This window comes from Lactuca sativa, chromosome 1, assembly GCF_002870075.4.
Source record: "Lactuca sativa cultivar Salinas chromosome 1, Lsat_Salinas_v11, whole genome shotgun sequence".
Taxonomy (NCBI): domain Eukaryota; kingdom Viridiplantae; phylum Streptophyta; class Magnoliopsida; order Asterales; family Asteraceae; genus Lactuca; species Lactuca sativa.
The window spans coordinates 47108045-47180133 of record NC_056623.2 but is presented as its reverse complement, the minus strand read 5'-3'; the positions used below and the strand labels follow the sequence as shown (position 1 = coordinate 47180133).

Sequence of the window (72089 nt, the reverse complement as noted above, 5' to 3'; positions counted from 1 at the left end):
TATAAACAGAATACTTATGATAAATTATGAAAATAAAAATAAGATATAAATAATTTTTTAAACGTATATTTTGATCAATGAGAACAATAAAGAGTTTGTTTGCTCTTTCGTCTCTCCAAGTGAAATCCACATGAACGGGTGTCAAAATATACCACAAATGGAAGTTTAGTAGCAATGAAAATGCATCAACGTAAATGTGACCGTTCTTGATTCTACAAAATAGAAGTCAAATGTGATTGATTAAAATTGTCAAAATTGAACTGAAATCTTACTTTTTGTCGAAATGGTTAAAATAGAAACCGTAGTTTTTGGTTAAAAATGTTTGTAGTTTTTTGGGTTAAAAATACAAATGTGTTAATGTTTGTGGTTAAAAGTATAAGTATCTTGATGATTTGGGATAAAATTATACGTACTTTTTTCTTATGGGCTAAAGTTTTGCTTGGTTCATCAACATATGTACTTTTTTCTTATGGGCTAAAGTTTTGCATGGTTCATCAACATATAGCATACATAATCATTAAAGGTTGATAATAATTTTTCTTATCAAAAACAATAACTTTGAAATATACACAATGCATTATTTTTCGAAATATAGCACATGAGTTGACCAGTGGTGTAAGTGATGTTGTCGGAGCTATCAAAAGGGGTGAAGCTACATATATCTTTTTTTTTTTTTGAAAATTGAAACACAAATTCCCTACTTGCTTATTAAATATGGCTAACGATGATAAGTTAAAATAAAATAAATTATTTTATTATATATTTTATTTAACGATTTGTTTAAAAAAAAGTAAACACAAAAATACAATTTTCAAAACAAATCATTTTACTTTTTGTATAAATATACCCATTAAATTTCATATATTTAAGTAACTATTAAGTGTCCAGTCCCTTGAAACTTAAACGAGCATCATGGAGTCATTTGTTTCTCTGTTGCTAAAAGTACAACAAAATAAAAAAACCAAAATGTTTTTGTACACATTAGAAAGTTTCCTTTTGTTTTGATTATAGTCATTTATAATATTAACATAAATTTTAGATATAAAATAAAGTTGATATTTAATATAAAAAAAGTCATACATATTGATTTCTTGAAGATCACAGAACAAATTTGATTTCAGATTCCATATCCAAAATTTCCATCATTGTTGGGGTCAAGATTTCTAAGATCGTCATCACTTAACTTTATTGATTAACTCACAGTTCAATTAAATCAAAGTTTTTTATTCTAAAATATTATTATTTTAAACTAATTATTTCACTTATTGTTCATAAAAAAAATAATTAAAATTAGATGATTATTAATAAACCTATTAAAAGGTCAAATTGAAGAAAATGAAAAACTGATGTTTTTAGGAAACAAATAAGTGTAGTTTAATCAGGAAAAACTTAATACATATGGTCATTTATGATATTAACATAAATTATATATATATATATATATATATATATATATATATATATATATATATATATATATATATATATATATATATATAATAAAGTTAATGGTTAATATCATAAAAAGGTCCTACATATTGATTTCTTTTTCAATTGAATGTTTGATTCACTCAAACTAAAAAACAGAAGCACACAATGTCCCAACTTATACATATACATATACAAACCACACATATATACAATGTTACAAACAAATACGTACACACACATATATATACATATTATATACATGTATTATTTGTGACAGAAGAAGAAGAAGATTATCACTTTAGAAAGAAGATAGAATAAGATTATCATTTGAAACAAAAGAAGTCTATCACTTCAAACAGAAGAAGTAAGAAATTAATAAAATATTATAGGCACACTTGAAGTTACAAAAAATAGAAGAAGTAAAGAGAACCTAAATTGTTGTCACGAAATGCAATGCAATGAAGCAGTCTTGTTAATTCCAAATGAATGATCCAATCGTCCCAAAACCCTAACTATCAAATTATGTTGTCAGAGTTAGAAATGAAGAACATATATTGAATTTATAGGTGGAATAAACTATTATAGAATTGAAAATAAAATATTTTTGGATATTGATAATCATTCCAAAATTAATCAAATTAAAATCTTACCATGAATACTAACATTGACAAATATACTTGAAAATTTAAAAATAAATATAATAACTATCAACATCCATACCAAAAATATTTAAAATCATACAAAACTTAACAAATATACTCAAAAATTTAAAAATTAATATAATAATTGTCGAAATCCCTACAAAAAATATTTCAAATCATACAAACAAATACAAAAAAGGCAATCTACTTATAATCCTATAAAATAAAAAAAAAATATAAATTTAAGTGAGTTTGACTTTGTTGACCAAAATTAATTACCTTGGATCCTTTTTGGGAGAGTGCATGTTGGTCTAAAAACTCACGTTTTAAACGGATTTTTGGATCATTCCTCATTGCAAATGGAATTCCAGTCACAATCACAGCTCTTCCAGCTTGATCAGCAAAATCTAATCCTTCACTTACCTATTTATATAAAAATTTAAACTTTTTAATAAATGTCAGAAGAAGAAAATAGTCAAATACTAGATAACATTATAAATTACCTTTCCAGGACATATAACAAAAAACATTGCACCAGTAGTTGAGTTGTCTCTTAGCTTAGCCATGTAGTCCTGTTCAAATTTTAAAATGAATTAAAGAAAATAATTTTTTTTAACTGAAAGTGAAAAAATAATTTACTTTTATATCAATTTCTTGACGAAAAAGTGAAGATTGTCTAGGTTCCACAACTAGTAGCTTATGTTTATAGATTCTTTCCCAAATAGTACTTGAATTTGTTGAAGTTACACCTTGAAAACATTAAGTTTGTATATTAAAAAGTATAAGAAATTATAATCTAAGATAATACTAACAAGAAGTTATTAATTTATTATTACCGTGTTCTTCTAGAAATCTATGCATAGATTCAAAAGGTAGTATGATGGAAAAAAGACAAGAAGCCCATCAGGTACTATTTGAGCAAAATTCACTACTAAACAAAAAATTGTAATATTAACAAGTGATTTAACATGAAATTTTATTAAAATTGTCATATATAATATACTTACCAATGGAATACAGCAAGCCTTTCACCAAGCTCCCCATCATCAACTCAATTCCAGCTTCTTGTAGCTGCTCAAATGCATCTTCTGCTTTCTCACAATGTCCTTCTCTAGCAAATTCATTTAAGGGGAAGAAATTGAATATACCTCAAGTAAGCCTAATTCAACTTCTCCATATTGATGTAGCACGTATAGTTGATCGCTTCTATTTGGTAAAAGATATTGCATTTAAGGTTATTTTCATGCACATGCATTAACCCCATAACAAATTGTGCACATTGTAGGTTGGATTTTGTCCATGGTACCCCTATGGCACGCGTTTAAAGAGTTGAGAGAGATATAACTATACATTTTGGTTACTTGTGGTGTTGAAAAAAAAATCTAAGTTACCTAGCTTTCTCTCGCATGCACGATTTTAGTTTAAAATGTATGGGTGTTCATACCCGTCAAACTTGGATTTCAAGAAGCAATATATCTTTTTCCCTATTACTACATGTAGCCTTTATTTGATAATTGTATCTACTATGGGCATTTAATCATTTTTATTTTAATTTCAATTGGATATTCATCACAAGATAAGGCTAGATGAGGTTTAACTTGTTAGATGAGATTATACTGTCAATGAAGGATGGAGACTTGAACCCAATTGCGACCTAACAACGACCATTGATTTCTTTGATAGGTAATTGGTAGAATTTTTCCACCACCATGCTAATTGTCTTGCCAACTGGTGAACCTGAAGAAAACAATGATATTCGGTTATCATTTTTACTGTTTTTTGTTTTGGTCTACTTGGAATCTACGAATGAATATGGCATAAGTTAAAATTATATGTTTTTACTTCAATATGATACATGTAAGGCTGTAATTGAATAATGACAAATTTAAATAGGTATTATTTAAATATAAATACTAAAGTGTAAACTTAAATATGACATTATGAAATATAATATAGTTTTCCATTTTCTCATTTAACCATCTATGACAAAAAACCATGAATCGCAACACCGAAGATTTTACCCGCTAGCGAAATTTGAAGAAAATTAAAATAAATGGCAACATACTTTGCTTTATTTGCTTACTAAAGCATCCTACTTTATTTGCTTGTTATCGCATCCTACATGATTATAGATGCATCAATACCATAGGAAAATACAATATTTTTCTATTTTGTTCAGGATAAAAAATAGCAACGTACTTTGATTTATTGGCGTATTATAACATCCTACTTCATTTGTTTATTATAAAATCCTACATGATTATGGAGGGTGTACATCGATATTCGATGACTTCAACTATAATATAAATATTATGGGCTTGTACAATTGTGTTAGATGCAAGAAATAACGATGTACTTCCATTGATTTTTTTTATTATAACATCCTACTTATATTGTACTTCTAAAAGTTTCATTATTATAGGAATATAATTAATCAAAATAAAATCGATTTTCGCTGCTACAATTCAATAGATTTTAAAAATATTTTTTTCTAATAAGAAAAAATGAAAGTACATTGTTATGTGGTTAAGCTTGTGATGCCGGGGTGGGATGGGGTGGTGGTAGCCATATTGTATTCCTCGGGTGGAAATCACTCCACATTAAAGCATGCAACGTACTATTTTAGGGGCGAAAGATGAAGTCTTAGAGTGTAGTAGGGGTAGAAATCAATAAAGATTCAAAAGATTCAAAAAGTATGATCAACTTTTTTAAATGTTTGTGAGGTTGAAATGAATAGAGTTCAAAAATCACATGTTGAAAGGAAAAATAAAACTTATTGCATGGCTATCTTGATTCTTAAATCAACCGCTCAGTATTTTACCAAGAAGCCGACTAAAAATGATAGAAACTTCTTGTATTTTAACTTTTTGCATAAATGTAGGAAAATTTTGATAGATTTCAAGTAATATTAAATGTTATGTTTTCAGGTGGAGATTCAGTGTCCTCAATCCTCACATGATCGCCTACGGTGAGTCTTTTATCCCCATATAAACCAAGTTAGCCGCAGTCAGAGTTTAGACAAACCATTTTTCACGTTGAAGCTTCTTACACCCAGAAAAGGCCTTGGATTCTATAAGAGTTTGACATGGATATGGAAGAAAAGAGCAACTCTATAAAGGATGTTATGAGAAAAAATGGTACAAGATGTTTACCAGAAGGGAAATGTTATAAATCATAAAGAGGAAAACATAACTTCTATTACAGTTACTTTTATGTCCTTATACTATTAGAAACAATAACAAAAGAAATTCAAAAAACAATTATATTGCGAGTATAAATCGTGTTTTCGTGGAATCACTTAAAACTAGCTTACTAATTAATTCTATGGGTTCGTGATTATCACGGCCCCAAAAAGTTTCCTAGTGTGTGTGTCTATATATATATATATATATATATATATATATATATATATATATATATATATATATATATATATATATATAAAGGATTAATTGTGAATGGCTAAAAGGTTGCGAATGTGAGAATGAATATGAGCCAATCATTCGATAAGGGTATCAAGGTAATTTTGTTTTATTATTAAGTAATTGAATATATGTTGTGATTATTGTTTTTTCAGTAATCATGGGATAAAAAGAGAAGGTTTCCATAATATTAGAAAATACATTAAATGAAATAAATCCCCATTCAACAAAGCAACTACGATTCGTGAAGAATTAGGAATCACGACATTCACGAATAGGTATCAGGGAATTGACGATTGATTCAGTAGTCACAATTGAGATTATATACATTACGTTATGGATATTTTGTTGTAGTTGAAATTGCTTAACTCATGAATCAAATGCATTGTTATGTCAACACTAGCAATGAAGATGATGATTGGGATAATCTGAGTAATGACAACAGTATAAACACTGAAACCGATTGTGAAAGTAATATTTATAACATATTTTCGACTTTGTTTTAACGTAGAAGTGATGATCAATTGACATATGTTTTTTGACAAATAATATGTTGAATGACGGTTAATATGAGTCTGAATCTATGATCTATTATTTGGGTTTTATTAATTGTAGCATGCTAAATGAATTGATTTATTGCTTCAGAATTGTAAGTGAGTTGAACGATGATGTTGTTTTGGTTAATCATAAATAATTTGTAAAAAGTTTTCTATTGTATTCTAAGTATTGTTAATAAATAATAGTCGTTCAATCATTCATGATGATGTAGTTAAAAAAAAAGACTATCTTATCAACTGATAATTGCATTTAGTCATCTCTTATTTACAGTAATCAGTTGTGAATATAAAATGTATTTGTGATTAGTGAATAATATTTACCTCAAATGTAGAAAATACACAGAGCAAGCATTAACAAATTCTTCTATATTAAAGTTAAAAATTATGTAGATATTATGCAACCTAGTTAATCATTCATGAATTTGATGTAGTCTTATTACTTAAATCATGAGAAGTTCATATAAAATTAAAAAAAAAATGTGATAATTATATATGTCATTTGTATTTCGATGTTATGGTAGGTGATGACACCGATTCCCAAGATGAATCTTACAGTAGTAATATGGTTGATTCTCCTGGAGGGAAAACAAAATTATGACAACCAATCGTCCCAAAAGAATTTATACCAAATGAAGAAGCAACTTTTGAATCAATAGAGGTTGGTATTGAAATGTATAGGATACAGGCAGACAAAGCAGGATTTGACATTTCCGTCTCGACAAACTTCTAAGTGAGGCATATAGTAACATGGAATATTGTATGGAGACTTTTAAAGATGATAAGGAAAAATTGTTAGAGCTTGTAGCGACCACTCGAATTATGAAGAAGGCGGCAATGGAGATAGCAAAGTCAAGTGGATCACCTGCAAACAAATATAAAGATACAATAATAAAAATGTTAGGAGTAAAACTTCCAGATAGTAAAATTTCATGCACCAACTCGCATACGTAACAAAGGTAGTGGGACAAAAAAAGAATTGTGAGTGCTAGTGAAAAAGCAGCTTCATCCTTAAAAACGACATCAAGAATTTGCACATGATGCTGATAACATAGTCATATGATTATAATAAAGAGAAATTACATGAGTTCTCAATGAAAGGCATAAAGACTACAAAAAAAAGCACTAGCTAGAAAAAACCCTAATGATCTAAAGATTAAAGAGCCCATAAACAAGTGGGCTAATAATATATAGGCTAACACCCCCCCCCCTGTCAAACTCACAATGCCACAAAAATAAGTATTGAGAGTTTGTCACATATGAACCGAAACCAAGATGCCGATAGAGTCTTCGTAAAAATATCCGCAAGCTGCAAGATTGGTGAAACAAACAGAAGCGATATGGTCCCGAGCTACAGGTGATGACGAGTAAAATGGCAATCAATCTCAATTTGCTTCGTCTGCTCATGAATAACAGAATTATTTTCAATTTGTATCGCACTTTTGTTATCACAATGCAAGGGAGTAGATGAAGAAATATGAACTCTCATATCCGCACACAGCCACCGTAACCAAATAATCTCACATGTAGTTACAGCCATACCACGATATTCAGCCTTCGTGGAAGATCTAAAGACAACGTCCTGTTTCTTGCTCTTCCATGAAATGAGAGACTCTCCAAGAAATATGCAAAATCGAGTAGTGGGCTTACGATCATGGTGATCACCATCCCAATCAGCATCACTATAGGCACGTAACTCAAGAGAAGACGTTGAGGGAAACAAGAGGGTCTGAAATTGAGTGTCACGAAGATATCTCAAAATACGGAGAACAACTCCCCAATAAACAGAGGTAGGGGCAGTAACAAACTGACTGACAACATGAACATCATGAGCAATATTTGGACGAGTAACTGTGAGATAGACCAAACTTCCCACAATAGTGCGATAAAGCTTTGGATCGGACAAAGGAACACCATCAGTAGGAGAGTATCGTGTATTGGTTTCAAGAGGAGTATCAACAGTCTGATTGTCAGAAAGGCCCGCTCGTGTAAACAAATATTTAGTCTGAGAAAGAAGATACCCTTTCTTAGACCAAGCTACCTCAATACCTAAGAAATAACTCAGCAATCCTAAATCCTTTATAGCAAATCGATAAGCTAGATCATGCTTCAAAGACTCAATACCACCATGGTTATCACCCATAATAATCCTGTCATCCAAATATAAGGACAAAAGAATTCGTCCTACACTAGAGCATCTAATAAACAAAGCAGAATCGTGATTACTCTAGACAAATCCAAGATAGGTAATCACTGTGGAAAATTTCTCAAACCAAGCATGGGGGCATGCTTGAGATCATAAAATGCTTTGCGAAGCCGACAAACCTCACCCGACCGGTGCTGAATTCTTGGGAGACGAGTCATATAAACCTCTTCATGGAGGTCGCCATTCAAAAAAGGATCAACATGCAGAAGATCAGACTTCGTTACATTGTGGGTTATAGCAGGAATCGAGTAGAAAGGAATATGTTTTGAAAAGGTGACATGTCGGGAAACATATAACTTCTGACTCACAGGATCATAGCAACAGTATCCTTTCTATCCAATACCATACCCCAAAAATACACAAATAGCAGATTTCGGCCCCAACTTGTTGCTCTCAACATGAGGACGAAGAACAAAACAAGTACATCCAAAAACTCATAAGGAGGAGTAGCCTGGTAGATGGCCATATAGCTTCTCTAAAGGAGACATTACTGAATCCAATGAAGTAGGGATATGATTAATCACATACATGGCAGTTAGGACTGCTTCTCTCCAAAAGGCACTAGGGACCTGCGCAGACAGGAGCAATGAGCGGGCAATCTTAACAATATGATGGTGTTTTCGTTTTGCTATACCGTTTTGCTGAGGTGTGTTAGTACACGAGGACTGGTGTATGGTACCATCAGAAGCAAGTAACTGAGTAAAATCATTAGAGGTATATTCACCCCCTAAGTCATACCTGAAGCATTTAATCACATCCGAATGTTGAGTTTTAACAAGTGCTCTAAAATTATTGTAAGTATCAAAGAAATCATATATGCATTTCATAAGATAAAACCATGTATATCGAGTATAATCATCTATAAAAGATACATCATAGGTTGACTCACCCTTTGTGGATACTGGTGCAGGACCCCATACATCAGAACGAATAATGTCAAAAGGAGTAGTAGAACAAGACATACTTTTATTGAAAGGTAAAGTAGAGAATTTTGCCAGTTTACAACCACTACAATCAGAAATATCACAAGTGTCTAAATGACCCAAAACACCACTAGATGCTAAAAAAACTCAAACGTGATACATGCAAATGTCCTAAACGAGAATGCCAAAGATAAAACTTAGACGACAACGGACTCAAACGGAAAGAAGATAAATCAATGCTGGAGGCACCAACAATAGATACTTTGAGAACCTCCATGATATATAGTTCCCCCACCCTACAACCAATCCCAATCACCTTCTGGGTGTGTTGATCCTGTATAACACAGACAAAATCAGAAAAGAACACCCAATTACCAAACTTACATAACTGGTTGACTGAGGCAAGATTCAAAGTAAGTTTGGGAATGTAATAAACATCAGGGAGAGTGATATGAGAAATAGAGACATACCCAACACCCTCAACTAGCATAGATATATCACTAGCAGAATTAACAGAAACAGATGACACTTGCGACAAAGAAGTAAATGACGACAAATGAGAAGTCATATGATGGGTTGCACCAAAATCTAAAATCCACAAAGATGAGGGAATACCTGATGTACCAGATAAAGTAGGACCATAATGAGACATAGATACATACATGGCAATGGGATTAGAGGCCAAATATTGTTTGAAACTCTCAAACACCTTGGGATCCAATGCAGATGGTGGCATGTTTCCAACAGAATCTGTATCAACTTGTGGTATAACAGCAACAACAAACTGTGGATGACGAAGGGTCCATGGAGGAGTACCAGAGGAACATGGCTGAAACTTCTGTTGACCAGACCTATTTTTTTTTCCCAATTGAGGTTGACCAGATTCACGCTTGTTGACTAACAATGGACACTGAGCTTTTTAATGATTTTTCTGTTTGCAGAATACACACTCATCATAAGCAACCCTTGAAGTTTGTCGAGACTGATTAGAGGAACAACAAGCACAACAGGAGCGGGAGTAAGAATAGAGGTTGCTTTAAACCCTTTATCCGCATGAGACTTGATACGAGTCTCTTCTGCAATTAACTCATGGACAACATAATCAACTGAGGGAAGAGGTGAGCGATGAAGAATTGTTCCACGTAGACCTTCAAAATCAAAACGCAAGGCCATCAAGAACTGGATCAAGCATTGTTCTTCCCTCCTAACAATGTAAGTATCAAAGTATTTTAACTCTTTAGATTCAGTAAGAGCCAATTGATCATACAGATCAGGCATAGCGGCATAGAAATCTTGAATGCTCTGGTCATTTTATTGAAGAGCACGAATATCATTTTCCAACTGGTATTGTTTAGCAAATTTAGACTGAGTATACAGCCTTTCCAAGTGATTCCAAACCTCCTTTGTTGTGTCATATTTAGCTAACTGCATACCAATAGAATGATTGACAGAGTTATTAATCCAAGTAATTACCTTGGAGTTATCAATCTCCCAAGCATCAAGTAACAAATCAAAATTCTCAGTTTGAGGTATTGAGGGTTTGGCTTTAGTCCCAGTGACATAGCCCCAATATTCTTCCCACAGAGGAAGTTCTTCATAACGTAACTCTAATATGTATAATTCTTTCCATCCAAACGAGTACTGATTGACCAAAGGGAATCATCCTTTCCAGTAATGTTGACAATGAATAAATAATCACAATGACAGTATAACAATTTGAGAATGAGAGGAGTAACAAACCAACGGAAGCAATTAACCAGACAACAAGAAATCGAACAACAACAAACGAATCAACAACAACAAACGAAATTCACCAACAAAAAACACATCAATAACGAATACTAGCAACAACCAACAACAACCAACAATAAATACCATCTGCTACAGTAACCCTAAAAAACATAGTCATATAATTATAATAAAGAGAAATTACAAGGGTTCTCAATGAAAGACATAAAGACTACAAAAAATAAAGCGGATATAAATACTAGCTAGACAAAACCCTAATGGGCTAAAGACTAAAGAGCCCATAAACAAGTGGGCTAAAAATATATAGGCTAACAGATGCAACAAGTATGTTAACCATTATGCAAGGACATGCACAGTCAGAATTGCACGAGAGAAGTCATAAAAATGTGTTTTTTTTACTTAATTCATTTAACATTAAGACTTATGGTATATGGTTACCATATTTTTAATTGGTATTCGTTAAATGATTTATCAACCTCAACCTTCTTTTAATGTTTCAACATACTCTTTTTTTCCTTTACTTCATTTTTTTTATCCTCAAAATCAGATTCAGGCCCCAATAATGAACTGTTAGCTTTAGCTTTGCAACATCGATCTGATTTCCTTGTTCATAAATCTTTTTCGTTAGAACAATTCAAAATTATAATCATTGAATAAATGCATTTGATAAACAATAACTACTATAATGTAAAATTGTAAACAAACAACTACATCTGTCAGAGTAAATAACTACACAATGAGGGCCATTAACTGAAGCATTATCAAAATGATTATTTGTCCTGTTTTCAGGTTGTATCTAAACATAACTTGAATATGATTGATTTGAGCTCTGATTTAAACTTGTTACAATAAAAAAATTCTATCTATCTATCTATATATCTTATAAAGCTAACATTTTCCTTGAACCTCATGCATTTGAAACTCCCAAGACCATTTTTTCTTGAACTTCATGCATTTGAAACTCCCAAGACTATTCAACTTATACAAATTAATTTATGATTATTATAAAGGATGCATTTTTCCTTTTACTATATTCATTTAAAACTCTCACTCATTTTTCCTTTCACCACATTCATTTGAAACTTTCATGGCTTTTTAATTTGTTTCTAATAATGAATATAAGTTGGTTAATAAGGTTAAATAAATATCAAACCTAAAGTGTAATAATATATAAACTAAATTTCAATATTAAAAGAATATCTTTACTTCTACTTAAAAACTTATGTTTTTTTTTAACTTTTAACATATTATACTTAATTTATTAGTTTTAATATATTGTTGGATGTAAACAATTATCATTTTAAAACTACAACTTTTGAATAATTTGTATAAAATACTTAAATTATTAATTTAAATATAACATTACAATGTCAACTTAATTATAACTTTTAGTTGAATTTACAACCCAAAGAATATTTTGTAAATAGTTAACAGTGATAAATTATAGAGTCTTTCTAATAATGAGTATAAGTTGGTTGATAAGGTTAAATAAATATCAAACCTATAGTGTAATCATTAATAAACTAAATTTAATTATTACAAGAATATATTTATGTCTTTAACTTTTAAGATATTTTAATTAATTTATTAGATTTAATATGTTGTTGTATATAAACCATTATCAGTTTAAAGCTACAATTTTTGAACAGTTTGGACAAAATATTTAAATTGTTAATTCAAATATAACATTAAAGTGTCAACTTAAATATAAATATTATTCCACTTAAAAAACCCAAAGAATATTTTGTGAATAGTAAAAAGTGATAAATTGTAGTGCTAAATGCAAAAACTAAATTGTAATATCAATTTAACTAAAATATTTTCTTGAAATATTTTTATAATCGTTAAAAGTCACTACAAATAAAATGTCATTTAGTGGCATATATTTTTAATGGCATATATTTGATGTGCCACTATATATTGTTTTTAGTGACATTTTTTTTGTGCCACTATAAAAGTTAATAGATTTAGTGTCACTTAATATTTTTATGCCACTAATATTTACAATTATTAGCGGCATAATGTTTTAAAATGCCACTAAAAGTGTTGTTTTATTAAAAATATATCGCATAATGTAGTTTTATAGTAATAAAAGTAAATTACAAAATGATCTCTAATCTTTACTGAAATTACAACTACGATCCATCTTTTGAATATTTTTTATATTTGTCCTGTTGGCTGTGTAGGAATCCTTTTGAGGTTGATGTGTTACATTAACCATATCGGGAACAAGACCATTCCAATTAAAAGCTCTTTTGTTGTATTTGAGGATATTATACATAAATTTATTATATAATGATATTTAATTCAATTTTGACTTCAATCCACTTAAGTCTTTAATTTCGAGTCCATTATCATATATTATATATATATATATATATATATATATATATTATTGATTATTGAATCATTAACTTTGTTCATTTTCCTCTAGGTCTGCCTGCTAATACGCCCCTAAAAAGTCATCCCGCTAACAATGATATTTGAGCGTACGATCATCACCTACCTTCATCTCAGCTAACCATCACATCGTCGTCCTCCATTTCGTCGTTGCCGCATCACGTCGCCGTTGTTGTCCATATCGCCATATCCCTACTATTGAGTGTGCGATTTATAGGAAAACACGAACTGATCACTGATTTGCAAAGAGAATAGGTCAATATACCCTTGAAGTCATCTCCGGCAGTCCAAAGGTAAATTATCATCGGTTTTCCACCTTTATTAGGGTTATTGTTTCGATTATGTTATACATGATTTGTGCATTATATGATTAAAGTTGTAATCGATGAAATTGATTCAACAAATTTTGGATTATGAATCTGAATACTACTTATCGGAGGAACTATTCGATTTCATAGCATTAAAGCTAGTAATGTTCATATAAACAAAAACAAAAACAAAAACAAATTTCATAGCTTCAAAAGGAAAACTAGGGTTCATTTCAGATGACTTCGATGGAGAATTGTTAATCCAAATATTTACAAAATCAAAATGCTTCATGTTGTCATTCCCAACGATGTAAGATTTTATTTCTTCCTTTCTTCAATCAATTGAACTTTTTATATGAGAATCATGAACAATCAGACATTAATCTGCATCGAAGTATATAACTAACCAGTGCATAATTTCAATCTAACCTTACAAGTTTTCTTTTTAAATGTTGATTTCGGTTTGATCAATGCATATATTCCACTTGATCTGACCACTTTCCTTTAGTTACAACTTACATTCTGAGCAGTTGTACTTTGATTTGCAATTCGCTTTTATCTTGCCACTATGGAACCATGGCAACATTTCAAGTGTACTGGTGATGATCTTTATTAGTTCAGTATACTTTACACCTTATATTTGACTATAGATGTCCATTCTTTCTTGCTCGAAGTATGTTGATTTAGAAATTTGATAAAATCCCAATCTTCTTTAAGTAATAAGTCATATGCTTATTCTTTTTCAAATTATATTTAAAGAGGATTTTGGGACTGAAGGTCATGGTGGATATTTCAGAGAATACGGGTGCTTTGAATGGTGTTGTTATTGTGTCATAAAGATTCTTAATTGCAGTTATTGATATGTTTTTGCTTTGTTTATCAGAATTATCAGGGACATCCTTCAGAATCATTTACTACAGGTAATAGGAATATATTACTACTACATTAGATTTCTTATTTTTATATTTGTATAAAATAAAAAATTTAGAGTTTGTTACAAATGCAGGTGCTTTGCCTGGTTGCAATGGAGAAGCCTTTTTCTTTAATGCCTAAACATTCTCCATTGTGTTTGACTTGATTCGTGGCATATCCATGAGTGAGAACCAACAGGTAATATTTTTTTTTTTAAAAAAATTTGTATATTTTTTCACTTTGTAGATTGTGATATCTTTTATTTTTTATTTAAGGATTAAGAAAAAGTCTGTAGAATTTCCGAAAGCATTTGAAATTGGTCTACTAACATGGAAAGGTATATTTTATTATTTTTTTAAAAACATTAACCACCTATATTTTGATTTTTTTGGGAAATCCTATGTTAATGAGGCACAGAAACAAATGTCATGTTTTTTGGTCACACTGTCAAAGGGTTAGATTAGATGTCTTCCTCATGTAACCTACCTACACTAAGCTACATAAAATTGTGATTAACCTATGTTCTATGGAACATGTTCATAAAAATCTATGATCATATTTTAGGTTGGACATCTTAATAGAGTTATTTGTTGTCATACAAATTTTATAAAGATTAATTAAACTCTTCCCTTACAATTGATTTATTGGTTATATCATGTCAATTAACATTTTATATCTTGATGGCAGCTTGATACAAATATAGACTCTTATACACATCAAAGATGCTGGGCGTGAAAGAAGGTTAGAAACTATGCATTTTATTTTAGAGTAATTTTTCAAATACCAAAAAAAACTTTTTTGCATTTTCACAATTTTCATGCATGTCAAGTTGAATATTTTATACTTTGTAATGTGTGTTTTTTTAGCTTTATGCGTAGAGATAGAAGATAGACCTGGATTGCTTCTAGAAATTGTCCAGATAATGGCTGATGTCAATATTACTATGGAATCAGCAAAAATTGATACTAAAGTATGTGAACTTTTTTTTGCCTTAATGTTAACTCTGTAAATATGTAGAAAATATATGGGCCATTTAGTCATTTTCTCTACTTTGATTATGGTACAGGGGTTGATTGCCGAAGATAAATTACACTTTAGCTACAGAGGGCAACTTTAAACAGTTCTTTGTCTCAGGTAACCAAAATGATTTCATTCGTTTTGGAGTAAAAGTAAAATTACTGTTATACCCTCTTATAAATTATTCAAATGGGCAGGTGTTGACAAATTACCTACATTATTGCCTTCGAAGTCAAAAACTGATGAAGACAGTTACTAGGGAAGCACTTCCAGTTCAACACATCTTCCATGCATGTCATGTTTAAAATTACGCATAACTCTATGTGCTTGTTTTTGTACACATTTCAGAATCATGAATGTATTCTAGAAGATAACCATTTCCATAATATAAATATCATATTTTGACTAGTTTATTTTTCACAAAAGTATTTGAAAATTACATATTAGATTAATACTAATATTGTTATTTTGGAAGGTTAAATCTATTGATATTAATGATAGGAGTCTAGCAAGAATGTAGAATGTGTTTAAAAGGATATGAAGGGTTATAATGGGTTATAAAAATATTTTATTGTATTGTAGCAGATAAAAAAATGCCTCAAATATTAAAATGTGTAACCAAAAGCAGCATCAATAATTGAATGAAATAAGTATTTAGTGGCACAAAATATGTGCCACAAAAAACTATTCTTTTATTGTGACAAATAAAAAAGTGTCACTAAAAACCTAAAAACTGCAGCGGCAAAAACAATAAGTGTCACTAAAAGGTTTTAGCGGGAGCACTTCTAGTGGCATTTATTATGTGTGCTGCTGATTCTGTGAGAAACCTTTAGTGACATTTTTTTGGGTTTTTAGTGGCACTTTTTGTGTGCCACTAAATGACATATTTTTTGTAGTGAGTTTTCAAATAAGTAGCTTAAAATAACTTACAATAAAAATAGTTAAAAATAACTCTATATAAATGATTATATTGTTACCTTTAGCATCAAAAAACAAAGAAAATGAATTGAAACTTGTAATGTACATATGTTTGAATTCCTATTAGAGATTGAACCTTCTATTTTCTTTGTTTTCCTATTGGGTTCCTACTTGTTTTGTAGTGATTCATAGTCTTCAATTGAGATATTAATTAAAACAGGATTCGAAGAGTCCTTGGTGAACTTCGTAAAAGTTGTTTTCTTAAAAATCCACTCACTTTTCTTTCTTACTACAATAACTAGTTGTGAAACCCGTATATTTTACGGGTTGATTAAAACAAGATGTTAAATAAAAATGATTAAATGAGAAATTTATTTGAATTCGAAATTTGAAATAAATAAAAATTATGAGAAAAAAGCATGCAAAAAATAAATAAATTAAAATTATTGTTTAGTTATCAGACCCGTATACTAAACATGTTAATTATAACAAAATGTTAAAAACAAAGGTTTAAACTGTAAATTTATTTGAAATTGAAATTGAAATTTAAAATTTAAAATTTGAAATTAATATCATTATGGTAGGTTTAATTTATGGAAACTAATTAATAATATATTAGATATGGAAAATGAAATAAATGACAAGTGGAAAATAAATATATCTTTAAATTATGACAAAATGACATGTGGCAAATTGAATGAGAGAAGAACATGTGACAAAATCATTCTTATTTATTAGGGTAGATATAATAAAAATAATCACGTATAAAGTCATAAAAAGGTTCACCATTAAAAACAAATTAAGCATATAGGCATAATCACATATAAAATCATATGTTTGAATCAATCATAATTATGATTATAAAAATACAAAGCATAGAATGATATTCTGTTATAGGTTGAATCAATCATAATTTTGCAGTTGAAAATAAATATAACAAACAAAATCCTTTCTAATAAATAAATTTTTTTTGTCACATTTCCTATTTTACTTCATTTGGACACATGTCATTTTTAAAATTTTTGAATTTTTTTTTCCACTTGTCATTTTATTGTATTTTTTATTTTATTAAATTAAAATTTCACATTTAATAGGTATGGTAATATATATGTAAAGTATTTATTCGAAAGGGTTTATATATGTAATGTATTCAATACATTAAACCTTATTAATTTTAATAATTCAAACTTTTTTTCATTTTTCTTATAAATTCAAACTTTTCAAATTATTAAAATTTTATATATTTTTTTTTAAAATAAACACATGTAATACATGAGTCTCACATCTAATACAGTATACCAGTAACTTTAATCATTATTGAAAATTAAAATGAACATAAAAACAAATATAAAAAATATGAAAAATACAATAGTGTTTATCGAGAAGATTTGTTATATACTGCATATTGGGATTCCGTTCGTCCAATCTACCAAAATTACTAGTGTCTTATTTTGGTTAAGTTGAAAATTGAAGAATGTGGGTTTGTTGTTTCCGAACAGAAAGGGTAAAGAATGTAGTGATTATGTATATATCTTTTGGTAAGTGTCTTACTCAAAATCATAACTGGTTGACCTAATTTTGATTATCGACTATACATGAACACATCGACTTCATTTATTGTTTAACATTTCATTTGATTAAAGAAAAATACGCACGTAATTTTATTTTTCTTTAAGAAGTTGATTGAAATCGTTTTTTACCCTTTGTAATCACCGATTATATCACTATAAAAAGGGAAACTTAAAACCAAAGAAGAATATTTAGAGTGTCGTATCTCTTCCTGTCGACTTCGACATTAACAATCTTTTAGGTGAAGAAGAGTCGATGATTAATCGACGTTTCATCTCAGCAACTTTGACTCACAAACGATAATGTATTGTTTTTCAATGAATTTGCTCCTTTTTCTTCAATGTGTTTGCTTCTGATTCTTGGATTCCTACGGTGATCTCGGAAACGAGAAAATGGGTTTTATTATGTTAAAATCTAAGATATTTTTAAAAGATATAAAATCACCGATAATTTGGGGAGAGTATACAGGGATTGCTTTATTTAATTGAAGATTACGTAACTTCCTAAAATACATTTTCTGGGATTTTTATACCATTTTCTAATTTTATTTCATTTTTAATTAACCCGAAAATAGCCTATTTATCAGCCGTAGATCTTGAATTTTCAATGGTCCATAGATCTTAACTGTAATGGTTTCTTAAACATGTTAACAGTAGCGCCGGAGATTGGGTAAATCGTGGTATATATTTTGGTTGCGATGCCTTCAAAGGTATGTCTTTCTGTGAATACACGTTTTCGGTGGGGAATTGAAATTATGTTAGTTTGATTTGCCAAAACAAACGGAATAGAAAATAGAATACATAAATCCTGGGTTTCAAAATTCAAACCTATACAGAAAACTTTTGAAGACTGCAAATAGATATTCCTGCTATGTTAGGGGTACGTTTTTTATTTGATTTTCGATCTTTCTGATTTATACTCGTAACTCGTAAGTATATTTCATATTTGTTAATATAGTTTGGCAAACTGAAAAAGGAGTGTCTTCATGTAATATTGGAATAACCATTCTGTAACACTGACAAATGCATGGAAGATATAGTTCTTTTTTCTTCTTCAATGATTGGCTCCTCTTTCTTACCTTGCCTTGATGTCAAAACCATTGCTAGGGTAGCCTGTTTACTTCTTATTTAATTGAATTCGAGGCGATCATGTAATTGAAAATGTTTCTCTTACGTTCTGCTTCGTTGATGCAATGATCATTAGATAGTAGTAATAATAAAAGATTTTGTTTCAAGAAGGATGAGAAGTGTCAAAACATTAAGTAGAAGGACCTGTTTTACCACGTGTTGAATATATATAGTTAAAATCTGGGTTTGGATTACGACGTGGATTTGGATTGTTACGAAGCTAACCGAGAATCACGTCGCAGATGATACATTAAACGGTTAGAAAACACGGTCAGGGGAAATAGCAGCAAAAGTAAATGCCGAAGTCAGTTAGTTGTTTGAAGGCGAAGGTAATTCTTCTAAATAATAAGTGCATTACTATTAGTAATCTCTTGAATGACGTTATCAAACTATTACATGCTTTCAAAGTTGAAATTGCAAAATTCCCTGCTTTGATTGCTTAATGAGAAATCTTGGAATTTGTACAAGGAAACCTTTTCAGTATACCAAATGACAAACCCTACATGTTTCGTAACATCTTTTGGTGTTATTACGCATTCAATAATATATTTCATACAAATTATAAATTTACAGCCCAGAAAGAAGCGCATCAGTCGTAAGAACATGGCTATGAACCACGTTATAGATGTAGATAAAATTATAGATGTAGAAGAAGATTCATACTTCTCAGATCTGCATGCAAACGTGGATGACCAGGAACTACAACTTCAAGAGGCCCTAATATCTTCAGCATCCAAAAGTAATGCATCATCATCATCATCATCATCATCATCAATTCCTGCAACTTCCCCACCTCCAAATAAATTAAAGAGGAAGCAGCCAATGGTGAAAGCTGAAGAAGCCACATTACACGAGCGCATTTGTGGCATTTGCATGGACACAAAAGCTCTACCAGAAATCTTTTCAAATGCAAAGGTCTGCGGTCATCTGTTCTGCTCTGATTGCATAAGCCAATATGTATCTGTGAAGATTAAAGAAAACATCGCGAAGGTGAAGTGTCCTGACCCAACGTGCGAAGGGATAATAGGACCTGAAGTTTGTCGAGATATAGTGCCAAAAGAAGTTCTTGAAAGATGGGAGGATGCTTTATGCGAGTCTATGATCCTGGCTACTCAGAAATTCTACTGCCCGTTTAAAGATTGTTCAGCCATGTTGGTGGATGATAGCGGAGAAACTGTGACATCTTCTGAATGCCCAAACTGCAACAGATTGTTCTGTGCGCAGTGTAAGGTGGCATGGCATTCAGGGATGGATTGCAAAGAGTTTAAGAGCCTAAAGAAGGATGAGAGAAATCCAGAGGATCTAATGTTGATGCAGCTTGCCAAGAACAAAAAATGGAAGAGATGCCCAGGCTGCAACTTTTATGTGGAAAAACAAATCGGTTGTCATCGCATTTCTTGCAGGTTAATTAATATATTATGGATTTTGCTTTTTGTTTCCATTCAATAAGATTGATTATTCAGGTTACTGATCACTGGTCTCTTAATTATTGCAGATGTGGCAATCATTTTTGTTATGGATGTGGAAAGAAGCACGTTGGAAGCTATGCTTGTAATATTTGATTTGCGCGTGGAATTTGTGATTTATTTCTCATTTTAAACCATAACTAAACTGATATACATTCTATTTGCACATTCTTGCTTTTTAATTTTAACCATATTGCATCTACGAAGCACAAACGTAAGAGGAAACATGTTCAATTACATGAATCACACATTGGATGCAGGGGGTTTGAGCTTATTTTTAAAGGTTTTTTAGCTTTGGGCTTACAAAAGAATTAGTGTTTGGGTTAGCTAATGAGATTAAAGTGGCTTTTGTATAAGCTTATTTTTTTGGGCTTAAGCTCTTACGAGTTTAAGAGCTTATAAAATAAAAAAGTATTTTGATTAGCTTAGGGACGAGTTATAGAACTGGAAAACCGGACCGGAACCAGAACCGGTATAACCGGAAAATGCTTAAATGGTCCGGGTATTGGGTTCCAAAATTACTCTTATCCGGGTATTTCAGGTACGGGTCCGAGTAATCCGGGCTTTTGAACCGTATATGTTTAAATAACCAAAACCGGGTTTAGTGGGCCAAGGAACCGGTATAGGGTCAAAGAACCGAAGCTGAAGGAATTAAAGGGTTATCTGTTGTGATCGACATTCGACAACTCTCTTTTCTGTTGCTTGACGACTCTCTTTTCTCTGCTCGACATCAGAAGGATCCTCATATGTTGTGATAATCATCAAATACATTCAATCTCGTTTTTTTCCCTTCTCTGGGATCGACGTCAACGACTCTCGTTTTTTTGGCCCTTATCTGTGATCGACGACAACAACATTTCTCATCTGTGTGATCGACAACATTCATCTCGTTTTATTTTTTCTTCCATTCATTCCCAATTGAACTTCAAATCAATCTCCTACACTCAATTAAAGAATAATGGTGGACAATTGGATAGATAACAATGAAGATACATAAGTAAGTTGTCAAGAATTTTGATTTCATATGTTATGAAGTTTGTGTTTTTCTATTGTGTTTCAAGATTAATGTTAATATTCAAATATTATGTTATGTAATGGAATCAACTATTGTGATATTTGTGTTTCAATCGCAGCCTTGTCCAGGAATGTGGAATGTTAAAAGGGCAAAATGGTTATTTCATCCCATTCAAATGAATTAAGTCCCGATCTTGATTTTGTGCACAAAATGCAACTTTTCTTTCTTGAATCCATAGAAAAGAAAAAAAAAAGTAGAAAAAACACGTTACATATGCTTATCAATGAGTAACTAACAAAAGAGATCCTTAGGCTGGAGGGAGTGGTGCCACAGGAACCACACTCCCTCCTTTGACATGTAGGAGCCACATCATTTTTACCACACAAAGTGTGGTTCTTTACCACATCTAGGGAGTGGAAACCATGGTAGAGAAAGAGAGAGGTGAGAGAAAGGAGAAGAGAGAGAAAGACACATAAATAAAGAGAGAGAAGAAGGAGGGTGCGGCAATTTTTGGGAGTGGTGCGGCCAAACCGCACAGGGAAGATGGTGTTACTGCCTATGTGGCATTGAGTGCGGCCTAAACCGCACTACACTCCCTTAAGCCTTAGAGATGGCTTAATACTTTCAATGTCATTTTACATTTTTTCTTTAAAGAATCCCATTTAGAATATTCTTGATTCCAAAACAATCAATATACATAAGTGACTACTGGACTATTTACTTAATAGACATAATCTTAATTGTCATGTATTGTAGGTCAAATTTATGAATCAAGTTTTGTTAATTTTTGTGGTTGAAGTATGGATGAGAGTTAATTGTCATGTATTATAGGTCAAGTTTATGAATTAAGTTGTGTTATTGTATTTTTATTATTATCTATTGTAGCTTGATGATGAGGTGTTTGTTGACAACACTCAACAAGAAATCAATGAGGAACCAACACAAAAGAGAAAAAGAGTAGGGAAAACAAGGGCCGATTGTTGGAAATCGTTTGAGAAGATTTTTATTGATGGAGTTTGCCATGGAAAGTGCAAATGGTGCGAGAGGGTTCTCAAATCCGAAAGAAATAATACTGGTACATCTAGCATAAATAAGCATGTGAAAAATTGTAAGTAAAACCCCGACAATTTGGAAAAGCAACCAACATTACAATTTAAAAAAGAACCATCGGGGGAGGGTAGTGTAAGCACTTGGAAACATGACGACAAGCGAATTAAAAAGGCTATGTTGAATTTGTTTGTAGTGGGTGGTCTACCTTTTAAGTTTGTAGAAAATGAGACCTTTACTGAATACACAAATGCACTAAACGGGAAGGTGGTTGTACCTTGTCGAACAACAATTTCAAAAAACGTGTCCCTTTATTATCTAGAAGAAAAAAAAAGTTGGTAACATTGTTATGTAATCCCCTTAACACGGTTCATTTGACCACCGATTGTTGGACAAGTCCGAGTAAAATGGTGCATTATATTGTCATTACCGCACACTTTATCGATGATAATTGGGAGATACACAAACGAATAATCAACTTTAAAGAATTAGATAGTCAACGGGGGGAAGATATCGGGCAAGAAGTGTTGAAATGTATTCAAGGGTGGGGTATCAAGAATGTCATGACTTGCACGGTTGATAATGCAAGTTCTAATGACAAGACAATAGAATTTCTAAAAAACAAATTACCAAACTTATACAATGAAGGAAAACACTTTCACATTAGGTGTATGACACACATTATCAATCTAATTGTGAAAGATGGGATGAATAAATAGATGAGAGTGTTAAATGTTTGCAAAATGTGGTAAGATATGTTAGAAAGTCCACAAAAAGGATTGCCCCATGTAAAAAGTGCATGAAAGCCGTTGGGATGGAATCAACCAAGTTTTTGTGATTGTCTCACTCGTTGGAAGTCAACCTACGACTTATTGAAGATCGCGGTGGATTTAGAAAAAGCTTTCTACGAGTATGACATGGAAGGTAATTTCTTATTCTATTCTATAGCTTTTTTTTATTTTTTTTTATTTTCTGAATTGTTGCTGAATTTTTCGTTAGATTTAAACTGTCATATCTACTTCGTTATAAGTCCGTTCGGGCTGATTTTTTTTTTAAATGTAATTCATTGTTTTACAATAGAGATAGACTCCAAAAACACCTTATTTGCATATGTATTGAGTCAATCACAGCCCTCCAAAAATGAGATACTAGGTTTTTTTTTTTTTTTTTTTTTTTTTTTTTTTTTTTTTTTTTTTTTTTTTTTTTTTTTTTTTTCTGTTACAACATTGTTGCTGAATTTTTTGTTAGTTTTAAACTGTCATATCTACTTTGTTATAAGTCCGTTTGGACTGATTTATTTTTTAAATGTAGTTCATTGTTTGGAAATAGTTGTAGTTATAGACTCCAAAACACCTTATTTGCATTTGTATTTAGTCACTTACAACCCTCCAAAAATGAGGTATCAGTTATGTTTTTTTTGTTAGAGCATTGTTGTTGAATTTTTAGTTAGTTTTAAACTATCATATCTAATTCGTTATAAGTCCGTTGGGGCTGATTTTTTTTCATAATATAATTTATTGTTTGACAATAGTTATAGACTCCATAAACACCTTATTTGCATTTGTATTTAGTCACTTACAACCTTCCAAAAATGGTATATGAAATCTTTTTTTTTCTTTCTAATTTTTTTGATAGATCGTTCATTTGCACGAGATGTGGTAACCCCCGTGTGTGAATATTTTGTAACTTGTCGAGCAATGATCTCCTTTCTTGAGAAGTTCAAGGTCAAAACAGTCAACGACTTCAAAACCGATGGCAAATCGGTTTTTTGGGGAAATATGCGGCGTTTACAAGCATATACGGGTATGGTCGAAAAACAAACCATTTTCTTCAATTGGGAAGGATATGATAGACAGATATGAGAAGTATTGGGGCGACTTTGAAAAATTGAACGACTACATGTACTTTGCGACTATCTTGGATCCGCGAATGAAGAGAGAATTTCTTAGACATGCTTTTGAAACATTGATCAAGTACAAGATGCCAGAAAATAATCCCCTTTCCGAATTAGATATTACTGCAAAGGCTAAGTCTTTAACAAATGATATTGAAAAGAGGTTTGAAAACTTTTATAATGAGTACAATACCGACTCTAACGTACCATCTGAAACCCGTGGTAGTCAAGATGTCGTGCATATTAATGACAATGACGACTTTTTGGGCGACTATTTTGTTCAATCGGCGAACCCATTGGCTTCTAAGGAAACGGAGTTAACACGGTACTTGAACGAAGGACAAACCCAAGGTGTTAAAGACTTTGACATACTAGTTTGGTGGAAAAATAACACATCTCGTTACCTAATTCTCTCGCGGATGGCAAAAGGTATAATTTTAATTACTTGTAGATTTTATTATAAGGTAGTATAATTTAATATTATATGTTTATGTTATTAGATCTTTTGGGCATTCAAATATCTACCGTGACATTTGAGTCCGCTTTTAGTACAAGCGGTCACATAATTGATACTTACCAAACAAACTTATCCGCACCTATAATAGATGTCTTGGTTTGCACCCAAGATTGGGTAAGGAAATCAAAGAAGCAGATTGTTGATAACATCGAAGACATTTTTAAAGATGATGACACGACTAAAGGTAACAAACAAATTCATTTTATTATATAATAACAAAACATTGGTTATATACTCACTTTCACATTACTTTTTTTTCCGGTATATATTAGAGTTGGAAGACGCGACACGCACCCAAAATAGAAATGGAAAAAGTCGGATAGATATTAACGACTAGTTATATTCTTTTCATATAAATTTTACAAAAATTATTTGGACATGGTTGGTTCAATGTATGATTGAGATTTACTTAGTTGTAATTTTTTGTTTCAATAATTTTCTTTAGAACGGTTGAAAGATTATGTGACAAATGAGTAAATTAGATTATGTGGCAAATGTGTCCTTGCATGGACAGGACCAGTCCAAAGGTTTGTAATGCCTCAGGCAAAATGACTTAATGATGCCCCATGTTTAACAACTAATACACGCATGATATAATGATATGAATTACTTATAAATTTATTTAAAATGCATATACTTGTCCAAAGTTCCATAACGAGGAGCACCAACTAAAATGCCAATAAAAAGAAAGCTTAAAACATACTGAAGCTTAAGGCTTAGAATCTTCGGTTTATAGATAATAGTTCCATTTCAAAGTTAGTGTCCAACCATTTTAAAATCAAATCGAAAAGAGCAAAATATATTGTTAATAAAAAAAGGATTAAAACATACTAAAGCAAAATACATAGAATCTTCAGTTTAGAGATAATAATTCCATTTCAAAGATTTTAAGCATTCCATTTCAAACATAGAATCTTCAGTTTGATATCATTTGCATTTGTCTAATTTCATAAATGCTCCCAATATGCCATTTAACAAAATCATAAACAAAAATTCTATTTCAAAGATATATCAAACAAAAAGATAATTCTAATATGCATTTATGAAATTATATAAACGCAAATGTTATGCTTTTTTATAATATTCTGATTGAAAATCAAACATTATTCCATCTTAAAGTAACAAAAAGTCAATGTAGTTTACTGATCTTTTTAGCAAACTACTGGACTTAACATGTATAGCAGAATTTAACTTTTGTTGTAATGTAATTTTTTGATTATTTCAATTATCAACAAATTATTAGAATTGTGAATTGGATTATCAAAAATCTATAAGGAATATCAATAAATTAATTAGCAACACCACATCATTAAACTAAAGCAAAGTGAGATAGAGAAAAAGTGAATCTCAATAAATTATTAGAATTGTGAATCAGTTTATCAAAAATCTATAAGGAATATCAATGAATTAATCAGCACCACCACATCATTAAAGTGAGATACAAAGTGAAAGCCTAAAAAAAGTTGGATTAACATAAAAGGGCAGCTTCGTCTTTCCAACCAAAGGGCAAGCTTGGTCATATTCTCATTGGTTAAATTCGACTTACAAGCAAAGGGCAAAAAATCCAACTCCAGGTTGAAGAACTTAGGAGGTTTGACCTTCAATTTCAAGAAAAAAGGAAAATTCTCCCTTTCTTTGGCTCTCTCCATAAATTTTAGAATGCAATTTAACAATTTTGAGTATTCATTTATGCTAGAACAATAAAACTCTAGAAAGATGGGCAAAAGTCTGAAAGAATAACGAGATTCGAGGACAAAGCTTGACTGAAATAAACTTATTTCTGATAACTGAAAACTGAAACACATATATCAGTCATAAAATTAAGCAAAGAAACAAAAAAGAGGCGACTTTCGGTGTTGTTTGCAATATATATATATATATATATATATATATATATATATATATATATATATATATATATATATAGTAATAAGTGTAAAGAACAAACCTAATCGTTGACCCTCAGTTTGAAAGTCCAAAGAAAGAATCATAATACCTCCCCTCTTTATGAAAGAAATAACATGAAATTAGCATGCGTGTTTTTTGCGTGGAAGAAAATGTTCGATCCCTGACTCCTCGGTATATAAAAGATAGATTCAAAAAACCTCAACGACTCCTCGGTAGTTCTCCTAGTCGGTTAGTCTCCCCGTCTTCATCCAAGAGGCATAAGTATTTTAGCTAGTCGAGGAATATTGCCACTTCTCACTAGTTTCACGTTTCGGATCGTGTACCCTTCCTGTTGGACTACTTTTATGGATAAAATTATGGACCGAATGACATATACCTTTAAGAGTTGGAAAAAATATGATGCCCTGACCAATATTGTTGCCCTGGGTAGAGGCCCAGTTCGTCCGGCCCTTGGGCTGACCCTTTGCGTGGATTCCCAGTTTCAAGGTTAACGGACAAATCTTGAAATACCATCATATGCTTAACATATATGAATTGGACAATCCTAAAGGGAATACCACCAAACTCACCATAACTTCCAAAAGTGAAATCCTTGTATGAATCGCATGGGGCCACCTATTTATCTCAATCACATAAAGAACTAAAGATTTGAAATCTGGAATGCTAAAACTCAATTAAACTAATTATTATAATTAAATCATACATACTTATAAAGCTAGCATTTTTTTCTTGAATCTCATGCATTTGAAACCCCATTTTTTAACTTTCTCAAACCACATTCATTTGAAACCCCTTTTTTAACTAATGCAACTCCAAAGTTTTCTTAATTATGATTTAACACTCAAAAGTTTTATAACTTATATTATGTTTAATTAGCATTTAGTGAAAAAAATTACTATAAAAAGACTAATATTTTGTGTCTTTTGTGTTATATAAAATCTTAGATGTAAGAAGGATTTGAAGATATTGTGATTCAAAAATTTTCATATAGTTGAAGCATTGACGATCCAAATATGATGATTTGAAGAAATAGGTTATGTCGCATCGATGGTAATTGTAATATGATTTTTTCTTTCAACCAAAACAAATGAAACTTTTCTATTCTTTCTTTATATTCAGTTTCTGATTTAATCTTTATATGTGATTTGTGTGTATTACTCAATCTTGAATATGACTCTCGAAACATCAATGTTTTGCTTGGAATATCTTTCTGATTCTTCTTTTTTAAGAAAAATATTTTGATTGCAGGTTAGTAAAGAATTGTCATTAATTTTCTATCGTTGAATGGTGTTAAATGAAGAAAGAAGATTCATAAAATGAATATAGGTTTTTTTGTTTGAGCAAAGTTGACGAATGTTAGTTTTTTCTTTTAATTTAAATGTATGTTTATGTAGCATCTTTATTTATATATTCAACCACCAAATGCTCTTATTTATTTGATTGTAGTTTTTCTATTTTGATTATGTTTATTTTCTATTATTTTTTTGTAGGGTTATCCTACACAACATATTTAAAAGATAACATAATTTTGAACATTTGATATGTAATTATGATAGACTTATCATGATATGTTCTTCATATGAAAGTAATTTATCCATATTACTACGACAAAAATTACGTATGACATTTACAAAATTATACATATTATATGTGATTTGTTTAACATGTATAAACACCTATGTATGTTATAAATTTAAAATTGAATATCTTTATGTTTAATAATTGAACGGATTAAAATGATGCATCAAAACCAATTATTTACACGAATATAATAATAATAATAATAATAATAATAATAATAATAATAATAATAATAATAATACATTTCCAAGTACCGCATTCATTTGAAACTCACACTACAACTCAAGAGTTTTCTAATTTATGTATATTTATTAGTTACAACTCATGAGTTTTTAACTTATGATTATTAATTAGTAATCACTAATAACTTTTTATTTTCTTTTCTTTTATAAGGTTGTAAAGTTTTGCTCATTAAAAACATTAATGTATTTGAAGAGATTTGTGATTTAAATATGAAGAGTTAATATAAGTGTTATAATAGATGTTTTAGTGTTTTATGTTATTAAAAGTTATAATGTTTATTTTTCATATTTTTTATTATTCGTTATATATATATATATATATATATATATATATATATATATATATATATATATTTTTTTTTTTAATACAAATGTTATAATAGATGTTTTTCTATTTTTATGTTACTAAAAGTTTCAGTTCATATGTTTTGTTCATATGTTTTGTTACCCGTTATATTATCATTCATTTGATATATAATTTACACTATTTTAAACGGTTTATAAAATTATCAAATAATTATATATATCACAATGACTTAAAAATTAAACTATAATGTTTAATAAAACTAATATGTTAACTATATGTTTGCTTTACTACTAACATTTTGTTTCAAAGTAGAAATATCAAATAATAATTTGATAAAAATTATTATTTTAACTATATAATTCTATTCTCGCGCAACGCGCGGGGATTCGCCTAGTTTAAAATAATAGAAGTTGGAGACGATTGCATCTTTGATGAGTCAATGAGTTTTCTGGAAACCTCGTGATTGAGGTAATTAGCAAAATTCTGGTTTTTCCCGGTTTTCCGGTTCTAAACCCATTTTATCCGGTTCCACCTTACCCACTTTGATGTTTCCGGGTATTCCGGTTCTAAACCCGCTTTACCCGATACCTTATCTGGAACCGAACCGGAACCAGTTCCTATATACCGGTCCGGTTTCTGGTTCTACAAAATTCCGTTAACCGGTTCCGGGTCCAGGTTTAGACCCACTTTCATTCGTAAATTAAGCTCTTTTAAAAATAATGTTTGGGCTTATTTTTGTAAAACGAATAAAAATAACATGCTTATATTATACAATTAAGTTATGTACTATTAGGAAAAAAATAATTATTTAGAGTTGAAGATAAATATATAAATTTATACAATGAAGCCAATCCTTTGAAAAAAAAAGTTGTTTTCATCTGGCTTATGAAAATTGGTTTATTTTTAGGTAAAATAAGTTCATAAGCTTAATTTAATAAACTAACTCAAACACTAATTTTTTCATAAGCCCAAACAATAAGAAAAAACCTTAAAAATAAGCTAAAACAAACACCCCTAAGCTTATGATCTTATTTTACCTAAAAATAAGCCAATTTTCATAAAAGAGATGAAAACAACTTTTTTTTTTTCAAATGATTGGTTTATTTGTATACATTTACCTATTTACCTCAACTATAAATAATTTTTTTTCCCAATAGTAGATAACTTTATTGTATAATGTAAGCATGTCCTTTTTGTTATTTTACAAAAATAAATTAATCCAAAAACTATTTTTAAAAGTGCCTATTAGCATATAAGTCATAAGCTAATCAAAACACTTTTTTATCTTACAAGCTCAAACTCTTATGCTCTTAAGCTCATAAGCTTAAGCCTAAAAAAATAAGCTTACACACACACCCCTTTAATTAAATAACAAGTAAACATGCTAACTAGCAATGGTTTTGACATTAGGGCAATGGTAACTAGGTAAGAAAGATGATTTAGATATTCTATTTTCTAATCCGTCTGTTTTGGCAAATCCAACTAAAAGAATTTCAGTTCTTGACAAAAACAAAACTTGTATTCAGCTAAAGAAAGTGAAACTAAAATTGGTGGAAATCTTTCGATAAAAATTAAAGAGCTTGGAAACTTGAGTGCTATTTCTTTATACATTATGGAAATCTTTTCAAGTTACAAGAATATGTATCAATGATATTTACGAGTCTAACCTTGCATTCAACCAGATCGTGACTCCAGTCTATATAGCAACCATCATCAACACCTAAAATATCCAAGAAACCATGTCAGGAGAAGTTACAAGCACAAAATAATCACACGAAAATATTTGTATTAAACAAAAAGTTTGATTAAATAAAATCCCTAAAACTATTAAAATGCAAAGCAAATTGAAGTTCTAAGCAAAACCATCAATTGAAGTTCCAATAAAAAACAACTACATTGTGTCCTGATTTCCCTAACTTAGAACAAGATATAGAGTAAAGGAAAAGAATAATAAAATAAGAAGTAGTATATTGAATCCATATTTGATAAACAAATAACTGCAGTTATCACATTAACATGAATAATATTATATATAGATCAATGTTTGATAACAAAAACACTTCAAACGTTTTGTTTCATAAAACTTATAGCAGTATCCGATTAACATAAATTACAAAAGAAAATATAAATAAATAAAAAGGTTGATGCTAACCTAGTAACCAAAGATTGTTGTTTTGGCTAATGTAAGATAAAAAAAAACTAGGACATGCAACCTTGAATTCATTTCATTTAGACATTTCATCGAACACTCAATATGCACATACTCGTCCGAGAAAAGGAATTGTGCAAGTGACTAAATGACAATGAAAATGTGAAAAGAAAAGATAAATTACCTTCAAAAATCATATAAATTTCGTTGTTCTTGAACACTTTTACTCCAAAAATGACGAACATGAAAGAATTTCTTCCACTACTGAACCTGATTTTGACATTTTGATTCCTTCTAAATTAGGAACCGATTGTCAGTCTATTTTAGAGCACCTACAATCCATTGAACTCTATAGAGTTTAACGGATTGCCACATCATCCATTAAACATCTATACAACATCATCAACAACCCATTAAACACCTATTTAATCCTAATCACCCGTTTATACCATTTAATGATCATTCAACTCCTCCATTCTACTCTACTCCATGTCATCACTCACACTCCATTTAACTCTTATTTAATCCTAGTTATCACCCTATTCGACTCTTATACTACTTGCGTTGTGGATGCTCTTAAATAGATATTTTTCTTGCGATTTGGTTAGGATTTTAATTGATTCAAAGTAGCAGCAATAGAGGACAAAATTGGTAGTTTAGATTCCTCACTGAAATGAGTGAAATAAAATTGGGGGTAGCCGAAATGAAAAAGACACGTTTTCAAGGAACGACATTCCTTCTTTAATACAAGTTTCCTTTCCAATAGCCAACCATGGGCTAAATGTTAATGCTATAGAATGTAATCCCTGGATATATGCATGAGAGAGAGAGAGAGAAAGAGAGAGAGAGAGAGAGAGAGAGAGAGAGAGAGAGAGAGTATCTTAACAAAGGGAGCTTACCATATTTTAGGGATCCTAGTATATCTATTATATAATTACAATATTTTGGTTGCAACACAGTAAGTGCCTTTAATTTAAGTTATGGTTTTGTTGTTCCACCAAAGCTCTGTGAATACAAGTTTTCTATGGCGAATTGATCTCTCCTGATATGTTGGAGTATGTGTCTTTATTTGATTTATCTTTCTTCTTTATACTCGGCAGTAGAGGCTACAGAATATGCTTTTGTTGCCTCAAGGGACCAATCTTGGGTATTACAAGACCACATCTTACAGGATAGCGACATACATGGTATGGATTCTTATTATCATTGTGCCTTGACTTCTCTTCGTAACAAACTTCTGGATTTTGACCTTAGCAGTTTTACTAATAAAGAAACCCCCACCCTAAATCCTAGAATACACTGGTGAGTGCCCTTTTTATAACATTGTCCAAGATATAGAAGTGAAACTCGACATGACGGCTCGGCAAAAAGCGGTTTTCCAGTGCTTACGTGCACTACATGCTAAAGATTTTCTTCTACAGGAGACATATGTTGGCCAAGCCCATCTATAGTGATAGCCTATCACTATAGATGGGCTTAGCCAACATATGTCTCATGTGGAGTATCGCACTATCCTCAAATATCGATTCATGATTCCAATATTTCCAGTTGATAAGATATGTTCGGTGTGTCGCAAGGCATGTTTGGACTCTTTTGGAGAGCATGCAGTTCATTGTAAAGAAGTCTTGGGGTTCAAATACAGGCACGATATGGTTAGAGATGTTTTGGTTGACATATTTAAGTGTGCCATGGTTTCTGCTAAGAAAAAGGCACCTGTGAATTTCTTGACTGACTCGGCAGAAGGAAGGTCAACCCTCAGACCTGCTGACATTTTGATTTTTGGATGGGTCGGAAGGAAACACGCATGTGTGGACCTTACAAGGGTATCCCCTCTCGTGGGCTTGAGGGTTGGGGGTTTCACGGCGGGACAGACTGTTTTAAAAGCTGTTAAACGCAAAGTCACCAAACATGAGAAATCTTGCACGGAAAATCAACACGTGTTCATACCATTTGCATTTGATACTTTTGGTTTTTTTCACACCAGATGTGGTAGAGCTTCTTAATAGAGTACAACAGATCATGCCTATCAATATTATATCCTCTCGATCTATGGATGTAGTTTTTAAAAGAATTAGTTTTTTCATACAAAAAGGCTTAGCTGCACAACTTGTTGTCTGTTTGTCATCTCATTCGTTGTACGATGATAACTAAATTAATATAAAAAAATTATTTAAAAAGGAAAAAAAGAAAATTAAGAGTGTCTTCATGTAATATTATTGGAATAACCATTCTGTAAGACTAACTTTATAACAAATGCATGGAAGATATATTTTTTTTCTTCTCAATGATGGCTTTCTCTATTTCTTACCTTGCACTAATGTCAAAACCAGTGCTAGGTAGCATTTTTACTTCTTATTTAATTGAACCCAATGTGATTATGTAATATGTTTCTTCTTTACGTTCTGCTTCATAGATGCACTGATCATTAGTATATAGTAACAATAAAATATTTTGTTTCAAGGATGAAGAGTCTCGATACATGAAGTAGAGGGACCTGTTTTACCACATGATGAATATATTCATCCAAAATCTGGATTTGGATTACGACGAGGGTTCGATTTGTTATGAAGAGAGCCGAGAATCACGTCGAACATCATACAAAAACCAAAATTTGATTTAGGAGAGAAATAGCAGCGAAAGTAAAGTGTCGAAGTCAGTTCGTTGTTTGGAGATGAAGGTAAATTCTTCAGTATCTTCTAAATTATCAGTTAATTAGTAAGTGTTAAATTTTTATAGGGAAAACTACAATAAATTCCTTACATATTCGCCTCATAATCGATTTAGTCCCTATATATTTTTTTTATTCAATTAAGTCCCAAATACCGGTAATCGTATTCAATTTAACCCTTTGACTCGGTCAGCAGGTCATCCAACTTTCAAAAATTAAATTTTTGACCCAGATTTCAAAATTTATTACAAATTTGGTCCAAAATTTACACTTTTGGCCCAGGTTTTAAATTTTTTTACAAATTTGGTCCAAACTTTACCTTTTTTGCCCAAATATAAGAATTTTATTATGAATTCATCCTAATTTTAGTTTTTTTACAACTTTTTTCTCAAAAAATTGTTTCTAATATGTTTTTTCTTTATAAAATCATATTTATACAAAAAAATGTATTTTCACATAAAAATCTTATATTTTCTATATAAAAACTTTTTTGTATATGAAATATCTAGTTATAAAAATATGTATTTATTTAGTATATAAATATATACAAATTCGTTTTTATAAAAAAATTTATACAAGCACCTATCACCTTTATATATATATATATATATATATATATATATATATATATATATATATATATATATATATATATATGCACACAAATAGGTGTGTATCTATATTTTTTTATAAAATCGTGTTTGTTTATATTTTTTTTTATAAAAACATGTTTGAATAATTTTTTATATATTACGTGTTCGTATACATTTTATGAAAACGTGTTTGAATAAGTTTTTATATAATACGTGTTTGTATATATTTTATAAAATCGTGTTTGTATACATTTTATAAAATGTATACAAACACGTATTATATAAAAAATATTCAAACACGTTTTTATAAAAAAAAAATATAAACAAACACGATTTTATAAAAAAAAATATAGATAAAATAGGTGTTTGTATACATTTTTTTGTAAAATATGTTTTGTATACATTTTTTTTATAAAAACGGATTTCTTATATATTTATATACTTAATAAATACCTATTTTTATAACTAAATATTTCATATACAAAAAACTTTTTGAAGAAAGTTTTTATATATAAAATATAAGATTTTTATGTGAAAATTCGTTTTTTGTTTGTATAAATATGATGTTATAAAGAAAAAACATATTTCAAACAATTCTTTGAGAAAACAAGTTGTAAAAAAACTAAAGTTATGATGAATTCATAATAAAGTTCTAAAATTTGGGCAAAAAGGGTAAAGTTTCGACCAAATTTGTAAAAAAAATTAAAATTTGGGCCAAAAGTGTAAATTTTGGACCAAATTTGTAATAAATTTTGAAATCTGGGCCAAAAATGTAATTTTTAAAAGTTAGATGACCTGTTGACCGGGTCAAAGGGTTAAATTGAATACGATTACCGGTATTTGGGACTTAATTGAATAGAAAAAATATGTAAGGACTAAATCGATTATAAGGCCAATATGTAGGGATTTTATTTCAGTTTTTTCATTTTTATAAGTTGATTAATGGTGGAATCAAAAGTTGAAATAGCAAAATTCCCTGCTTTGCATCATAAGAAAACTTGGAATTTATACAACGAAACCTTTTAGTATAACTAGCACCAAACAACGAAACCCCTCATGTTTCAATTATATGTTTGATACAAATTTTACAACCCCGAAAGAAGCGCATGATTATCGATCTAGCTGATGAGATCTTCCCGATCTCCGATGAGAAATACGCCCAGGAACTACAACTTCAAGAGACTCTAACACCTTCAGCATCCAAAAGAAATGCATCATCGTCATCACAAAATGTTGCATCATCATCATCAATTCCTGCAACTTTTACACCTCCAAATAAATTAAAGAGGAAGCAGGCAATGCTGAAAGCTGAAGAAGCCACATTACACGAGCGCATTTGTGGAATTTGCATGGACACAAAAGCTCTACCAGAAATCTTTTCAAATGCAAAGGTTTGCGGCCATCTGTTCTGCTCTGATTGCATAAGCCAACATGTATATGTGAAGATTAAAGAAAACATCGCGAAGGTGAAGTGTCCTGACCCAACATGCAAAGGGCTAATAGGACCTGAAGTTTATCGAGATATAGTCGCAAAAGAAGTTCTTGAAAGATGGGAGGATGCTTTATGCGAGTCTACGATCATGGCTACTCAGAAACTCTATTGCCCGTTTAAAGATTGTTCAGCCATGTTGGTGGATGATAGTGGAGAAGTTGTGACATCGGCGGAATGCCCAAACTGCCATAGATTGTTCTGTGCGCAGTGTAAGGTGGCATGGCATTCCAGGATGGATTGCAGAGAGTATAAGAGATTAAAGGAATATGAAAGAAATCCGAAAGATTTAATGTTAATGGAGCTTGCCAAGAACAAAAAATGGAAAAAAAATGGAAGAAATGCCCGAACTGGAACTTTTATGTGGAAAAGCGAAGCGGTTGTGATAGCATTTATTGCAGGTTAATATTTTGGTTTTTGCTTTCAGTTGTGATTTTCAATAACATTGTTAAGGTTAATGACTGGTCTCTTGTTGTAGATGTGGAATTTTTTTTAATTATGGATCTTGAAAGAAGCACTTTGGAAGCAGCTTTGCTTTTTATAACATCTACAATCAATAGTACAATTAATGGGAGATTTAAAGAAGTGTTAAACTTAGTTATCATTCAATAATAAATTCTACTATTGTGAAATGTCACTTGATATTCAATGAATTTTGTGTTCAATGGTCATTGAACTTTTATAAAAAATAAAAAGTTTATTAATTAAAAAAAATGAATGTTTAAAATATATTTGTGTGTTGCTTCTGTCTAGAATTTTGAAGTAAATATGATTTATTTATCATTTTAAACCATAACTAAAGTTGATATAATTCTATTTGCATATTCTTGCTTTTTAATGCTACTTAAGATAATATGAAGATATGAAGATAATGTTTATTTGAATCTATATGTATCTTAGTATCTCCTTAATTATATATCCTCATATATCATGTATGGTTTTTTTTAATGAATATATGGATCTTTGTTTGTTGTTTTACGATCGTTATGAAATTGGTGTATAGATTTGAAAGAATCTTTTGGAGGATAGTTCTTTGCAAAAATGAAAAATCCTTTGTAAATATAAAAAGAGTGTTAATTATGAAATAGTCCCTAAGGGTGTTCACATAGATTTTTGTATAACATAATAACTAATAATTTCTCTTCTAATAAAAGAATCCCTAACATGGCACATGTCTGTTTTCTACCCTCTTCTTTACAACGTGGCACTTTCTCCTAAGCCCTCTGACTCTTATTCCCGCCCATTCCTTCAACCAAGTTAAGTCCCTAAATATCAGCTTCTTTTTTCCTACCTTTCCAAACTCATACGAGTTTCCAACTTGAAGAAGAGAAATCAACTATTGATCACCGAGATTTCTGGGTTGATTAGCTGGAAAAGGCTAGATATACGCTCTAAAATATCAACAATTTTCTTTTTGTTCGCAATTTTTTTCTTGGTGTTCAATCCTTCCGATAATCTTTCCCTTATCGCGACTGATTTTTGGTTTAATAAGCAATAATTATTAGGCGAAGAAAAAGGTTAATCACCACCAGGCCCCTTCTGTGCATCGAGTCATCGTCCTCCATCTCCCCTATTGCTCCTTTCTCCTCACCAAAAACTGATTCTCTCCCCCCCCCCCCTCACCAGTCAGTTAATGCCCATCAGTTAATGTATCTTCTTACAACTCTACCTTATGTGCTATATCACCACGAGATGAAAGCTCTCAAAGCATCATCACTGTGCTTCTTCTACTTTCAACTCTCTCATTTTCTACACTCACCATAAAAACCATGTTTCTATTTCTCTCTCTCGATCTATCCCTTTCACTTTATCTATCTATCTATGCATAGAACACACATCACTGACATTACATGTATCTAACTTTACCGCTAACAAGGCAAGATCATCTTTCTTTCTTTCTAACTTACAACTATTTCATAACGCATGCCAGCTGTTCGATAATTTTCCCAAATGAAAACTTTGATGTATATGTTATCGCAAAATGCTATCTTTGCCTCCTTTAGTGTTTCTCTTTAACCTATTATTGTATGTAGGTGTGGAAACTGTGAAAGTTGATTATATGAGCAACAATAGAGGATAAGTGAATAATTGGAAAATGCCTAGTTTATTAGTTTTGGTAAAATTTTGAGTAACTCTTAACTTTCAGGCAGATGAATCAAATGCAAATCAAGGCACAGATACTATTGGTGATTATTTTGTTCATGACCAGTCTTACCAGCATGCACCTTGCGATACATATACAAATGATGTTAAGTTTGGAGATGAGGAATTTGAAGGTAATGTAGGAGAGGAAGCAACCCCCAATGAATCAACAGGTGATTTTACGTATCTACATATCGCTTTTTTTTGTTCATCTTGGTTTTAATTTCATTATTAGTCCAAATAATGTGGAGTGGTTGATTAGTTGTAAACAATTATATGGTATTTTTGCAGTTGATATAAACTGTTTAACCGATATATGGTACCTGAAAATCTACTAATGATTTCTTATTGGTTTCTTTTGATCAATAATTTATTCTTTTATTTAAAAATTGAGGCTACCGCTAAGAAAGAGGCACCTGTTAATTTCTTGACTGACTCGACAGAAGGAAGGTCAACCCTCAGGCCGGCTGACATTTTGATTTTTGGATGGGTCGGAGGGAAACACGCATGTGTGGATCTTACAGGGGTATCCCCTCTCGTGGGCCTGAGGGCTGGGGGTTTCACGGCGGGACATGCTGCTTGAAAAACATCTACAGGCAAAGCCACCAAACATGAGAAATCGTGCATGGAAAATCAACACGTATTCATACCATTTGCATTTGATACGTTTGGTTTCCTCGCACCGGATACGATAGAGCTTCTTAAAAGAGTACAACGAACCATGCATAGTAATGTTATATCCCCTAGATCTTCGGATGTAGTATTTAAAAGATTTAGCTTTACCATTCAAAAAGGCTTAGCGACATAGCTTGTTGTCCATTTTCCATCACTCATTGTACGATGACAATTAAAATATATGATTAAAGCAATTAAAAGTTTAATATATATATATATATATATATATATATATATATATATATATATATATATATATATATATATTGAACTCTATTGGCTTCTTTTTTTACTTCAAAATTTTGACCGGTGTCTCTTTTCCTGTTTATAGGCTAGAAGACACACTTATTTGACTTTATTTTTCTGTTTATTCCAGTAAAACAATAGATGGTGCTTCTGGTACAAGGGTCGATGATGTAAAATACTCCAGTTGATGGTTTGTGAAAAATCTTTTTGTGAGCTTTTACATAGACATTTATATGGTTCTTTTCAAGACTTAAAACATGTGTAGCTTTGTCCAGGTGTAGATATGATGATCTGAAATGAATTGTATATAATTTAAAACCAAACAAGACGAATGACAATAGATATTAACTATTCAGTATTGACAATGAACATATTTTGTGAGGATATAGAATTAGATGTCCATTTATTTTTACTTTTTAACATATATAACATGTACGTATACAGTGTAAAACTAGAAACATGTATTTCTTTGGACAGTTGAAATCATGGATTCATGAAATTTACAAACGAATGTAGTTTAACTTAAACAACTTTTATGGGATAATCACTATAATAACCAAAATCATAGGCTTTTCATGGAAGAACATTTGTCACATGATATCTATAAGGTTTGCAAAATGGATTTAGTGAAATTCTTTTCTTTACGATAAGTATCTTTTCTTGCAAATTGATATGGTTGTTGGTATAAGTAGATGTTTTCTTTATTTTCTTTTGACATTAATTTTATATTGATATTTAGAAGAACTAACATATTTGATATTGATGATTTTTAAATAAAAGCATTAGAGTCGCTACTTCCTGCTAATGGGAATGAAGACCAGTCTCTTGAATATAAAGTTGGAATGGACAATGGAAGTCTTCATCTTCAAATTAAGAAAGTCAAGAAGCAAACTGCACATGGATTTTGCACTTGACTGTTAAATATTACATATTAGTAGACTTTATAATACTTTATAATTGTATTTTAATATATGTTTATTACAATAAATTAATTTGTATTTTGCCATATACTAATTTTCATTTATTTTATTGATTGTGGTTGTTTTATTTTATAATCAATTTTATATTTTATTATAATATCATAATTTTTTTCATTAATTTACACATAAATAATGTCTCGCATATCTTTAAAAAAAACACATATTTTGTTTGAAACAAACATGATAAAGTTACATACCAATTACATAACTCTGCTATTTAATAATTTTTGAAAAAGATTTGATTAATAATTAAGAATTTTAGCTATTAAAATTCGTTTAATTTTTAACCGTGTTTTTTACGGGTTATAACCTTATATATATATATATATATATATATATATATATATATATATATATATATATATATATATATATATATATATATATATATATATATATATATATATATATATATATATATATATATATATATATATAGGGAAAGTGAATATATGACTGTCATGTACGTAATATTAGATATAGAACCTCTAATACTACCTCATTAGTTCCGATATAAATCCTAAACTTAAAAAAAATATAGTTTCCTACTTTTTGTTTAAACCAAATCATTTCCTAATTTCCCATTTAGAAAAACTAATTTCTTACTGTTACTCTCAAATTGCATTAATTGTAATACACTCACCGTTTAAACATAATTTACATTTTAATTTTACGTATACTTCTTGAATCTCAACAATTATATTCACATCTCAAAAAAAAAAGATCATGGAGATCAACAACTAAACTCCACAATTTATCGACATTGAAATGAATTGTAGCGTTCACACGTTTAAATCTTTTCAATAATGATATAATTTCCCTAAAACTTTAGCATGTATCGTATTTGTTTTACTACTTTGTATTTTTCTTGATATTATTAAGTTTTAGCATATCGGGTGGAGCAATGATGCGTGAGTTTAGGAAGAATGCTGAGAGTAAATCACAATTAATTTGGAAATTTTAATGGTTCTATATCTAACACTAGGTACCTAACAGCCATATATATATATATATATATATATATATATATATATATATATATATATATATATATATATATATATATATATATATATATATATATATATATATATATATATATATATATATATATATATATATATATATATATATATTAGCAGCTCCAGCGCAATGTCTCGGGTGATGAATTAGTCAATTAGGGGATGTTTAATAGTTCTTTTGCTGTTAATTTATTATTATTTTTTTCTGTGAATGATAAATAGTTTTTTCCAGCCATCAGTACGTACCCCGTGCAATGCAGCATTGACAAATAATTATGGACGATGTTTACTAGTTTTTTTGCTATTTTCTTCGGTGAACGATAAACAATTTTTTCCAATCAATAGTATCTGTCCGATGCGACAGCGACGAACAGTTTTTTCGGCTAATGATTGATGGACATCTATTAGTTTTTATCAACAAACTGTTTTGAGTTAAAAAAAAATGTGTTCCTATTTTGAATTAAAAAGAGGAATACCTTGTAGTTTTTCGTTAAAAAATAGAAATTCGTTGTCATATTTTGTTAAAAAGAAAAGTAAATTTGCAGTTTCATGTTAGTATAGAAGTACATTGTTACTTTGGAAAAAAAGAGCATCATCTTTATCTTGTATTTATACGTTATTCAACCTACAAAAACAATAGATATATTACAGTACATTAAAATTAACGAATATTATTATCATTGCTTTTTATTTTACCATGTATTTCATTCAATTAGCAACCATGCACAACACCACTCAACATCAAACAGTAAGGCCACAATGAGCTGCAAAATATTATCAAACCGTTGCACCGTCAATAGATTCCTAATTTCATTACAAAATCTCCTTATCAAAATTTAAAAAAAAAAAAAAAAAAAAAAAAAAAATCATTTTTGGCACACGAGTCATCTCAATATCTATTGTTGAATTGCTTTTCCCGCCCAATGTTTTCTTAAGTCGAATTATCCTTTTATCATTACATTCCTTACATGTTTCTTACTTCTAAGTTGCAACCATATTAAATTAATTGCCATAAATTTAGGAGTTTGTTGATACATTCTGTGACATCCCCAATTTCAGGGTCCGAAAAGGCCGATTTTGTTTATGCTTTATAAAAATCATAGTACTTCTTTTAATAAAAATGTTGCGGAATTTTTTCCAGAAAAACATGATAAATGCGTTATCAAAGCATTCCCGAAGAAATTTTTTTATTCATTTTAAAATATTTGGGATGTTATCGTCAATACAGAAACATAAGCATAAACAGAACTTAAATTCATTGTCACTAATGATTTATATCTCATTAATCTCTCAGTGTAATGTGGCTTTGTATCGACACCTGTGATACAAACAAGCTTGAGTGGGTCAGGTTGGGAAACCTGGTGAGTACATAGCGTTTTCAACCCACAATAATATAATTCTTATGTTTAAACATCAAAAAATCAACCCAATTACTCATCCTCATTATCTTCTTTAATCTTAAGGATTTACCCTAAGAATCAACTATTTCTTATTCATTCATTCCTAAGGATTAGGCACGAAGTCCAACGTCGCCAGAGTTTATACAACAGGCACTAAGTCCATAGTCACCAGGGTTTAGGCACTAAGTCAGCATAGTCGCCAGGGTTTATCTCGTTTATTGACAGTATCGTTTTTGAGAGTTCACTCGCAATACATGTTGATGGGTTTTTAGAGTACACTGGGTGAACATATTGTTCACAACACCTACAAGTTGCAAGCTTGCTAGTGTTCCACTGGACCATCTAGAACAGTCTGTGGTTGCCATCCATACTCTGCTAGATGACTGGGCCAACGCTTGGGTAAAGGCTTCTCTCATTTCTCACCTCTCACCCTTATCTCATAATCTATATTACCTTTCATCTCATCATCTAACTCATCTTTACCCATTGTAATTTATAGGTATAAAATACGTATATAGTTTAAATCATTTAAAACATGTATAATAGTGTTCATCTAGCATAGATAACAACTATACATATAATATGCATACATAGCACGTAATTTAAATAAAATACTTCATATCTATGTGTAAGATGAAAGTAACTATGCACTCACCTTAGTAGCGTGAGTTGATAGAATCTGACTAGAAACGGTCAGCGGTACGTGATCGTCGGGCTCGGGAAAAGAAATTCAACAAACGAGAGAGAAGAAAGATGTTTTGGTGTAAGAATGGCTGAGGTCGAAATGGCTATTTATAGGCCGAATTTTGGCCTCTCACGTCGTGAGAATCAATGCTCACATCGTGAGCCATGGCTGTATCACCTCGTAGCTTCGCCATCTGCATTTATAGCTCCGAAACGTGTCTGGACGACTTCCCACGTCGTGAGAATGATTTGCTCACGTCGTGAGCTTCCAAGAGTCATCCTGTAGACTTCCCAGGTGTTTCCTAGGCTCGATTAGTGTCTGTGTGATTCCTCATGTCGTAAGAAATACTGCTCACGTCGTGAGTCCGATCCGATTAGGGTTTCAGACACGTGTCATGCTCTTAGACAGTTGCATCTTCAGAAGGTCATAACTTTTACATACGGGCTCCGTTTTTGACGTTCTTTATATCCACACGTAGGTGGAGACGTACTCTACAACTTTCATTTAGACCCCTAAGGCTAAAAAGTACTTTATCGTAAACTCACTTTTTACGATTCCCGGTGCCGTGTCGGTTTTGTCGCGAAACTTCAGCAGGTCATAACTTCTTCGTTATAACTCGGATTCCAGCGTTCTTTATATGTACGAAACCTTGTGAAATATACTAAAACTTAGTTGAGATTAATTATTCTAAGCAATCATTTATAAAAAAAATCATTTTTGACACTTATTGTCTCTAGATTGACTAGCCCGAATCTGCGGGCACTACAATTATCTCCCCCTTAGGATGATTACGTCCCAAAATAATCAACGAAACATAGCTTGTATAATGACTCCATACGTTATCTTTTCATCCTAGGTTTTAACCGTAGCTTCTGTGTTCCTTCGAATCAATATCTAAGTCTTAGACTTCTTGACTGCAGTCGGTGCTCGATCTTGTACTCGCTCTCTATCTTGCGTTGGACTTTCAATCGTAACCTTCGAGTTACATAATCCTTATTGAAGACTCCTTTTTATTCTTAAAAGACTTAAGATAAGTTCTTTCCTTCATTTATCGTAATAGGCCGATGGGTCATGTTTTAATGACCTCTCATCGTATGATACAACGCTTAGACTCAGGTCTTTTAGAGTCAAATTCCATAATGGGATATACATTCCTTCATGTTCTAATGTGATATAATCACATTTTAACATGTAACATTTCTAGCTATAGGCTTCTTACTTAAAAAATGGTTGTGATACTTCTATTGATCGCTTCGATTATCTTTCACTCCAGTCTTAAGTCAGATGCTACATCGAACTTGGTTCTCTGAACAACGTAGCATACTTGTCTTAGTCGGACTCGATTTGATAATGACCATTAGGGTTGGAATAATAATCATAATCTTAGTTATCACCGAAACAATGGTAACGACAGACTTGAGCAAAACGGAATCAATTACTAGTTTCTTAGTAACCTTGTGACTTTCCCTGATCCAAGTGCGAGTCATGTGCTTCCGATAGTATAGGCCTCTACTACCATTCACACCTACTCATACCCGTCCAAAGTATTGTATCGCAGTTTTCCAAATCACCATACAAGAAAATTACATAACAACTTAACATACCAGATAACAAAACGAAGGTTTTATATTATTCTTAAAACGATTACATAGGTGTTCAAGTTCACACTACTATGCCTCTAATAGGCTACACCAAAATTGTGAATTCATGTCGTGAATAATAGTGAATTATTATGAGTTACGTAAACAAATCCATTAATTTTAATAGTTTCAAAATTATGAGTAAAATAATACATATTATTAATATTATTAATGTTTTCGAATGAGTTAAAATTACTATAAAAAGGATTTTGATATTTTTTATAATCTCTGAAGTATGAGACCTAAAATAAACCAAAACAACATTTTTAAGGTGTAAAAGGTTATTATTCTCCAAAATAAAACTGGTTATCAACAACCGCATTACATATTATTTAAAATATGACATATTTTCCATATAGAACTAATCGAAGGAAAAAAATTCCTCGAAAAAAAAATATTCATAAAAAAAAACTAATCGAGGAAATAACTACAAAGTTATCCAAGGAGATGAAACCTGCATTGCATGTTCTTTGGTGCATTACATGTTTTCAAAATGAATTTAATCACCGCAAATGAATTTTCACCAAAAAAGCTAAGATTTTATGGTTATTTGGAGTTATCATTATGTTTGATTAATTGCAATCTGCAACAAATTGACATAAAAATGGATTTATCAACGTTTGAGAATTTTAAGAACTAAAGAATTATTAATATTTTAAACTTGGTTAATACGTAATGTTTTTATGGTTTGTTTTGATAGCCACAAAGAAACTATTCACCTAAATAAATTAATCGTCATCGTATACTATTCGTCGCCGTCGCTTTGCGTGGGTACACGACTACTATATATATATATATATATATATATATATATATATATATATATATATATATATATATATATATATATATATATATATATATATATATATATATATATATAGGCTTAAAAAAGGAAAGTATGAAACTTACAATTTAGGGATCCTAGTATGTCTACTCCATTTATAATGTATATCTACTGTATATTAACAATATTGAGAGAGAGAGAGAGAGAGAGAGAGAGAGAGAGAGAGAGAGAGAGAGAGAGAGAGAGAGAGAGAGAGAGAGAGAGAGAGAGAGAGAGAGAGAGAGAGGCTTAAACAAGGAAACTTACAATTTTGGGATCCTAATATATATATATATATATATATATATATATATATATATATATATATATATATATATATATATATATATATATACTCCATTTATAATGTATATGTACTATATATTTACAACTAGTTGTGAGACCCATATATTAAAACAAAATGTTAAGTACGAACGATTAAATAGAAATTTTATTTGAATTTGAAATTGAAATAAGTGAAAATTATGTGAAAAAAACATGCAAAAAATAAATTAATTAAAATTATGTGTTTAGTGTACTAAACGAGTTAATTATAACAAAATGTTAAACATAAAGGTTTAAACTGTAAATTTATTTGAAATTGAATTTAAAATTTAAAATTTAAAATTAATAGTCATTATGGTAGGTTTAATTTATAGAAACTAAATTAATGATAGATTGAAAATAAAAATTGAAGTAATGACAAGTGGAAAATAAATATATATATCAAATTTATGACAAAATTACATGTGGCTAATTTTATGAGAGAATGACATGTGGCAACACTACAAGAAATCAAAGCATTAGCGGCGTCGCCTTTAGCAGTGACGCATAGCAATAGCGGCGACATGTAAATGACGCGTTACATGTCGCCGCTATTGCTATGTGTCGCCGCTAATGCTTTGATTTAGCGATCCGCGTCATTTTCACCCCATCCGTCCGATTTTATTTTGATCTAACGGCTGTTGAGGAAAGCGGAAACGTGCGTTACCTTTTCCCTCCACTTGTCGCCGCTAATGCCCTACTGTCGCCGCTATTGCCCTTGCGTCGCCGCAAAAACCCGTCGCCGCTAATACTGAACGCAGATTACCCCTTCACAGGTTACCTTTCTGCCATTTTCTTCCTTACCTTCCACCTTCTCTCGTTTTCCTCTCTTTCTTTCTTCAATATCACGATTTTTTGACAACTTTGTGGAGTAGGAATTGCTTCTTTGACCGGTGCTTGCCCCTCCTTCCCCCAAGACAGCCATAAACCGGAGATATTTTTGCAAATTCCGAAATTGCCCCTCCTTCCCCCAAGATAGCCATAAACCGGAGATATTGTTTGTTTAACTTTTATTTATGTTGTTTGTCTATATTGTATATCTTACAATTTCGCAGGGTAACTAACTTTTATTCATATTGCAGATGAGGTTTACTTGGGCAATACTCTTGGCCATGATGGCCGATGTTATGGGGCTTGGACACGGAGGTGATGGAGCCGGGGATCCACCACCTCCAGGAGGCTTTGGTCGTGGTTAGCACGAACAAGATGGTGAGTTTTATTTGATGGGTTTTGGTCATAAGACATCCTATGTGCTCATACAAACCCTAATGCTTGGATCTAGGTTTCTCTATTGTACATGCTTTGAATCCAAGACTATAAACCCTAATTCTAGCATATGGAAATCCAAATTCACATGTAATTAGGTTTAAGAACATACCTTGATTGTTATATAGCAATAACAATCCAATTCCTCCTTGAATTGACCTTGGAAGGCTTAGAGTCACAAGTGTCACTCCTTTAATGGCTTACAAACACCATAAGCAAGTGGAGAAGGTATAAAGAGAGAGGAGGGAGGTTAGAATTCGTCCTTAGATGCTCTAGGGATCAAGTACACGAATTCCAAGGCCTTAGGGGTCTTTATATAGGGTTGGGATTAGGTTTTCAGTCCTTATCCTTATCTAGTTGCTTGTCCACCAAGCAACCATAAGATAACTCTTAGAAACCCTTATCCTAGTCAAATTCTAAGTGATTATCACCTCAAATTCGTTCACCATATATATAAGATAATCCTTACCATATTTTGTAACTATCACATAATTACAATTCAGCCCCTCTAGTTTAATTAATTACACTTGATCACAAAATTAATTCTTAATTAATTATTGACCAATATTAATTAAACAAATATGATTTCTCCTTTAATATATTATTCTTATAACATATTAATAAATCATAATAACCTCTCTTTCTATTTATTTCTCCAATCAAGTTGCTTTGGTGAAGGCAACCCAAAAGGACCATGCACCATCGGGTCAAGTACATACCAAAATAGTTATGGACTTAGACACTAATCCAACAGTCTCCCACTTGGATAAGTCTAATAACTATTTTGTGTATGACTTCGGATCCCGATCTGCAATCGTAACTTTCCAAAGCCGCTGTCAACTCTGATCATATCAAATACGCGTGTCCTTAGATAAGGGATCATATATTCCTCCATTCTAGATATCATATAAGATACGATTTCAAATCATTTTCTTTGTACTATATCTCGATTTCTGATTTATGACGACTGACTAATTGAACAAATCAAATTAGCCCTAGCCCGGCCGAGCATTTACGTTTGTCATCACTAAACCATCGAGGGGCCCAAAGATATCGCTTTTATCCTACTTTGGATAAAAGGAACGGATAAACTTTGATACAATGCTTGCTTGTACTCACGCACCAAATCACACACAACAATATGTTTTATAACACCAAGTTACTGGTGCGTTTATATATTATCAATGTGCAACCGATTTGCAAGATACAACTCACACATCTCGGTCTCAAGAATATAAGATGTTATCGTCTCACCAATCACTCGTGATACAATCCATGGAGTGATCCAAGTGAGCGTGGGTTTAATCCAATGCTTAAATCACATTCATAAGCACTCATGAACGTTGCAGCAAACATTTGCTTATGTCTAATACTCTTTTAGACAATCCACACACCAATTCACGACAGTCTTCATTCATACCTACTTCCAACATATGAACGAATGTGGCCCGTTTGAATAATTCGATTATTCTTAATAAACTCAATTATTCTGGAAGTCAAAACATGCAAATGTGAAACACAAGAATAATACTAATCCCATATGGCCTCAAACCTTTGAGTATAAATAAAACTCCTTTTATTTATCACCATATCGATTACTCATTATTTGTCGTTTCGGGTAATCAACTTCTTACTTGAATTCCAACAATTGTCCCATGCTCCTAGCATGCACACAATGTTTACCTATGGTTCTTACTTTGTGAAATAGATCACATTGAACACATTTCCAATCCTTCTCATTTCACAACTCCAAATCCGTTTTTCATAAGTTAAAGAATATCAAATTCTTGTTACTTATAGAATATGCTAGATTCTAACATTCTATGCAACTTATCCTTTCGTAATGTCACTGCACCAAAGTCATAAAGACTATTGCCAATGATATTACGAAGTCCTCTATCGGAGATTGTTACAAAACAATTCCATAGACGTGATGTCTCTCACTCAAAGTACATTCTTTGAACATCCTTTTGCATAGAAGTTTCTAATCTAATCATAGATTTCTCAATATTCAATTCCCAATATGGACACATTTCCATATGTTCCATATGACAACTCATTCTTAATAGAATCTTATCTATTCGTAACGATGTCGATATAGTCCATCCAATATGGAAACATTTCCATATTTTCTAATACTATACTTCCAACTACTCACAAGCGACCAATCCTCGTCGAACTTGGATTGTCCTTTGATAGTTGTTTAATTATTTTAGTCTAAACTGATTCTAGTCCTTTTTCCCTCTAAATGTGCTAGACATTCGGAAAATTTAAGAATGGTCAAACATTAAAGCATTTGCAATCGATCCTATACCCGAAGCGTATGGGACACGACGCATAATGTTTTATTTGCTATGTTCTCAAAATTCGAATTGTGAAGAGGGATGCCGTAATCATAATCGAAATTTTAAGAACACACTTTGTACCTTTGACTAAATTTTATTAACATTTCTCAACCTAAACCTTTAGATTTGAAATGAAGCATAATATTCTCTCCCTTAATTATAGCAAAACAACTCTTCAACTATTGCGACTTTGCAAAGTATGACTCTTGTTTTCTATAATTAATATTGCTAATCTTGCAATACTTTCCTTAATAATCATACAATCATAACTTTTATGCTCCCACTATCTTGATGATTATTATAAAACATAACACTTATGCTCCCACTAGCTTCGACATGTATTCATAAACATCTTAACTTTCAGAAAAACAATGCTTATTGAATTTCTTAAGTTCATGTTTCTAATACTTAGTGCTTTGATAATCTTTTATCAATGTTTCTTGAACTTATACACATTTGCCTTCGATAGTTCATATGTGTGTCTAAACAATTAAGACTAATTGCCAAACCTCACAATTCAAATTATGGAAAGGGATGTCGTAACCATAATTGAATTCGAGAATGCAATTTTACAATCACTATCTTCTTAAAATCTGTCTTAGTGAAAGCATTTCCTCACAATCATTTTCATGAAGGAGGAAATCTTATGACACTTAGATTTAAACAGTGTATTTGTTCCTATCCATGTGAATTTGTCAAAACCAAGGTTTACGACAAATTCAAACTCTTATGGATCGAACTTTCTTGATCTCGATTTCTTGCCTTTATGGTAGCACAGCTGCCCACCATGTCTTCCAAGTAGTTAAGCAACTCACCCTTTCCTATCAATGTACCTTTCATTGATTAAGGTGCTTTGCCTTTTATGCGTTCAAAATGAGAACTCATAGAACTCACATGCATAATTAACTCGATTGGATTGGCACAGAATCAAAATAATGTCAACACGATAGGTTATAAACCTTAACTCGTGTGCTAGTGATGATCGATAAGGTTTATTTGATTTATTCTTGAAACCTTTCAAGACCATTAAGACTCCCACTGACTCCTTGACATATAAGATTCTCTTGTCAAAAACCATTTCTTGACAAACAAATATTCAAGAGTTAGTGTAGCTTTTATCAAAAGACTTCATAAATTGGTCCTAGTTGGTCTTTGTCTTATCCAAGACATCACAACTTTCCACATTTAATGAAAGTTACAAACCTTTTTAATACCTTTCACTCAATGTCACAATCTTAACTTTAAGACTTGTTATTGGAATGAAGTATGATTGACTTATTGATTTAACCATTTCTTCAATTCTTGATTCCTCTTCTTAGACATACAATTGTACTAAGACTCACTTAGAGGATCAATTGAGATATGGTTCTTAATCATTAAGACCTATCATAAAGCATAAAAGGTACTCTCCCATCTTCTTAGAATGGAGAAACTTTTATCTTTCTGCCTACTTGATTCTTGTTATTCGTTCTGCTATTGATCTAAACCCTTTAATCAATTCAAAATTACACTTAATCTTGTAAGTATAATCATATTTACTAAACCTTTAGTAAATCATGACGAATATCATTGTTACTCTTATGGTGGTCTTGATCAACACGCAACATTGTGTGTTCGATTTCTTAGTCCTTCACTTGACACTTTGTCAATGAATTTGTCTAATTTCCAAATATGAAATTTCTCATTCATCGTGCAACCAAGTTGCGTGATTCCAAATTTCTGTCCAATTGAAACTTTGGGCGATGAGAAACTCTCCCTATTTGGTAAATTCTCGACTTTTTGATAAACACCATAAATAAGAATCATATCCATTTGTTGTAGAAATATTCAAACACCAATTTTCATAACGATTTCATTGCAAGGAAATAAACAAATAAATAAATAAGTCAAACGAAAATTTATTTTATTTATAAAAGCAGCGGAAAACATTTGTCCTTACAATGCAAATCCATTGAAAACTATGTATTTCAAAAGAAAATTTCTAACAACTCTATCATAACTATCTAAGCTCAAAATCTAATCTTCAAGTCCATGCGATCAAGATCCATTCCTTGTGATTAGATTCATCTTGTTCTTTCACCAAGCTTCCTTTCTTTTCACCGATCCTGTAAAACATTCAAATGCAATCTTATCACATTATGTATCAATGAATAGGAACTTAATGGAGTTAGATAGTGGATTTTACCTGAAGCACAGCCATACTCTTTGACTCTCCCATCTTCTGGACTCTTCAGGCTCTTTGGGCAGACTTGTATCCAACGCCCTTTCTTTTGGCAGCAAACGCAGGTCGGTTCTCCTAGAACGTCCTCAGAAGTATGGTCGGTTGACTTTTCCAACAAATACGCTCCATTGCTTCGCCAAATCATTTCTGATTCAGCAGCAATGAGCGTGTAAGTTAGGTCAATGAGGTTGTCGTCATGATCCATCATATAATACTTTCTTTTGAACTCATTATATGATTCAGGAAGTGACTGCAAAACCCAATTCACAGCCAACTCATCTGGGAATGACACACCCAACATTATCAACCTGTCAATGTGTGATTTCATTCCTAGAACGTGGGCACACACGGGTTTACCATCTTCATGTTTCATTTCCAATAGTGCATTAGTGATATTGAATCTTTCAATTCTTCGATCTTGTGGGTTGGGGAGAACAATAGGAGGAGGAGGAGGAAGTGAAGCATGATTTCTCGTTCCTCGATTGAATCGTGGAATACCATCTTCATGTGGAATGCTTGTTCCACGGAATTTGGGAAGACCATAGTTGTCGAACTTTGACATCTATAAAACGGGAGAAAAACGAATTCAAGTTAGTTGATAGATTGAGTCCTTAGTAAATCACCCAAATGAAATACTAAGGCTAGGACCCAACACAATATTCTACAACTCGGGAGAGGGATGCCGTAACCCAAATTGAAGAATATTTGAAGGTAAGTGAATGACGATTCACTAATTTCCACCACGAAAAACGAAAAAGAATTTAAGTTTTAAATCTATGAAACTCCTAGATCCTTTGAGATTCATTGAACATTTCAATGGCATGTTTAAATCTCGATATGCCCCTCTTGTTTGTGACTGGGATGCCGAGGATCACAAAGCGGGTGTGAATAACCATGCAAACTACATGGTGCCCTCACATGTTACAGTCACCTATTCGATGTGCCGGTAAACCACACACACTCCACCGAACTATGAAAAACATTGAGTCACCCTTTGCTACCTTTGCTTAGACCCATTTAGTGTGCCGGTAAACCACACACGCTCCACTAACGTCTTCGCAAGGGCACAAAGTGTAATTTCATGGAATTGCATCAATTCACTTTTGCCTAAGTAACTAAGATTGGGAATTTTGAAAAACATTTAGTTACTTTTATAATTCATTATACTTATAATGGAAGGTTTCGTCCTATCCTACCCGTTCGGCTAACGACCCTCCACTAGTCAAGAGTGCGGTGGGTAAGAGTGGATAACCATTCAATCGCCATTTTATAGGCAATTTCCTTAAACACCCCTTATAGACCAGCTTCGTGAATGAGGCCTACTAACGGTAAGACTGACTTTTACTCATACATATATATAATGTTAGACTTTTAATGTTATATATAGTATAGGGTGTATTTTATACTTTTAAAATATTTGGTGGTTCAATTTAACAATTATACTTTTAATTCACTTAAATTGTAAACCTAAAATTTTATGGATTTATTAAACCTCTTTTAATTATACACCTTAATTAATCAATAAAACCACAAGGGTGTGATTTGAACCTTTTCAAAACTTCTTAGAGTTTTAGAACTTAACATTCCTAATTAAACTTTTAATCAACTTTTAAATTCCAAAACTTGAGGGCAAGTTTGAAACATTTCAACACATTAGGGTTTAGAATTTAAATATGCATCAAAATTAAACTATTTAATCAAAATTTAAATTCCAAAACTTGAGGGCAAGTTTTGAAACCTTTTTCAAAACATTAGGGTTTCAACTATTTAAATTTCAAAACAACAAAACTTTTGGGGTTCAAATTTAAACTATAAAACCTAAAGGGCCAAATATGAAACTTTTCACAACAACAAGGATCAAATAACAAATAATTCAAATTAACATTTAATCACATAATTATCCATATTTGATGATTTCTTGCAAAATAGTTTATCAATTTATTTAAAATAATTAATCAATTATCTTATAAGGAAACAATTATCTTATTAATTGATAAATATCTTCAATTAGATTAAAATTATAGTCAAATATATCATATAATCGGATTAATATTAATCTAACATGATAAGGTAATTATCCCAATGCAAAAACAGCAAGAAATCTCGAGATAAGCACTGTCTGACGCACCGACTCGCCGAGTCACCCTCTGGAGCTCGCCGAGTAGGGCTGACTCGCCGAGTCCAAGAGTGACTCGCCGAGTCAGGTCGAACAGTGAGACCAAAACACGATTTTCATTTACATCAAGCATCAATACAATAGAAACCAATCAAGGCTCTGATACCACTGATGGGTTTTGGTCATAAGACATCCTATGTGCTCATACAAACCCTAATGCTTGGATCTAGGTTTCTCTATTGTACATGCTTTGAATCCAAGACTATAAACCCTAATTCTAGCATATGGAAATCCAAATTCACATGTAAGTAGGTTTAAGAACATACCTTGATTGTTATATAGCAATAACAATCCAATTCCTCCTTGAATTGACCTTGGAAGGCTTAGAGTCACAAGTGTCACTCCTCTAATGGTTTACAAACACCATAAGCAAGTGGAGAAGGTATAAAGAGAGAGGAGGGAGGTTAGAATTCGTCCTTAGATGCTCTAGGGATCAAGTACACGAATTCCAAGGCCTTAGGGGTCTTTATATAGGGTTGGGATTAGGTTTTCAGTCCTTATCCTTATCTAGTTGCTTGTCCACCAAGCAACCATAAGATAACTCTTAGAAACCCTTATCCTAGTCAAATTCTAAGTGATTATCACCTCAAATTCGCTCACCATATATATAAGATAATCCTTACCTTATTTTATAACTATCACATAATTACAATTCAGCCCCTCTAGTTTAATTAATTACACTTGATCACAAAATTAATTCTTAATTAATTATTGACCAATATTAATTAAACAAATATGATTTCTCCTTTAATATATTATTCTTATAACATATTAATAAATCATAATAACCTCTCTTTCTATTTATTTCTCCAATCAAGTTGCTTTGGTGAAGGCAACCCAAAAGGACCATGCACCATCGGGTCAAGTACATACCAAAATAGTTATGGACTTAGACACTAATCCAACATTATTATGATATATTTATTAACTATTTTTATTATTTAATAATAAGTTATCGTGACTAATAGGTTTAATTGTATTTTTTCAGCCGAGCTTCCTAAAATAAGGAGGGGCATGTCAAAAAATATTGAGTTGGGAAAGTTGATAAGGGCAAATAAGGGAAAGCCCATAGATTTGGATTTCGACAGGGAGATCACATATTCCCCTGTCGGGAAGCGTGGTAATTGGTTCACCCATGAAATTGGGAGGTATTTGTGGAACAATGTCCCTTTCAACGTATCTGGTTGGGACAATGTTTCCTCCGCTTTAAGGAACGCAGCAGTTGTTCATCTAAAGGTAACTTGGATGCAATTTTAATTTTAGTTGTGATTGTTATTTAATTAACTAAAATTTTTGTGTTTTGCAGAATAAATTTGATTTGGATAAGGTTAACATGGATCCGGAGCGTGCTCAATTGTTGCAGAGCATTGATTCGAGTCTTGCAAAAGTTTACAGAGGCCGAAAAAGTAAAGCTCATGCTTATTTTAAGGAAATCGGGGGGCCTGCAGATATCCAAGCCGCATTAAACAACCCCCCTAACGGAATGTCACATGAAAATTAGGCGAAGGCAGTCGAACATTTTCAAACGCCAGAATTTTTAAGGCGTTCGGCGTCAAACAAGGAATGTCGTGCAAAACAACTAGTTGTAAACAGAGGGGGGTCGAGCTCATACGTCAATGCATGTTTCAAAGAAGTAAGTTATGATATATTTAAATATTTATTTAAAGTATAACTAATCTAAATTTTAATGTTAAATAGGATATCAGTCGAATCGAAGCTTTTCATAAAGCTAATTCCAATCGCCAAGGGGTATTTTATAGTCCTGCAGTCGAGCAACAATACGTAAGTGGTTAATTTGTATTTTTCATATAAGTGTTTATATCGTCAAAGGTATTTAGTAATCTAATTTTTATGATTTTTATTATTTTTAAAAAATACAGAATGCTTTACTCGAAGAGATAAACCAACGAACCCAAGCTACTTCTGAGGCAAGCGGTCTAGCACCAACTGATATAAAAGATTGTTTTGAAAGAATATTGGGTGTTCGACGCGGACATATCAGAGGCATTGGGCGTAAACCCCCTACCGTTGTGTCTATGTATGATCAGCAACAACCAATGACACAAGAACAACCACAATCACAGGTAATTGTTAGTAAATGCTATAATGGAAAGTAGAATGCTATAATGATATGTTGGTTATGATTTGATATGTTGATATTTTGTAGTTTGGTAATTTTTGGAAAGTAATGGTATAATTAATTATAATGTTATTCTGATATGTTGTTAATATATTTTGTTTTCTTTATAGTTGCAAATGCTCCAAACAATACTACAGGACCCGGCCTGTTCTGCAGCATTGGAAGAGTGGTTTCGCTCATTGCCGCCACCAAATAATGAAGGAGATAATGATGAGGACGAGTAGTTATTTTAGGATTTTATGAAACATTTTGTAATTTGGAAGAATACTTAATGTGGTATGGATTAAGAGTTTGGATTGATTGTATAATGTGTATTAATATTTCTATAAAAACATATCAGATTTCTCAAATGCTATATGGATTAATAGTTGGATTGATTATAAATTTAATGTTAAATAAATTAAAAAAAATCAAAAGAGTATTAGCGGCGACAGCTTTTGTGGCGACATTATGTTATTAGCGGCGACACCCTATTAGCAGCAACGATCAGTATTAGCGGCGACGCCTGGTATTAGCGGCGACAATGAGTATTAGCGGCGACATTCAGCGTATTAGCGACGAAACAATACCGGTGACATATTTGCAGCGACATGTCGCCCCTAAAGGTATTAGCGCCGACAAGCCCACCCTTTAGCGGCGACACGTGTCGCCGCTGTTGACCAATCTTCTTGCAGTGCAAAGTCATTTTCATTTATTAGGGTAGATATTACTGTCAAATATGGTTTCTAAAACATGTTGCGAGATTGGGTGAATGTGGTATATGTGGTATTTCAATTAAAGGTTCGGTTTTTTATTTGACTTTTCATCTCTTTTCTTTATTATACTCTACGTTTTAGAGGACAACGGTGGTTATACATTGTATCATGTTGTCTTTGTTAATATAGTTTGACAAACTCAATATCGGAATAACCATTATGTAAGACTCTATGTTTATAACAAATGCATGGCAGATATATTTTGTTTTACTTAATGGCACTGCTAGCTTAATGGTTGGCTTCCTCTTTCCTACCCTGCACTGATGTCAAAACCATTGCTTCTGATCATTTAATTGAATATGTTTCCTCTTACGTTCTGATTCGTAGATGCAATGATCTGATTGTCTTATATAGTAATAATAAAAGATTTTGTTTATAGGATGAAAAGTGTCAAAATATGAAGTAGAGGGACCTGTTTTGCTAGGTGTTGAATATATTTGAAATCTGGATTTGGATTAAGACGAGGGTTCGGTTTGTTACGAAGCGAGCCGAGAATCACGTCGAAGATCGTACAAAAACCGGTGACTCGACCCCATATGAAACCGTTCTTCCTCTCTATAGAGCAAAACAAAAATCTAATTTAGAAAACTCGAGAGAAATAGAAGCCAAAGCATGTGCCGAAGTTAGTTCGTTGTTTGTTGATGAAGGTAAATTATTCTGTTATCTTTTAAATTATCAGTTCATTTGTATAGTGTTAAACTTTTTCACGTTGAATGGGGGAATCAAAAGTTGAAATAGCAAAGATATATTGGAATTTGCACAAGGAAACCTTTCAGTATAACTAGCACCTAACAATAAACCCTTCATGTTTCAAAACGTCTTTTAGTGTTTAATATTACGCATTCAATAGTATCTCTGATACAAATTTTACAGGGCACAAAGAAGCGTATCAGTCGTAAGAACATGGCTAGCAGTTCACAGTCTGCTATACACAACACTTTAGATCAAGATAAATGTGTAGATGTAGATGATTTCTACTTCTCAGCTCTCCATGACGCCGAGGGCGATATCTTCCCGATCTCCGATGAGAAATACGCCCAGGAACTACAACTTCAAGAGGCTCTAATATCTTCCGTATCCAAAACAAATGCATCATCTTCATCACAAAAAGTTGCATCATCATCGTCGTCATCACAAAATTTTGAATCATCATCATTATCGCAAAACTCGCAGAAAGAGGCCGCATCGTCGTCAGTAATTCTTGAAACCTCCAAATATGTTAAAGAGGAAGCAACCAATGGAGACATCTGAAGAAGCCCAATTACCCGAGAGCTTTTGTGGCATTTGCATGGACACAAAAGCTCATTCAAAGATGTTTTCAAATTCAAAGGTTTGTGGGCATCTGTTCTGCGTTGATTGCATACGCGAACATGTATCTGTGAAGATTAAAGAAAACATGGCGGAGGTGAAGTGTCCTGACCCAAAATGCAAACGGCTAATAGGACCAGAACTTTGTGGATCCATCGTCCCAAAAGAAGTACTTGAAAGATGGGAGGATGCTTTGTGCGAGTCTTTGATCCTGGCTACTCAGAAATTCTACTGCCCGTTTAAAGATTGCTCGGCCATGTTGGTGGATGATGGTGGAGAAGCTGTGACATCATCGGAATGCCCAAACTGCCACAGATTGTTTTGTGCGCAGTGTAAGGTGGCATGGCATACAGGGATTGATTGTCATGAGTTTAAGAGCCTAAAGAAGGATGAGAGAAATCCAGAGGATCTAATGTTGATGCAGCTTGCCAAGAACAAACAATGGAAGAGATGCCCAAGCTGCAATTTTATTGTGGAAAAACGATACGGCTGCCATCACATTTCTTGCAGGTTAATATTATGACTTGTGCTTTAGGTTGTGATTTTGAAGAAGATTATTTGTGTTACTGATCGACTTGTCTCTTTTTGCAGATGTGGACAGCATTTTTGTTATGGATGTGGGAAGGAACATGTTGGAAGCCATGCTTGTAATGTTTGATATCAATGATACTTCTGCGTAGAAGATTATTTAGTTACTATTTTGTGTTTTAAATTTGGAAATAGTATGACTTTTAATTTGTTATTCTTGGATCATCTTAAATCATATTTAGTGATCCACCATGCTATAAGGTGGAAATCATAGACTTTAGAAAGTGAACTCAATCAAAATTCACCAGAGATACAAAAAGCTAGGTCTCGCAATTGGGTTGGGTTCGGGTTGGCAGGTCACGGGTTGGCGGTTCAGAAAACATAAACTCAACCCAACTCATATAATATATGGTTTGACGGGTTGGATACCTCAACCCAACCCAACCCAACTCATTTAACCTGTTTAAATATATATGGGTTTGCGTGTTCACAAGTTAATGGGTCAAACACAACTCATATAACTCATTTAATAAATAAACAATACATTTTAAAAAATGAGGTTTTTTCAATATAAATTCATAAAATGATTAAAGTAATTAACATAAAAAAAGGTTTTCAACATAAATTCATAAAGTCAATAACATCTTAATAAAAATGAAAAATGAAAACATTTATAGAAAGTGGATGTGTTCTTTGTTTGTGACTCGTAAAATAACGACATATATTTTTTTTATCTTTCTCTGATTAACAAACCGCAAATGTAAATTAATCACATACAAATACGGAAGGAATACAATGATACGGAATATTACGAACACAGATGGAAATCAAATTTAACTAATTAATATATATATATATATATATATATATATATATATATATATATATATATATATATATATATATATATATATATATATATATATATATATATATATATATATATATATATATATATATATGGTTAGGTTCTTTTGAAACCATCTATATTTTGTGAGACCGTGAGACGCATTTTTTTATTTTTTTTAATTTTTTTTAGTTAATTCAAGTTCCGAAAATAATATTTAAAAAAAGAATTTTTGGATTTTTCCATTTATATTGCATTTTAAAATTATTTTTTAAATATGTATAGTATAATATTCTATTAGAATATTTCACGTATTTTTCAAAAAAAATGAAATTTATTTTTATTTTTTTTTAGTTAACTCAAGTTCCGAAAATAATATTTAAAAAAAGAACTTTTAGATTTTTTCCATTTATTCTGCATTTTAAAATTATTTTTTAGAAAATGTCAGTGTAATATTCTATTAGAATATTTCACGTATTTTTCAAAAAAAATGGAATTTATTTTTATTTTTTTTAGTTAATTCAAGTTCCGAAAATAATATTTAAAAAAGAATTTTTAGATTTTTCCATTTATTCTGCATTTTAAAATTATTTTTTAGAATATGTCAGTGTAATATTCTATTAGAATATTTCACGTATTTTTCAAAAAACACAGATTTTTTTTTATTTATTTTTTATTTTTTTAGTTAATTCAAGTTCCGAAAATTATATTTAAAAAAAGAATTTTTGGATTTTTCCATTTATTTTGCATTTTAAAATTATTTTTAGATTTGGTCTCAGGGTCTCACAAAATTAGAATGGTCTCAAATGAACCTGAACATATATATATATATATATATATATATATATATATATATATATATATATATATATATATATATATATATATATATATATATATATATATATATATATATATATATATATATATATATATATACGGGTTGGCGGGTTGACCCGTGAACCCAAACAGATAACCCAACCCATGAAATAAACAAGTTGGTGGGTTGGCGGGTCAAAAATGTAACACCGTGAATTTCAAAATAATTTTTTGCATAATATAAAACATTTTCATTTAATTTTCATAAAAACATCAAGGTTTTAAGACTCCAATCCATATCCTACAAAAATCCCAAGATCACATATCATAAAAATCCCATGCGTGTATACAGATCAAGTCGGCGCCTTCCCACGCTCATCACTAGTACCTGAAACAAACAACACTAACACTGTAAGCACAAAGCTTAGTGAGTTTCCCAAAATACCACACATAACACATATTAGCCACTCGAGGCTATAACTCTGTGGGTCCGTAGACCCTACTATGTGAACCCACTAGTTCTAACTCTGGGAACCTTCCGGTTCCAACTCTTTAAACATGCACAACATAAACCACATAGAAATAATGCAGCACAACACATAACATACCTATAGCATACAAATACTCTGTCACATAACTCTGATTACCTACTCAAGGTAAAGTATAGTGAGAAGACTCACCTCGCGTATCTCGATAACTCGCAAATCCCGGAAATCACTCGCGCTCGATCCTCCGAGCTATAATCCTCCTATAACACAATATATCTCTAATTAACACTTTCTCAACCAAGGTTGACTACCCCTATCAAGTCAACACTGGTCAATGGTCAACGGTCAACTCTGACCGGACTCGGCGAGTCTATACATGTTCACTAACTCCCTAGGATCCTCTTTTGACACGTCGAGTACTTCCCTGACTCGACGAGTTCCACCTGGCATGAATCGCGGGGCCACCACGACTCAACTCACTGAGTCTCAAGAACAACTCGGCGAGTTCCAGCTCGACTCATTCCACCTGTCAACCCTCTCTAACTCTCCCTGACTCACTGAGTCAACCCTTAACTCGGCAAGACCACTCGCTGGGTGGTTAAGGACAATCTTCATGCTACTCGCCGAGTCTGTTCTTCGGACTCGGCGAGTCCATGCCATGAATCAACTCAATCTCGCTTCTGAGGTCAGATCCGCTCCAACAATTCATAGATCTAGCCCTCCTAAGCACATTCATCACGTAAAGTTACCACCTTGGCTACCAACCAACGCCTACAAGGCTTCTTTTGATGAAATGACATCTAAAATGGTAACCTAAGTCCCCAACTCAAAAGGAAAGGCATAAAGCAGGGCATTTGGGACTCTCTGGACCCACTAAGGTCCAGATCTAGGTACCATTTCCCCAAGGGACCTCTCACACTCCAAATACAAGGCAAACAAGGCATGAAGAAACCCTAGATTTGGCCATAACAACAAAAACACGAGAATAAGCTCTGAATGATACCTCAAGTAGCTTCTTCTGTCGAAATGGAAGTAGATCCAAGCTCCCCAACTCTCCTAGCTTGACCTTCCTCTTCCTTTCTTGCAAACACACACAAAATTGGTGAATAATGGCCTCTTATCTCACTCACAAGAACTCTCAGCTGCTCTGGTGCTCTCAAGGTCGAAGGTAGCCGCAATGAAGGGCCATAAGGTCCTTTAAATAGGGCTCAAGACCGGGAAATTAGGGTTTCATTAAACAGCGCGGACTCGCCGAATCCATTCCTTGGACTCGCCGAGTCCAGGCGCGAACCCGCGTCCAAAACCGCGATCCTACTCGGCGAGTTTGAGCTCCAATTCGTCGAGTCCCCTCACAAAACACCAAAGATATATGAATAAATAATACCTGGGAATCCGGGCTGTTACAAAAAATCTCAACCTAAATCCGTCTATTTTCGGGTTGGGTCAGTGTCGGGTTACGGGTTGGATCGAGAGTTGTCACCCCTACAAAAAGCATTCTAATTTTAGTTATTTTTCAACTAAAATAGATTTTCAATTGTGGACGATCTTACTTCACCATCCACATTTGTTTTGTATTGGAGTTTTTGTGATCTTTAGTGTTTAGTTGTTAAGAAAAACTCAGAAAAAAAACAAGCTTTGTTTGGCAATAATGTATTTTAGTTTTTATTTTAAAAAAAAGTTCAAAATCCACAAGACACTTTAAGTAGCATTAACTTTTAGTTTTTTATTAATTTTACACATTTAAATGCTAAAACCTATTTTCGTCAAGCAATTCTACATAAATAAAAGCTATAATTTTTAGCTTCTAGGTACGAGTTAATTTTTCAAAACACATCTTAAGATTATTTACTTAATTTTATTTATTTTTGAGAAAATTTGAAAAATTGTTCATTTGGTTTGCAATTTGTTTTATTTTTTTTATTTTTACTAAATTTTTTTTTTAAAAAAATATCATTTTGCGAAACTGGTCCTTGTTTGAAGATTCGGTTGTGATTATCGTCCATGACTTTAACATCTATTAGATTTGATTTTGATTTTCGTGAAATGAATTTTTTGGCCATAGAGACACACACCCATTGACACCATAGATCCAAAACAAACACACCTGTCGACGTCGATTCACTTTTCCAAAAATTGTGCAGGAAACCTCTCATATTCTCTCGTCAACTTGTACGTTCTAGCCTAATCTTCTTTATGTCGTTTGTGGGTGATTGGTATCACTAATAGTAGTTAAAAGTACCAGATTAATTTGTTGATCAAAATAATCTTGATAAACATTAAACAAGTAAGGGAGGAGCGGAATGCACACATGTTTGAGTTTATTCAAGATTTAAACTACACTATCATTTAGGAGCGAAACTTATGAATAAACAGGGGGTCTGGGGGCAACGCCCCTAGAAGCGGGGTCCAAGGGGCATAGCCCTTGGTTGGGGTCATCTTGGAAATTTTTTATTTGTGTTATATTGATATGTTAAAAATGCATCAGAAATCCGAATTCTTGAAAATCGACCCGTTTTTTATTTTGTTTAGACTCTTAATGAAAATCTGGTTTTATGAAAGTTTATGACTGCTGGAAACTATCTTGTGATAGTTTGGACAGTTTTGGGACACATAAAACTGATTTGTGATAGTTTTCAGACAAGGGAGGTTTATAACCAATTTTGGTGATATTTTCTGGCACATTAACGAAATTCAAAATCCAACATTCTCTGTTCTTGTTTTTCATATTCTTAGTCTTATCCAATTGATGATTTCGGGAGTACCACCGAAATACTTCAATTTGAAAGTGACTACACGATTTTTAGAATTCCAAAGTGTTATTACTCATGGAATTTATAGGTTACAAATTCAATGTACATGCAAAAAATCACTTAAACTCTTAAGAGTACATGCAACCTAAAAGATTTATGTCTTTATACATTAATAGCAATATACTTATGAAACTTCAAGAACCTGTTGGATTAATGTGTCTAAGCTCATAACTAAATTGGTATAAACTTGAAAATAGAAGCAAAGTCCTTTTGGGTTTCCCTAATAACCAGAAATAACTAGAAATGATATTAAGAGAGAGAGAGAGAGAGAGAGAAAGAGAGAGAGAGAGAGAGAGAGAGAGAGAGAGAAAATGTTTTGTTAATATATTATGTGATTAATATATTAATTGGCAATAGATAATTGATATCTTAATTTGTTATGTGATTAATAAATTAACATGAGATCAATAGTTAAATAATTGATTTGTTAATTTATATGGTTGATAAATTAATAAGAAATCAAATAGATTAAATTAATTATGGAAAAATGTCACTGTAGCCCCACGAACTTACACATTTTGGTTTAAAAGGTCTCTTATGTTATTTTTTGATTTTATAAGGGCATGAATTCAAGTTTTACCGGATTTTAAGGCCATTTTCTAAAAAGTGAAGGGGTCACCCGGTGACCCCCATCCCAATCAATCGGTTTTCTTGTACATGTCATTAAAAAAGCTACCTCATATGCCAAATTACATGTCACGTAATCTCTTGTTAAATGAGATATCTGACCCTTCCTCTACAAGATATGTTCTTCTTTAGTCGGTTTCATCTGCCCCTTTCTTCTCTTTTCTTCTATTGTTCCTCGAAAAAAAGTCTCCCTTGGATTCTTGCTATGGCCGTCTACATAAAGATCGATCTTTATTTTGCTGGTATGTTTACAAGGTATCCAGTTATCAGTTACTCATATGGAGCAGAGCATAGGTTTGAGGATGTGGATTTTGTTGGAATGGATAGAAACGAATTTTTGTTGTTCATTCAAAGATTCAAAAACGAGACATGCGTTAATGTGTGCTTTTGAATGACCGATATTGAATTCCTTGATGGATTGAGGATAATAGCAACTGAGAAAGACTATCAGGAGTTGATCGAAGTAGAGTATGATTGTGGTTGTGTAATTTCTGTGTATATGGATCATGTTGGTGTTAATGTTCATCAATGGATTCTTGATGAGATAGCTGAAGTATGCACCCCCAAGGACAAGTTTTCTGGTGTACGTGAAGTAATAGAAGAGTTGCATGCTGAGACAAAAGGAGGCATTGACCTAGATAAAGTGCAAGTGCAAGGTAATTTGGACGATAACATTGAAGATGGTGATTGTATTCCAATGAACAAGACCTTGAATGATGTGTTTTGAAAAGCTCTACCCCAAGGAGCAGCCAACTCTAGACAGTCCACCTCATGAGGACCCATATGATCAAATGGATGAAAACGCCAATTAATGAGGAAGTAACAACTTTTAATGAAAATGTTCATTGGAAAAAGCAAAATCTTGTGTTAGGAATAAGATTTGAAAGTCCTAAACAGTTAAAACATATGTTGTGTAATTATGTTGTTGCAAAAGGTTATCAATTGTGCTACAAAAAATGACAGTAAGAGACTTTTAGATAAATATTTTCCAGGGCAGTGCAAGTTTAGATTGTGGGCTTCATGCATGAGTGAAGAAAATTCTTTCCATATTAAGTCTCTTATAGATGAGCATAATTGTGCAAGAAATTTCAAAATGGGGTCAATTGTAAACTATGGATGGATTGGTAGCCATTTCACAACACAATTCTTACAAAATCAAAAAATAAGTGTTAGGCTACTTAAGGAAGAAATGAAATAGAAATTTAGAATTGATTTGAGTATAGGACAGTGTAGGAGAGCAAAGAAATATGCAATTGAATTAATTGAAGTCACACTAGTTGAGCATTATGCCAAGCTTTGGTCATATGGTGAGAAGATAAGAAGATCCAATCCAGGATCAACTGTCAAAATGGATGTCAAGAGTATGCCTAATGAGAAGACATATTTTAGTAAGTCTTATATATGTTTTGAAGGGCTGGAACAAGGTTAGAAAGGCAGTTGTAGAAGAGTAACAAGGTTGGAAAGGCAGTTATAAAAGAGTAATAAACCTGGATGGTTGTTTCTTAAAGGGGTTATGTAGTGGAGAGTTGATATGTGTCGTAGAAAGAGATGCTAACAATCATATTTTCCCAATAGCATGGGCAGTTGTTTGTGAGGAAAACAAAGAAAATTGGAAATTGTTTTTGGAGAATCTTAAAGATGATATAGAATTGGAAAATGGTTTTGGTATTACCCTGATGTCAGATTAATATAAGGTATGTCACTTACTATAGAACTTAATGTAATTTCTTAATGAATTTTTATTTTCTTAACAAATGAATTTAAATTGTGTAGGAGCTGTTGGAGGCTGTGAAGGAGGTATTGCCTTCTGTTGAACACAGACAGGTTGTCAACTTCAGGAAAAGATTTAGTGGTGTACATTATGAGATGATGTTTTGTAAGGCTTGTAAGGCATCCACTGAGCCTTTATTCAATGTAGCCATGAAGGAAATACAACTACTTAATCCTAGAGCATTTGATTACCTTATAGAAAAGAACCCAAAATCATGGCATAGAGCTTTCTTTTAAGAGGACGGGATGTGTGATGCAGTTGAAAATGGATTATTTGAAAGTTTTAACAACTTCATTATAGATGCAAGAAAAAAAGCAATAATCATAATGTCAGAAGAAATTAGGTTGTATTTTATGGAGAGACAATTCAATCTAACCATCAAAGGTTGTTCATGGCTTGATTATGAACCATGCTCAACTATTACAATCTTACTGAATCACTTGAAAAGAGCTCAAAGGTATTAACTTTAATTTTGAATTTTAATTGATTACTTACACTATATACTAACTTCAATACAATTTAAATAGTTATTGGCAGGTTTTACCAACTGGTTTAAACCAGTTTAAAACAAGAAATTTGGCAGTCTTATGTTGTGCATATAGATAAGAAGACTTGTTGATGTAGAGTGTGGCAACTAAATGGGTATAGATGTGTGCATTTAGTTGCAACTATCTCATACCTAAATAGTGATGTTGGTAGTTATGTGGATCCAATGTACTATGGAACAATTTACAAGAACACCTACAAGTATCCAATGCGTGGGATGAATGGTAGCAATATGTGGCCATCTACTGAATTCATTGCACCTTTTCCACCATTGAAGAGAAACATGTGAGATAGACCTAAAGTTAATAGAAGAAAGGATGCAAGTGAAAGGGGTGCAAGACACACTGTGTCAAAGGTTAGGAAAAAATTATGTGTAGTGTATGCAAGCAAGTAGGACATAACAAGGTTACATGTTCTCAAGCTGAAAAACCAACAAAACCCAAGGTAAAGAAAAAGGAAGATAACATGCGGTAAAGATTATAAGGGAAGCAGTGGTAAGAAGGGAAAAGGTGGTATAGATGGGGAAGGAACTATTGGTAAGAAGGTAAAAAGCGGTAGAGATGGGGAATAAACTAGTGGTAATAAGGGAATCGATGATAAGTGTGGGGAAGGAAGCAGTGCTATCAAGGGCACTAATGGTAATGATGGGGAAGGAAGCAGCGGTAAGAATGCAATAGATGGTAAAGATGAGCAAGGAGCTAGGGGTAAGAAGGTAATTATCAAGAAAAGAAAGAAGTATGAAATAATTATCAAGAAAAAACTTGCTACAACGGTTGAGAGTAATAATGGTGAAGGCAACACTAGTGACAAGCCAATGGAACTTGAATATGAATTAAATTTGAATGTCTGTCATTCTGTATTTGTTATTTAGGGATCAAATTGTGATGTTTCGAATTAAGTTTGGATGTTTGGTGTTATTTACTTGTGATGTTTCATAATAAGTTTGGATGTTTGGTGTTATGTGTTAATGGTTTGAATTTGGTTATGATTGTGTGTTAATTATGGACGTGCATGGTATTGGGGTCCATTTTAGACAATAGTTTAACTGCATATGGTCCCATTTGTTCAAGTTAAAGCTATTTCCAATGTCACTATCAACAAATAAATTACCAATCTAACATACCCATTTTTTATTAAAATAAAATAAAGATACATGGACAATAAAGTACTTTCCGTTACAAGGAAATTAACATCAACAAACCATAACAACTTGTAAACAATTATGCCAAAGAAACAATCCAACTAACAACTAAACTCATCTTCAACTTCCAAATCGTTGATTCAAGCTTCTTTTTTGACCTAGCCAAACCTGCAATCATAACTGTTTCAACACTCATATATTTTAGTGTCTGCTTCTTCTACCCAACAAATAAAACCATTATGAGGTCCCTAACAAAAAAGAATTTTCGAGTGAGAGACTGAGAATGGAAGAAACTAATAAATTAGGGCTATAGTGGACAAATAAAGAAACTAACGTACACCTTAGTGGGGCAAGCATAGAAGGGTCTTCCAGGGTTGGATGGAGTGGAAGACATTCTTATTATGGCGAACATCCGCACGAGCATTTCACCATTTTCGCTTCGTTAATTCCAAGGGCTCCTTAATTCCAACCAAACAATCACAGGGAAAAAGAGAGGGATGTATGTCGACTTTATTGTCGAGTAAGGAAGTAAAGTACTTATAAAGAGGAAATGACGAAAATAACCCTTTATTTGACCTCATGCACATTTGTCATAGTTGGTGCACCAAACACACTTAATTACCATTAACTAAGGAAAACAAAGTGCATCCAAGTATTCATATTTACCAAACAAGAACATATTCATAATCTTGTATACTGCATATCGTGTTCATGGATCCACCAAAAGTTACCCTAAAACAACACCAATGAACGCAAGAAATTATAAGCCATTCATGCCTGATATTATCAGGAATGTATTTCAGTTTACATTTATACCAATATCATACCAAAATGCATGTTACATGTAACCAATACCTCAAAATACATCTAAACATTACCATTACAACCACCACTCGAGTACCACTGCCTACACAAACTAGATTACCACTAACACAAAATAAACACACATAATCCTAATAACATATAGAATAAGAAACACCAGTAAACCTAACAGTAGACTACGAACACTAGATTAGTATACCACCACAACCCATGTCCATGAGATTCACTTGTTGATTATCAAGTGAATGATGAAAATCATGGCCAGGAACATGACGACGAGAAAACCCACAAACAACAGAGGAATCGCTTTAATATGCTTCTTAGCATGGTCGAACCTTTGCGACTTCTTGAGGACATCCACCCTGGAATGAAGGTAATCTCGACCCATATCCTCCTTCATACGTTCGACCTGACCTTGTTGCTATATTATCTTTTCGCCACAGTCACAGAAGATTGTGTGCAAATCGTTCAAGTTAAGCCCGTCTGTTAAGCTTATGGATTTTTTGGAGTTTATAGTATCTGGTGATGGTGGTGGGGTAGGATCCATGGAAGACAGTGAAGGGAAAAGGGAGTATTGTCGAATGGTTGTTGGCTAGTGTGTAGCCGGAAATCGTAACAATAATTTAGGGTTTTTTCCAGAAGATCCTTCTATTATATACTAGGGGACCACTGAACCCTTAGGGCCCAAGAAAGCAAACTCGTTCATGAGTCGGTGGTATGTCATCCGAGTTGGGTAAGTTAACTCTCTAACTGAGTCGGGTGATGACTATGCAAGGAAACCGGTTGAATTGGATCAAAATCCCTAATTAGCCAGTAAAATGTGAATTCATGCCCATATATAACCAAAAAGTAATATAAGGGACATTTTAAACCAAAATGTGTAAGTTTGTGGGGCTAAAGTGACATTTTTCCATTAATATATATTAAAGTTTATATAATATTACTTTGAGTATTGCATATACAGGCAAACTTATTTTTTGAACTTATTTTACTTTAATGTTTGATAGGACTCTAAAACTATCTTATACTATGAGGGTGTTTGAGATTACTGTGACAACCCGAATATTTCATATATAAAATTTCAGCAGTTTATCACTTCATTTGGAAGTCAAATTCATTTCCGCCATCTTTTAGCACAATTTAAAGTCTGTTTTAGTATTCCGAGCCTTTTCATACTTAAGGATCAAGTCTTAGAAAGCAACCGCTAAAACCCTAACATCAAAAATCATGCCCTAAAATCCATAAGATGCAGTTTACGACGGTAAACATGGAGTTTACGGCGGTAAACTCCGGGCAGTAAACTCTTGGGCAGTAAACTCACCCTATATAAGGACTGAGTGGACTTCATTTGCACTCTTTTCATACTCTAGAAACTTTCTCCCTATACTTCCTCTCTTCAAATCCCGATTTCTCCCAAGAATCTTCAAGTTTTCGTCCCAAATTGTGAGTACTTCTACCCTAGAGTGTATTAAAGCTTATTACATGTCCATATATCATTAAAATCACCCAAGAATCACATGAACAAGGTGTTTACGGCCCAAGAACTTCTTAGGCCGTAAACCCTTAATTGGGTGCCAAAATGTCCCCTAACTCCTTCCTTATGCTTAGAACCTAGCTTAGATCATACCCTTGAAGCATTAAGGACCTTAAACATCAAGTTTTGGAGGTTTGAATGAGGGTTTACGGCCCAAGATCCTCTTAGGCCGTAAACTCCCTCAAATGGTGCAAAGTGTGCCCTAATCACCTTACCTAGCCTTGGACCTTAACCTAGAATTATACCTCAATGAGTTAGGGACTTCAATCAATGAATTGGCACTTCACACCATGATTTTACGGCCGTAAACTCATGGGGAAGTGGTCCCTAGGCCGTAAACCCTATACAAGGCCACTCTTGGACCTTAAACCCACACAATCTCTTGTTTAGGCCTTGGAACACTTAACCACTAAAGTTATAATAGTTTTAAGACTTGTTTGGTGAGCCAATTGAGAGTTTACGGCCAGGAGTAAACTCCCTTGGGCCGTAAAATCCAACAAACATGGTCATTTGACCCTTCACTCCCGTATAAGGCCTTACACTCCTTTATTGCAACCCAATAGCCTCCTAGCACTTGACCAAAGTGTTTTTTCCTCGCATTAGGATGTTTATACGTGTTTAATTAGTGTTATAATCACTAATTATATGTAAACATATGTCTTCATATGTTACTAGGGTCATTAAGTGTGTTCAAGTCTTCACTTGACACCAAGCACTCAACCGACACTTCCATCCGATCCACTCGCTGCAGGTGAGTTCATACCCCTTAATTAACCTTTCAAATGTTTTTAAATGCTTTCATGGGGGGGACACACAAGTTAAATCCAACAAATTACAGTATCAATCACATGTGATTTATGACTTGCAACCAAAAGGATTTTCTTTACTTTTAACTGCTTTGACAACAAAACTGCTTTTAATGTTTATCAAACTCGTTTTTCACGTTAAATTGTGTTAAAACTAGTTCCAAACTCTTTTAAACCTTCTTTATTTCTAAACCATACATACACCAATATATTTATATAAATAAGACTTGAAGGACTTAGAACTGATAGCTCACCTTACCTCCTGTTCTTGTTTGATTGTGGACTTAGGGTATATTGCTATCTGTCCGACTGTCGTTGAATTCTTAGTTATATATTTTATATATTCGATTTAGATATATAAGTCTTAATTTCATTTCAATACCTTTGTGTATCAAAGTCATGCAACTAGCATTCTATTTAACTATAATAGGTATAGTTAAGGATTTCCGCTCATTACTATTATTACCATGGCACTTACGATAGTTAGTACTGTTATGAGTCTATACACGTTAAATACTATACAAAGAGAATACCATATACTATATAAGAGAACACTCAATACATTATACCAAGAAGTACATGACGTCCTCCACCCCAGAACGTATTCCATCGTTCTCGGTTTTGGGGTGTGACAATTACTTATTTAAGGTGTTTATTAACTTATTGCGGGTTAGCATCAGAAATATGGAGTTTAAGTGTTTTTGGATGTGAATATTTCATAAGCACTTAATGAATTAAATAATGATTGTTTTTGATAAGTTATTTACTTCTTACTTATTAACTTATTTATGGAGTTTTTAATAAGTTATTTCTTAATTACACACATAAGCACATTTTCCTACAACTAAAAATTAACTTATCAACTTACAATTTTTCTATCGGATATTACATTTTGCTACCATATAAGCTAAACCAAATACTTTTCACTACTAAAAAAATGTCTTTTCTGAGGGGCAATTTCCTAGTAAAATATGTGCGTCGATAAAAAGCTCCTAGGAAATGTTTTGTGAGAAATTTCCAAGGAAATTTATGAGGCATTTTCTGAGGTGAAGTATTTTGTCAAAAGTCCCGAGAACTTTCCTACATACCAATTTGTTGTTATTTCCGATAAATTTCCTAGGAAATATATTGTAGAGACAATTTCAT

General features: G+C 32.2%; 2 protein-coding genes, 1 long non-coding RNA gene and 1 pseudogene across 5 annotated transcripts; all 4 read left to right on the top strand.

The window, feature by feature from the left end:
- The first annotated feature begins 13317 nt into the window (after positions 1–13317).
- LOC111882898 (uncharacterized) lies at positions 13318–15971 on the top strand. 2 transcript variants are annotated; one of them, XR_002847276.3, is made up of 8 exons: positions 13318–13619; positions 14518–14554; positions 14641–14744; positions 14822–14883; positions 15234–15287; positions 15413–15516; positions 15613–15680; positions 15761–15971. It is a non-coding gene; the product is annotated as an uncharacterized LOC111882898 (long non-coding RNA). The 2 variants fall into 2 exon arrangements; XR_002847272.3 differs by lacking the exon at positions 14822–14883 and having other exon boundaries at positions 13320–13619.
- Positions 15972–17918: 1947 nt separating this feature from the next.
- Positions 17919–20856, top strand: LOC111882844 (E3 ubiquitin-protein ligase RSL1). 2 transcript variants are annotated; one of them, XM_042898138.2, is made up of 4 exons: positions 17919–18759; positions 19420–19506; positions 19751–20580; positions 20673–20856. In XM_042898138.2, the coding sequence occupies exons 2-4, from the start codon at positions 19474–19476 to the stop codon at positions 20737–20739; spliced, it is 930 nt and encodes a 309-aa protein (XP_042754072.1). In that variant the 5' UTR covers positions 17919–18759; positions 19420–19473; the 3' UTR covers positions 20740–20856. The 2 variants fall into 2 exon arrangements, with proteins under 2 accessions (XP_042754072.1, XP_042754074.1); XM_042898140.2 differs by lacking the exon at positions 17919–18759 and adding an exon at positions 18787–18929.
- A 14653-nt stretch (positions 20857–35509) lies between these two features.
- Positions 35510–56365, top strand: LOC122194988 (uncharacterized; annotated as a pseudogene).
- A 1434-nt stretch (positions 56366–57799) lies between these two features.
- Positions 57800–58862, top strand: LOC111882834 (E3 ubiquitin-protein ligase RSL1-like). Its single transcript, XM_023879210.1, has 3 exons — positions 57800–58090; positions 58122–58714; positions 58796–58862. The coding sequence occupies exons 1-3, from the start codon at positions 57800–57802 to the stop codon at positions 58860–58862; spliced, it is 951 nt and encodes a 316-aa protein (XP_023734978.1).
- Positions 58863–72089: the final 13227 nt, after the last annotated feature.

Coding starts and splice junctions, on each gene's coding strand:
- LOC111882834 (XM_023879210.1), top strand. CDS start 57,800: ATGGCTAGCAGTTCACAGTCTGCTATACACAACACTTTAGATCAAGAT. Junction 58,091..58,121: donor AAGAGGCCGCATCGTCGTCA/GTAATTCTTGAA, acceptor AATATGTTAAAG/AGGAAGCAACCAATGGAGAC. Junction 58,715..58,795: donor TGCCATCACATTTCTTGCAG/GTTAATATTATG, acceptor CTCTTTTTGCAG/ATGTGGACAGCATTTTTGTT.
- LOC111882844 (XM_042898138.2), top strand. CDS start 19,474: ATGCCGAAGTCAGTTAGTTGTTTGAAGGCGAAG. Junction 19,507..19,750: donor TTAGTTGTTTGAAGGCGAAG/GTAATTCTTCTA, acceptor ATAAATTTACAG/CCCAGAAAGAAGCGCATCAG. Junction 20,581..20,672: donor TGTCATCGCATTTCTTGCAG/GTTAATTAATAT, acceptor TAATTATTGCAG/ATGTGGCAATCATTTTTGTT.